Here is a 72,089-nt window from a genome sequence, read left to right on the forward strand (position 1 = left end):
AGCGTCCGAGTGTGAAGGTCAGAGCGTGAGAGAGAGCGTCAGTGCGTGAGCGTGAGCATCAGAGCGTGAGCATGAGCGTCAGAGCGTGAGTGTCAGAGCGTGAGCGTCAGAGCTTGAGTGTCCGAGCGTGAGAGTCCGAGTGTGAGCGTCAGAGCGTCCGAGCGTGAGCATCAGAGCGTGAGCGTCCGAGCATGAGCGTCACAGCGTGAGCGTGAGCATCAGAGCGTGAGCGTCTGGGCGTGAGTGTGAGCGTCCGAGCGTGAGCGTCAGAGTGTGAGCGTGAGCGTCCGAGCGTGAGCGTCCGAGCGTGAGCGTGAGCGTCTGAGCGTGAGCGTCAGAGCGTGAGCGTCCGAGCGTGAGGGTCAGAGTGTGAGCGAGAGCGTCAATGCGTGAGCATGAGCGTCAGAGCGTGAGCGTCTGAGCGTGAGCGTCCGAGTGTGAGCGTCAGAGCGTGAGCGTCAGAGCGTGAGTGTGAGCGTCCGAGCGTGAGCGTCAGAGCGTGAGTGTCCAAGCGTGAGCGTCAGAGCGTGAGCGTGAGCGTCCGAGCGTGAGGGTCAGAGCGTGAGCGAGAGCGTCAGTGCGTGAGCGTGAGCGTCAGAGCGTGAGCATGAGCGTCAGAGCGTGAGCGTCCGAGCGTGAGCGTCCGAGTGTGAGCGCCAGAGCGTGAGCGTCCGAGCGTGAGCGTCCGAGCGTGAGCGTTCGAGAGTGAGCGTCAGAGCGTGAGCGTCCGAGTGTGAGCGTCAGAGCGTGAGCGTCTGAGGGTGAACGTCTGAGGGTGTGAGGGTGAGGGTGAGCGTGTGAGGGTGAGCGTGTGCGGGTGAGCGTGTGCGAGTGAGCCGCTAATGGCCGCCATCTTGTTCTGAAATCTCGCATCGCTGATTGGCCGCGGCCTGACCAATCAGCGATGTGGGATTTCCTGGACAGACAGACAGACAGACAGATAGACAGACAGACAGACGGGATAAGACAATTATATATATTAGATGTAAATGAGATCTCTGAGTCATCTTTTTTCTAAGCTAAACAAGCTCAACATTTCCAACCTCTCATCATATTAGAGGCCTCCAACCTTTGTAATAATCTAGTTGCCGCCTTTGAACTGACTCTAACTTCTGAATATCCTTTTTAAAATATGGATCCCAAATTCTAGATGTGGCCTCACCAGTGATTTATAGAGAGATAACAATACTTTGGGATCACAGGATTTTATATCTCTTTTTATACAACCAAACATCATGTTTGCCTTTGGTGCTGCTGCCTGACATTGAGTACTGCTGCTCAGCTTACTAGTAACCAGAATACCCAAGTCCTTCTCCTGTTCTGTAGACCCGAGTATAATCCCATTTAATGTATATGCAGCAATAGGATTACTCCGTCCTAGGTGCATAAAGGCCCCGTCACACTAAGCGACGCTACAGCGATCCCGACAACGATACGACCTGTCAGGGATCGTTGCTGCGTCACTATGTGGTCGCTGGTGAGATGTCAAACAGGCAGATCTTCCCAACGACGCAGCAGCGATGCAGCGACCCGTAACGACCTGTATAACGATGCACGCCTATGTGTCTCCGTTCTGAGTCGCTAACAAGGTCGTTGGTAAGGTGTCAAACACACCGATCCATGCTACCCAGCGGGGCCTCAACGATCAAAGAAATGTCCAGACCATTCCGGACACGACCAGCGATCTCACAGCAGGGGCCTGGTCGCTGCTAAGTGTCAAACATAGCGAGATCTCTGCTGAGGTCGCTGTTGCGTCACAAAACTTGTGACTCAGCAGCGATCTCGCTTAGTGTGACGGGTGCTTTACTCTACATTTATCTACATTAAACCTCATCTACCAAGTGTTTGCCCATTCAGTCATCTTATCCAGATCATTCAGATCAAGATGGCGCACATGGTTCATGAATTTGGTGCAAAGTAAAAAGACTTATTTACTGTCATTAACCATTTTTGCAACTTTTTGAGAAAAAAGTCCCATTTTTCAAAAAGACACAAAACTAGACAAAAATATCAGGCGCAAAGTATATGATGAATCGGGTGCAAGGGTGGATTAAGAGTAGCAAGGGCCCTGGGCAGTTTAGAAGGCGCGGGCCCCCCACCACACACACACCTGATGTATGACATGTCACATGATCCCCTGTGATAGATCATGTGATAGTTCATGTGAAATTAGTTTGGCACAATATTAATTATAATTTTTCTTTTTAGGCTGTGTGCCCACTATGCGTTTTTTAAGCGTTTCTGCAGCGGAATTGCCGCTGTGGAAACGCTTAAAAAACTCTTGGTAGAAGGTCTGCCATGTTCCCCAATGATAATCCGCATGTGCTGTGCACATGCTGCGGAAATTTCCGCTGCGTATTATCATTGCGGAAAAATCCGCAGCATTACCAATTATTTTGCGGAAGCGCAGCGTTTTCGCCGCCATTGACTTGCATTGGAACACATGTAATCCGCATCACTGGATCTGTACATGCGGATTCCATGAATTTCAATGCGCGGATGGTACCCTGGTCTGGAGGACAGGAGACTCTCCTCCAGACCCAGGTACCATAGTACCTGTAAAAAAAAGAATAAAATAAAAAATAAATATTATACTTACCTTCTCATGGCCCCCGGTGTCTTTATCCGATGCGTGCTGGCTTGCCGGCATCGCGATCCACCCGCGGCTGTTAACATGTTAAATGCCGCTGTCAATCTCTGACAGCGGCATTTAACATCGCCGAGCCGGAAGCGCGGCCTTAGCCCTGCCCATCGGTGACCCCGTCACGTGATCGTGGGTCACCGATGGGTGGTCATGACAACCCTGGGTCTGCAGCAGACCCCAGTGTTTGTCATGTAAAGATTACTATGAGCGCCACCTAGTGGTCGGCGCTCATAGTACAGGAGCATTTCTGCTGCATACAGGGGATCTACTGGTCCCCTGTATGTAGTAGAGGCGATCGGACAGTGGCTGCTTCTAGTCTCCTATGGAGACTATAGAAGAAAGCAAAAAGTTAAAAAAAATGTTTTTAAAAATATTAAAAAAATATAAAAGTTTAAATCACCCCCCTTTTGCCCCATTCAAAATAAAATACTAAAAAATAAATCCTACATACACATATTTGGTATCGCCGCGTTCAGAATCGCCCGATCTATCAATATAAAAAAAGAATTAATCCGATCCGTAAACGGCGTAATGAGAAAAAAATTCTAAACGCCAGAATTACGTTTTTTTGGTTGCCGCAACATTACAATAAAATGCAATAACGGGCGATCAAAACATTGGATCTACCCAAAAATGGTATTAATAAAAACGTCAGCTCGGTGCGCAAAAAATAAGCCCTCACCAGGCCCCAGCTCCCAAAAAATGGAGACACTATGGGTCTCGGAAAATGGCGCCATTTTTTTATTATTTTTTTTTAGCAAACTTTGGATTTTTTTTTCACCGCTTAAATAAAAAAGAACCTATACATGTTTGGTGTCTACAAACTCGTAATGACCCGGAGGTCAGTTTTTGCATTCAGTGAACGTGGTAAAAAAAAAAATAAAAAAAACATCTGTGGTATTGCACTTTTTTTGCAATTTCACCACACTTGGAATGTTTTTCCCGTTTTAAAGTACATGATATGGTAAAACTAGTTATGGTGTTTAAAAGTACAACTCGTCCCGCAAGAAATAAGCCCTCACATGGCCATATTGACCAAAAAATAAAAAAGCTATGGCTCTGGGAACAAGGGGAGCAAAAAACGAAAATGCAAAAACGGAAAATCCCATGGTCGCGAAGGGGTTAACACAAAAGAGCAAATGATAAGCAATAATTTAAAGCAAAAAACAACGGGGGGGGGGGGGGGATAGAAAAGCCTAAAGCTTGCTGTGTCACTGGTATTTATACCCTTTACATTAATTTAGTATGGAAACACATTTTGACTCGCCTGTGGTAAATCACAAAAGAGATTCTCCTGTGATTAATTGTCGGTGCCCATGTGACATGAATTAGCCAATGAATGATGACTTCAGTGTTTTGAAAAGCCATATGGTAGGCCCTGTTCCTTTGTCACAATGGTGAAGACAAAGGAGCTGTCTGAGGACATCAGAACTGCTATTATTAGCAAACACAAGACTTCTAAAGGGTATAAGGCCATCTCCAAAGACCTTGCTTTCCGAGTTTCAACAGTGCACAATGTTATTCAGTTTGCCAAGCATGGAACCGTAAAGAACCTCCCTGGACGTGGTGGAAAGAGGAAAATTGAGAAGAGATTTCTTTTAAGGTTGGTGCTCATGGTGGAAAAAGCACCACGTCAAACATCCAAAGACCTGAAGGCCAACCTGGAACAGTCTGGGGTCATGGTTTCAACAAGTACCATATGCCGCACACTAAACCAAGCAGAGTGTTATGGGCGAAGGCCAAGGAATAAGCCATTGCAGAAAAAAAAACATAAAAAGGAACGACTGATCTTTGCCAAAGAGTACCTTGACAAACCACAATCCTTTTGGGAAAATGGTCTGTGGAGAGATGAAACAAAAATAGAGCTTTTTGGCAATTTAAAGCAAGTTTGTTTACAGACGGCGCAATGAAGCTTATAAGGAAAAGAACACCTTACCAACAATTAAGCATGGTGGAGGATCAATAATGCTGTGGGGTTGCTTTGCTGTGTCTAGTACTGGAGGCCTTGACCGTATCACAGGATTCATGAATTAATTAGGGCTGCCTTTATTGCTACACATGCTATTTATTCGGTTTCTTCTTTGAAATTGCAACATGGTAGTTGAAAAACAATGTTTCAGGCTATGTGCCCACGTTGCATTTATGAAGCAGAAAATTTCTGCTGCATAAATGCAAGTCCTCTCCCGGAAAAACGCATGCGGAATTCCGCACGCGTTTATCGCGCATTTTTCGCGCGTTTATCACGCGTTTTCCACATGCGGAATTGCCTTGCGTTTTTTATGCATTGGACAAAGGCAATTCCGCTTGCGGAAACGCAAAATTAAATGACATGCTGCGGATTTTTGAACGCGGCATAAACGCTGCGGAAAAATCCGCAGCATGTGCATAGAACTTGCGGAATCCCATTGGGGACCATGGGGTGCGGATATACATGCGTTTTTCAAGCGTTTACGCTGCGGAAATTCCGCAGCATATACGCTTGAAAAATGCTACATGGGCACACAGCCTCATTGTTGCATTACTTTGGACCACTAATTAAAAAATCCTGAGGATATAACTTTGGTACATTTCCATTTATTTCTGAAGATATTGTACAGTCTATGAAAAAAATGAAGGGGTGCCAATAATGGGGTCCAGCACTGTAGAGGTGTTATATATTATCTTGCCTGTAATGAAAATAAGACTGCTGAAAAATAATCTGTACACAACAGTACTATGGATGGTCTGAATATCACAAGTTGTTAGGACTTTTTTTCATCTAAATTGCCAAATACAAAGTATAAACAAAATTAATTATGTAGTCTAAAACATTTATTTTTCACCCCTTAACGACTGGCGATATGCATTAAAACACTAGTCGTTAAGGGGCCTTATTCCCTCATTGCCCTTTTAAAACGGTAATCGAGAATAAGGAAATAGCGCCGCCCAGTGGCAGCAATTCCCATGGGTGTCATCTGTATGTGACAGCTGACACCCTGCAGCATCGGCCCTGGCTGGTTTTGTGATTTAAATACAGCAGCATTTAAGTTGTTACAATGGAATCACAAGACCCCTTTAGAAACCATCGGACCCCCGAGATCAGAATCGCGGGTGCCAATGGTTAACATGGTACTCTGAGGACAAGTGATGGCCTCAGGGTACGGTGGCCTGTGAGATGCAGCAATAAGCTGGGTCTCACAGGCTGAGTCAGTGACTCACTGACTGCTCTCATGTACTTCAGTAAACGAGTACTGCAGTGTATGAGATCAGCAATCAAAGTGAAAATTATACATGTCACAGAGTGGGACTTAGTGAAAAAATAAAAAAGTGAAATAAAATATGTAAAAAAGTAAAAAAAACACACAAAAAGCACCCACAAATGACTAAAATCCATTTTGCCACTCAAAATGCAGCATTAGTGATAAAACAAAAATAAAGAAAAAAAAGTACACATAATTGTATTGCCGCATCCAGAACGACCTGCTCTATAAAACTGTCACGTTATTTATTCCGTTTGGCGAACGGCGTAAAAAAAAAAAAAAACGACAAAAATGTCACTTTTTTCATCATACTGACTCACAAAAAAGTGAATAAAGAGCGATCAAAAAGTCATATGCAAAAAAAAATGGTATAAATGAAAATGCCAAACCGTCCCACAAAAAACAAACCCTAATATAGCTCATTCAACAAAAAGTAAAACAGTTACAGCTCTCAGAATATGATGACGCAAAAACAAGTTCATTTTTGTAAAATATTGTTTTTAGTAGGTAAAAATAGCAAAACATAAGAAAAACAATATAAATCTGGTATCGCTGTAATCGTACCAACCCGAGAAACAAATTGGTCTGATCACTTTTACCGCACGGTGAACGGTGCAAAAAATAGAAACGATAACTGAATTGCTGGTTTTTGTTCATTCTGTGTCTGAAAAATCAGAATAAAAAGCGATAAAAAAAATGTATGTACCCTTCTTTAACTACATTCGTAATCTATATTCATCTCCAAGGGCTTAGGTTTACACTCCGGATTTCTTGTCCACTCCGTTCCCCCTTGAGGAAGGAACGAGGCAGGGTTGTCCGTTGTCCCCCCTCCTCTTCAACTTCGCTCTGGAGCCCTTAGTCCGCATTTGTCTGATCCAAGCACTTTCACAGGCATTCAGTTTACTAGGAAATCCATTTGTGGCACCCCAGGGGTCTGGTTCCCACAGTAATAGCAATATTACGTCTGTGAGCAGGTGGGAGGTTTCCTGGTCAGACATCCTATGCATGCCACACCTCCTGCCCAGTCCTGGGAGGGGAAGAACTTCCCCTATATAAAGCTGGGGCTGAGGCAGGGTTAGGGAGAAAGAGCAGAGAACACAGACAGAGACACAGTCTGGTCTGGAGTGGAGCAGCTTTAGGAAAAAGAAAGATCAGGAGCTCAGTGGGAGCAGTGCTAAAAAGAGATCAGGGGCTGGAAGCTGTAGAGCTCGCCCTGATTGAAGAGTTCTTACGGGACCCGGAGTCCGAGGCTGTGGGGACTAATCCTTACCCCGCAGCAGAAACCGCCCGGCAGGGGATTTCAGGTCCTCTGGCCAAGAGACCCGAAGGCACGGTCACACGCAAGGGACCGGCACCGCGACGTGGAGCGGAAGCTACCAGAGGGCCCCGAGTCACCGGCCATACGGGTGAGCACCACACGGTACACTCAGGGACGTGGGCTACTTTTACCAGCCTCTAGCAAGGTAGCCAGAGGAGTGCGATTAGTTGGGGAGGCCTACAGCTCCGCCTGGCCAGGGGAGATCCCATCTGCTCGCGGACTGACCAGGCCCCGATCGCTACCCAGTACTCCGGGAGGGTCTACCTTTGCCACCAGTAAAGACCCTGAACTACACCGCACCGTCTCTGAGTGTTTCATCATCCACGTCCGCTGCCCTGAGGCCATACCCCTCCCGTTGGGGGTTATACCATCCCCGCTGCACAACCGTATCACCGGCCTCAGCGGTCTGCCCTGCAGCGGCGGTCTCCTGACCGCATTCCACGGGTGGCGTAGTCGAACACCGTACCATCTTTTGCTAAACTCTGCCGCTCAGTTTGACTCCCTGGGCACGGACCGGGTCACCGCCATGAGACTACTACTACTATCTGATCCGGCTCCGGGTAGGCCCCCGCGTGCGCAACGCTACTCAGCACAGGCCCAGGGGCGCGTCACATTCAGGCGGCTTTCTTTGCTGACGATGTCATTTTATTTATGTCTGACCCCACCCAACATCTAACTATAGTATTAGACTTACTCAAAAATTTTGGCTCTTACTCACGGCTTAAAATCAATGTTAAAAAATGTGAAATACTCCCATTATCCGAAAAGGGAATAAAAGTCTGCCCAGATGGGTCTCATGGTATATCCCTAGGACCCTCACATATCACCTACCTGGGAATTAAAATAGACCGTTTGCCTTCATCTATATACACCTTAAACTACCATCCTCTTATAAAAAAAATCATCAATCAATTAAAGTCATGGCAAGATTTGCCCCTATCTTTTATGGGTAGGGCCCATCTAGTAAAAATGATCAGTACCGCCAGGATTAGGTATCAACTACAAACCTTACCATTACCCCTGAAAAACACGGACGTAACTACACTCAATAGAGCCTTCAGTCACTTTATTTGGAAAGGAAAACGTCCCAGGATTAGTATGAGCAAACTTATGGCTTCCAAAGAGGACGGAGGCATTTATTTCCCAAGCATCAGAAATTACAATCTCGCTTGCCTTTGCCGGCATATAATAGACTGGTTCCATAAGAGACGTACATAATCTGACTACACGTTGGAAGCCGACTAGGTATACCCCCTTGACCTGGTTGCCCTCCTTCATTCTCGATTTACCTCCCTTCCCTTGGCAGTTAAAAAGTGAACAATCCTTAGGGACACTATTTCCGCATGGAAGGCAGTCAGAAAAAAATACGTTCTTTCTTTCAGGATTTCAAAGCACCTCCCGATATGGCAAAACCCAGAATTCCCCCAGGGTAATGAAAATAAACTATTTCTGAAATGGCGGCAAGCAGGTGTAGACAGCGCATCCCATCTTCTCCATTCAAGTGAGCAAAGATGGATGACATGTACCGAGTGTTTAGACAGATACAATCTACCTCCCCAACATTATTTCCAATATGAACAAATCAAACTCTCCATTATGGCCAATTTAAAAGATGTGACCTTTGAGGTCTCCCAAAATGTCTTGGATGTCATTCTGTTGTCTCCAATGGGTACCCCTTCAATTTCTGTCCTTTATTCTGTAATGAGATCCAATCTACTAGGAGTTCACCCAGATACTTTCTTCAAATATTGGAGACAACAGTTGGAGGATGTGGAAATCTCTGACAAGATCAGGTCAGGCTGGAATTTAATAAGAATACACATTATAAACAAAGCATGGAGAGAAACGCAATATAGAATCATGCATGGCGCCATTTATGCATTTAACATACCTAAAAACGATCTGCTTTCAAACAGGCTAACAGCATGTCCTAAATGCCACCTTCCACTCTCCGACCTCATGCACGGCCTATGGTCATGCCCGGCTTCAGTTTCATATTGGGGACAAGTATCGGCTATGATCGACACCATACAGGGTCCGGGTTATACTCTTTCCCCTTATCTAGCCTTGTTACATTTTTGGAACAACACAGAAAACCCTGAGGGTAAGAGGGGAAACCTTCCAAAATTGCTCCACACCCTACTTATCCTGGCAAAAAAACAATTACTAAAATATTGGCTAGAACCCAACACCCTCCCATTGAAGAGTTAACAGCTCAAATGAAACATTTTATGGGAATAGAGCAACAAGACGCCCTTAGCAATAAGGAAACGCTTCAATAAATCAGAGTATCAACTGGATTGCATGTTAATTAAACTGATGTAAGTTACATTGTTATTAAGTTCTTATATTATATTGTTTGGCTTTACCAATCAAATATGTAAGAACTATCTCTTTATACCCTGTCTGCGAACAGGTATTTGGTGAACCGCGCAAAAATAAAAATAAGGACTATTCTGGTACTGCTGTCTATTTGTTCATTCTGCCTCCCAAAACTCTGAACAATGCTCGGCTCACATTTATCCTGCGCTCTCCGCTGAGCGCTTTACGTCGGGGTTTCCGTGTAAATTCTCTAAAACCGCGATTCAGACAAAACCCTGTATGGAACCACTCACTTATGAGGCAAATGGATTCACTTTGGATTGGTCTGTGTTCCCGTGGTGTCCTATCATTTTGGTGTCTTTTTAGTTCACAAGTGTGGGCGACCACAGATCTGTGCACGCCTAAAAAGATGGATACCACCGGAGCAGATGCCAAACGGAGTCCAAAATGTTTCTTTCTGCCTCATTACGGTGGCTGGATTTATCGGGGGTTTAGTCTGAATCACATTTTTGTGGGATTTACACGGAAACCCCAACGTAAGTGCTCAGCGGAGAACACAAGAATGTGATCCAACCTTATTCTAGAAGCGATCGAAAAATATTATGTACCCCAAAATGTTACCAATAAAAAAACATTTATCCCACACAAAACCAGCCCCTCCTCAGGTCCGTCATCTGTCACGGGAACTATACGGGGTCCCACGTTACTGGTAGAATAAAGACTCTGGAAAAGCGATGGCCCCAACTTGCCTCAAATAAAATTCAGTAAATTCTGCACTCCCAAAACCAAATGCCCCCCCCCCCCCTTTTCCGAACCCCACTATGCCTAAATCACAGTAAGCGGACACATGTTTGGCATTATTGTAGTGAGGAGAGAGCACTTAACAATTTACGGGGTGCGTGTCTCCAGAAGCACAAGCTGGGCACAATATATGGGGGCACTACACTTTATGGGGGCACAATGTATGGGCACTAAACTGGCATATTTGCAATTCTCCAGAAGAAAACCTGGCGTGGATATTACAAAATAGTCACTGCAGCCGTAGATGAATTCATTGGGAGGTGTAATTTCTACGATGGGGTCACTTTTGGGTTTTTTCTGCTGTTTTGGCATCTTCGGGGCTCCGCAAATGTCGCCCGTAAACTATTCTATCAAAATCTGTGCTCCAAAAGCCAAATAGTGCTCCTTCCTTCTCAGCCCTGACATGTGGCCTAACAGTAATTGCTGACGACATATGGGGCATCACCGCGTTTGGGAGAAATTGCACAATAAATTATAGGGTCCAGTTTCACCTATTAACCCTTATGTACCTGAAAAATTTACAGCAAATACAATAATTACATTTTTACCATAAAAATATCATATTTCCATGTCTGAATGTTATAAAATTCTGTGAGGCAAGTATGGGTTGTTCAAAATACTCACTACACCCCTAGATGAATTCCTTAGGCAGTGGAGTTTTCAATATAAGGTCACTTGTGGAGGTGTCTGCTGATCTGGCATCTCAGGGGCTCGGCTAATGGAGCTCACAATCTATTCAAATGGAATCTGCGTTCTAAAAGCCAAGTAGCATTCCTACCCATCCAATCCCCACCATGTGCTCAAACAGTAGTGTACATCCACATATGTGGTACTGTCACATTCGGGAGAAATTGCATAACAAATTGTTGGGTCCAATTTCTCTTAATACCACTTGTGTAAATTATAAATTTGGTGCTAAAACAGTATTTTATTGGAAAAATTTTTTTTTCTTCTCACATCTAAAGTTTTATGAATCACCTGTAGGTTAAAAATGCTCAGTACACCACTAGATGACCACAAAATTTGTTGTGCAATTTCTCCTGTTACCCTTGTGAAAATAAAAAAAGTATATTTTTGAGGAAAAAATTTGATGTTTTATTTTCACGGCTCTACGTTATAAACTTCTGTACAGCACCTGGCGGTTCAAGGTGCTCACTACAAATCTAGATACACTCAGAACAAAAGAAACCATGCGGCATAAAGGAAGAAATTTTTCATTAGGCTGTGTGCCCACGATGCGTTTCTAATGCGTTTCTGCAGCGTTTTTGCAGCTGCGGACATGCATTAAAAACGCATGGTAGAAGGTCTGCCATGTCCCCCAATGATAATCCTCATGTGCTGTGCACATGCTGCGGAAATTTCCGCTGCGGATTATCATTGCGGAAAAAAACGCTGCACTACCAATTATTTTGCGGAAGTGCTGCGTTTTCGCCGCCATTGACTTGCATTAGAACGCGCCAATTCTGCAAGACTGCATCTGTACTTGCGTAATTGGCGCGTTCTAATGTGCGGATGGTACCCGGGTGTAGAGGAGAGGAGAGTCTCATCCACACCCAGGTACCATTAAAAAATCTGTAAAAAAAGAATAAAATAAAAAATAAATGTATATTTACCTTCCGGATGCCCGCGCTGCGCTCCTCCTTGCTTCCCGGCACTTCGCGGTGGCTTGAAGGACCTGTGTTGATGTCAGAGTCATGTGACGGGTCACGCGACGCTGACGTCGGCAGGTCTTTCAATCCACCGTTGCCGGCAAGGGAGAATGGAGTGATCAGGACACGGGGGGCCATCGGAGGGTAAGTATACATTTATTTTTTTAATTTTAACCACTCTCTCGGGTCACACTATATAAATCCATGGAGTTTGCATGGATTTATATAGTGTGACCTAGTTGTCACAAGCACTTTCCAAGTGATGCTAATCGCTTGGAAAGCGCTTGTCAATCCGCATGCGGAAATGTCAGTGAATAACGCTCCATTTCCGCATTTCCCTGGCAGGAAAACGCATGTACAATCCGCATGCGTTTTTTTCTGCCAGGGAGATGCAGAAACGCTCAGGAAAAAATCCTGAGCATTTCTGCATCGTGGGCACATAGCCTTAAGTCAATTTGTAAAAACTTACATAAATACATATATGATACATATGTAGATGGGACAAAAAAGTGCTATGTGCTGGGAAAACCGCAGCCCCACAAAGGAAAAATGTACTATACCCAATCTGGGCGATTGGAGTCCATGTAGAAATTGTGGATTTTTTAGTGAAATTCCACAAATTTACTTAATAAAATTTCTTCCTTTATGCCATTTTTACTCATGGTTTCTTTCATTCTGAATGTGATACGAGTAGGCTTTTCCGGCTGGCCTTGGTTATACCGGGGATCCAGCCTTTTTTTTTATGGACTATGTTGGTTGTTGTTTATACACATTTAGATACATGCCTTGAGAGGTCTAGTTTCCAAAATGGGGTCACTTGTGGGGGGTGTACACTGTTTAGGCACATCAGGGGCTCTCCAAATGCAACATGGCGTCCGCTCTTGATTCCAGTATTTTTTGTGTTCAAAATGTCAAATGGTGCTCTTTCCTTTCCGAGCCCTGTCGTGCACCCAAACAATAGTTTTCCCCTACATATGAGGTATCGGCGTACTCAGGAGAAATTGCACAACAAATTTTGGGGTTCATTTACTCCTGTTACAATTGTGAAAATAAAAAATTTGGGGCTAAAAGTACATTTTTGTGGGAAAAATGTGATTTTCTTATTTTCACGGCTCTACGTTATAAACTTCTGTGAAGCACCTGGGGGTTCAAGGCTCTCTCCACACATCTAGATACATTCCTTGAGGGGTGTAGTTTCAACAATCGGGTCACTTGTGGGGGATTTCCACTGTTTAGGCATATCAGGGGCTCTCCAAACGTGACATGGCGTTTCCAGCCATTTTTGCGTTTAAAAAGTCAAAACGGTGCTCCTTCCCTTCCATGCGCCCAAACAATAGTTTTCCCCCACATATGGGGTATTTGAGGTTTTTAGAATGGCGTCACTTTTGGGTAATTTCTGTCATATAGGTAAATGTGATGTGGTCCCTAAAAAAACAGTTTTGTAGATTTTTTTGAAAAATGAAAAATCGCTGGTCAACGTTTAACCCTTCTAAATTCCTAACCAAAAAAAATGATGCTCAAAAATAGTGCTTATGTAAAGTAGACGTGTTTAAATTTGTTTGGGCATAAGAATTCAAAGTTTGAAAATTGTGAAATTTTCAAAATTTTCGCCAAATTTCCAATATTTTCACAAATAAACGCAAGTCTTATCAAACTAATTTTACTACTATCATGAAGTACAATCAGAGGGATCCGTTGAAGCATTACAGAATTATTTAATACATAAAGTGACACTGACCAGAATTCAAAAATTTGGCCTGGTCATTAAGGTTAAGATTGGCTTGGTCACTAAAGGGTTAATTTGTTTTAACCAAAGGGTTATTTTTATATTCTCATAACACATTCCCATTAACATGCCACCGCCAGGATCATCACATGATGGCACACGGAGTATCTACTGCTCGTCAGTATGATCAAAACAACATTGCTCATTGCTGCTCCGAAGCACATGACGTGAACAGGTTTGGGAAACTAGGCGAAAGGGCAGAATTCTGTGCAGAGAAGAATCGATGGTCTGTGAGCTAAAAAAAGAAAAAAATGAGTCACGTTCTTTCTTCCACCAGAATCACTGGTCTCATATGAGTTTAATATGAGCACACTGTCCTACCACATAACTGTAAGTGGAGAGGTCACAAGTTTTACCTAATCTACAATTAAAGTTTTGAATAATAATGCCCCTTCATACACTTTAAATACAATTTCACAGTCTAATATGTATGGGGGAACTCCCAACTCCCCCACCCCCTGACATATGGTGTTTGGTAGTGGCGTACATAGATATCACTGGGTCCTATAGCAAAAGTTCTAATCCCTCCCCCCAAAAAAGTGTACATGTAATATACAGTACAGACCAAAAGTTTGGACACACCTTCTCATTTAAAGATTTTTCTGTATTTTCATGACTTTGAAAATTGTACATTCACACTGAAGGCATCAAAACTATGAATTAACACATGTGGAATTATATACTTAAGAAAAAAGTGTGAAACCACTGAAAATATGTCTTATATTCTAGGTTCTTCAAAGTAGCCACCTTTTGCTTTGATGACTGCTTTGCACACTCTTGGCATTCTCTTGATGAGCTTCAAGAGGTAGTCACCGGAAATGGTCTTCCAACAATCTTGAAGGAGTTCCCACAGATGCTTAGCACTTGTTGGCCTTTTTGCCTTCACTGCGGTCCAGCTCACCCCAAACCATCTCGATTGGGTTCAGGTCTGGTGACTGTGGAGGCCAGGTCATCTGGCGTAGCACCCCATCACTCTCCTACTTGGTCAAATAGCCCTTACACAGCCTGGAGGTGTGTTTGGGGTCATTGTCCTGTTGAAAAATAAATGATGGTCCAACTAAACGCAAACCGGATGGAATAGCATGCCGCTGCAAGATGCTGTGGTAGCCATGCTGGTTCAGTATGCCTTCAATTTTGAATAAATCCCCAACAGTGTCACCAGCAAAGCACCCACACACCATCACACCTCCTCCTCCATGCTTCACGGTGGGAACCAGGCATGTAGAGTCCATCCGCTCACCTTTTCTGCGTCGCACAAAGACACGGTGGTTGGAACCAAAGATCTCAAATTTGAACTCATTAGACCAAAGCACAGATCTGGTCTAATGTCCATTCCTTGTGTTCTTTAGCCGAAATAAGTCTCTTCTGCTTGTAGCCTGTCCTTAGCAGTGGTTTCCTAGCAGCTATTTTACCATGAAGGCCTGCTGCACAAAGTCTCCTCTTAACAGTTGTTGAAGAGATGTGTCTGCTGCTAGAACTCTATGTGGCATTGACCTGGTCTCTAATCTGAGCTGCTGTTAACCTGCGATTTCTGAGGCTGGTGACTCGGATAAACTTATCCTCAGAATCAGAGGTGACTCTTGGTCTTCCTTTCCTGGGGCGGTCCTCATGTGAGCCAGTTTCTTTGTAGCGCTTGATGGTTTTTGCAACTGCACTTGGGGACACTTTCAAAGTTTTCCCAATTTTTCGCACTGACTGACCTTCACTTCTTAAAGTAATGATGGCCACTCGTTTTTCTTTACTTAGCTGCTTTTTTCTTGTCAGAATACAAATTCTAACAGTCTATTCAGTAGAACTATCAGCTGTGTATCCACCAGACTTCTGCACAACACAACTGATGGTCCCAACCCCATTTATAAGGCAAGAAATCCCAGTTATTAAACCTGACAGGGCACACCTGTGAAGTGAAAACCATTTCCGGTGACTACCTCTTGAAGCTCATCAAGAGAATGCCAAGAGTGTGCAAAGCAGTCATCAAAGCAAAAGGTGGCTACTTTGAAGAACCTAGAATATAAGACATATTTTCAGTTGTTTCACACATTTTTGTTAAGTATATAATTCCACATGTGTTAATTCATAGTTTTGATGCCTTCAGTGTGAATGTACAATTTTCATAGTCATGAAAATACAGAAAAATCTTTAAATGAGAAGGAGTGTCCAAACTTTTGGTCTGTACTGTATATATATATTTGGTGGGGTCATATCTTACAAGTTTTATGAACCAGGAGAAGAACATGTGCTGTGGGCCTTACACAGTAATTATGCCCCTATTGAAACTTCTTAGTTCTCAGCAGCAATACCCCTTTTTTAGCCATTATAGAGTATAATGCTCCCAAAAGTGCCCCCACCCACACACATATTGAATATGGTATCCCCACAGTGAATCCTTCCCCTACCCCAGTTTTACCCCACATGTACAGTATAGAGCATGATGACTCCACAGTGCCACCAACACAGTATAATACCTCCACAGCATCATGCACCTAAGGTGTCACCCTATAGTATGATATCCCCATAGTCTCACACACACACACACAAACACACACACACACACACACACACACACACACACACACACACAGTGTCATGACCCCTACACAGTATGATGACCTGTCAGTATGATGCCCCCTAGTTAGTATGAGGGCCCCCACAGTCCCCTACTCAGTACGATGGCCCTCACAGTCTCCAACTCAATATATAGGCCTCTTGCAGTCGCCCACACAGTACTATGGCGCCCACCAGACCCCCACACAGTATAATGCCCCCCACTCAGTATGATTGCCCACCACCACCCTCTATTTAGTATGATGGCACCCGCAATTACTAACATTAAAAAAACGACTTACCTAGCCTTGGCACACTGCTCCGCTCTTTGCAGTGTGAACAGTGAGGCTTTACACGTCACTCTCCGCAAGGAGAAATATTACCCTTGGATACCGGTCTGACACGTCTCACCCAGCCAAACCAAAACTCACACTTTGCACTGACGAGGGTCAGTACTCCGAAACACAGTGTCTGCAAATTGAGTTTCTGGTATTGGCTTTTATCCTAAGTCATGTGATAAGGCTCGTTAAAGGGTCACTATTGACTTTTAGGATCGCTACTTCCTATAGGTGGCACTAGAGTTCTAGTCCTCTTACTCTTTGAGGAGACAATTTGCACAGTGAGGCTTCAGCACAGCAGGCGCGATGTAGTGACGTCATCGCGCCTGCAGTGCATAGTGTCTCAGACTCACCATCGCATGCTAAATGGGTGATCACAGAGCCTTCGGTTCTCTAATCCACTGTTAGATTTAGTGGTATCTGCTCCGTGGAGCTGTGGATACTGCTGAAATTGTGATTATGGGTGGAGAAGAGGGTCCCGGGGTCCTCCCCGACTCACAGGCCTATAGCGGCTGCCATTATGGACGGCGCACCTCTGGTGATTGGGAATATATGGATCATCACCAGATCCTTTTGTTCTGCAGGCAGATAAGCCAGTGCCAAATGCTGTATGTGTGTGGAGGAGCCGGAAAAGGGATTGACTAAGGTGTATGGCCAGATTACAGTTTATTAGATATTTGTAGCACCAGGCAGGAGCATGTGGTTACCTACTTCACACATGTTGTATTTTTTCTTCCTTTAATAAAAATATAAAAGCACTTTTATTTTACTCTTTGCATCCAACCTGAAAGTTTGTACTGTTAGAAGACATTAGGCAGAGCCTGACGAGGTGACATAGACCACAAAAATTTAGCTAAAACATGGGGAAAACCAAAGATGGGAAAGTCCCCAGCTTCCCTGAAAGTTTGTAGAAGACTGGCAGACTGACCATCAGGCAAGTGTTTGTATTGTTTTTTTTTTTTTTTTTTGGGGGGGGGGCTATTTTCGTCACTATGCTTTGCATTTATTTATGAAAATATCAAAAATTTGCCAAATTTTTAAAAAAATTGCAATTTTCAACGTTTTTAAGCCTTCATCATACGAAAAAAAAATAATTGGCATCGGTTTGAGAGCTGTAACCGTTATTATTTTTCTGCTGGAGGAGCTGTATGAGGGCTTGTTTTGTGTGGGATGAGTTGAAGTTTTTATCTCTACCAATTTTATAGCGCATAACAATATTTTTCGGATTTTTTGTAGTTAGAAAGAAAACAATTCCTTAATTGTGTTTTTTTTTTTTTTTCAATTTATTATATTCCTACGCCATTCACTCAGCAGTAAAAGTGAGAACAGCTTTGTTTTTCAGGTCGGTACAATTACAGTGATATCAGATTGATAGGTTTTGCTACTTTTTCCTAAAGTTAAAAATATATTTTTTTTCTGAGTGCTCTCTAATTTTTTTCATTTTTCTGGCGACAGCTGTACGAGGGCTTTTTTTTTTTTCTTGCAGGACAAGATGACTTTTCAGTGACTTGCGATTATTTTTTCTTTTCTTTTTACATATAACTTTGATAGATTTTTATATTTTTGTTGAAATGAAAAAAACGTCATATTTATTATTATTATCATGGTGTCCAGGATATGCAATCATTTCATAGAGGTGCTAAGTGAAAAAAGGGAAGCCCCCTCTCACTGTTAGCCATCTAGAAGCAGATTGGCATCTAGAGTTTATCCCCTTCTCGAATAGGTACGTCATAGATAGTGTCCCAGCATTTAATGCTGGTTCCGCAGCCTGGGGGGGGGGCGCTATTTATTTCTCAGTGCTGTGCTTCAGCAGCCACTGAGTATAAATAGTGTGGTGCTGCACTGTGCAGCTCCATTCAGTATGTAATAGCAGCTGCCAGGTACTGCAGAACAGCATAAGAGTTGACCTGCAGTGTCCAGCAGTGGCCTCAACACATTTATTGGAGCTGCATTTTGCATGAAGAGTTGTGCACGCATCTGACTCCAGGACCCACCCCTCCTCCTCAAGAATATTGTGAACAACACCGCTCTTGATGAATCGGGACTAATATGTTTACATGTGGCCGGAGCAAATAACAGTGTATTGGTGGACGTGCCAGATGACCGATTCTACAGATAAGCCAACAATATGGTGTAACCAGACAACCCCTTCCAGGCGGGTTACACAAGCCGGTAATGGCTCCATGGCTGAGCATTCTTTAACCCCTTTACCCTCGAGGGTGGTTTGCACGTTAATGACCAGGCCAATTTTTACAATTCTGACCACTGTCACTTTATGAAGTAATTACTCTGTAACGCTTCAACGGATCCCCCTGATTCTGAGACTGTTTTTTCGTGACATATTGTACTTCATGATTGTGGTAAAATTCATTTGATATCACTTGTGTTTATTTGTGAAAAAATTGTTGGCGAAAATGCTGCAATTTCAAACTTTGAATTTTTATGCCCTTAAATCAGAGAGATATGTCACACAAAATAGTTAATAAATAACAGTTACCACATGTCTACTTTATATCAGCACAAGTTTGGAACTAAATTTTTTTTTTTATTAGGAAGTTATAAGGGTTAAAAGTTGACCAGCGATTTCTCATTTTTCCAACAAAATTTACAAAACCATTTTATTTAGGGACCACATCACATTTGAAGTGACTTTGAGTGGACTTTATATTAGAAAATACCCAAAAGTGACACCATTCTAAAAACTGCACCCCTCGAGGTGCTCAAAACCACATTCAAGAAGTTTATTAACCCTTCAGGTGCTTCACAGGAATTTTTGGAATGTGGAAGAAAACAATGAACATTTAACTTTTTTTCACAAAAATGTTACTTTAGATCCAAATTTGTTTTATTTTCGCAGGGGTAACAGGAAAAAATGGACCCCAAAATTTGTTGTGCAACTTCTCCTGAGCATGCCGATACCCCATATGTGAGGAAAAACCACTGTTTGGGCGCACGGCAGGGCTTGGAAAGGAAGGAGCGCCATTTGACTTTTTGAATGTAAAATTTGCTTGAATAATTAGCGGACGCCATGTTGCGTTTGGGGAGCCCCTGATGTGCCTAAACAGTGAAAAAAAAACACAAATGACACCATTTTGGAAACTAAACCCTACAGGGAACTTATCTAGATGTGTGGTGAGCACCTTGAACCCCCAGGTGCTTCACAGAAGTTTATAACGTAGAGCTGTGAAAATAAAAGCATCAAACTTTTCCCACAAAAATGATCTTTTAGCCCAAAATTTTTTATTTTCACAACGGTAAGAGTAGAAAATGGACCCCAAAATTGTTGTGCAATTTCTCCTGAGTACGTGTATACCCCATATGTGGGGAAAAAACACTGTTTGGGCTCACGGCAGTGTTCAGAAGGGAAGGAGCACTGTGTGACTTTTTGAGCGCAAAATTGGCTGGAATCAAGAGCGGACGCCGTGTTGCAATAATATGTACCTGGTCCATAAGGCCATTGTACACTGCTCAAAAAAATAAAGGGAGCACTCAAATAACACATCCTAGATCTGAATGAATGAAATTTTCTCATTGAATACTTTGTTCTGTACAAAGTTGAATGTGTGGACAACAAAATCACACAAAAATCATCAATGGAAATCAAATTTATTAACCAATGGAGGCCTGGATTTGGAGTCACCCCCAAAATTAAAGTGGAAAACACACTACAGGCTGATCCAACTTTGATGTAATGTCCTTAAAACAAGTCAAAATGAGGCTCAGTATTGTGTGAGGCCTCCACGTGCCTGTATGACCTCCCTACAACGCCTGGGCATGCTCCTGATGAGGTTGTGGATGATCTCCTGTGGGATCTCCTCCCAGACCTGGACTAAAGCATCCGCCAACTCCTGAACAGTCTGTGGTGCAACGTGACGTTGGTGGATGGAGCTAGACATGATGTCCCAGATGTGCTCAATCGGATTCAGGTCTGGGGAACGGGTGGGCCAGTCCATAGCTTCAATGCCTTCATCTTGCAGGAACTGCTGACACACTCCAGCCACATGAGGTCTGGTATTGTCCTGCATTAGGAGGAACCCAGGTCCAACCGCACCAGCATATGATCTCACAAGGGGTCTGAGGATCTCATCTCGGTACCTAATGGCAGTCAGGCTACCTCTGGCGAGCACACGGAGGGCTATGCGGCCCTCCAAAGAAATGCTACCCCACACCATTACTGACCCACTGCCAAACCGGTCATGCTGAAGGTCATTTTGCAGGGCTCTAGCAGTGCTCCTCCTGTTCTTCCTTGCACAAAGGCGGAGGTAGCGGTCCTGCTGCTGGGTTGTTGCCCTCCTACGGCCCTCTCCACATCTCCTGGTGTACTGGTCTGTCTCCTGGTAGCGCCTCCAGCCTCTGGACACTACGCTGACAGGCACAGCAAACCTTCTTGCCACAGCTCGCATTGATATGCCATCCTGGATGAGCTGCACTACCTGAGCAACTTCTGTGGGTTGTAGAGTCCGTCTCATGGTCCCACGAGTGTGAAAGCACAACCAACATTCAAAAGTGACCAAAACATCAGCCAGAAAGCATAGGTACTGAGATGTGGTCTGTGGTTCCCACCTGCAGAACCACTCCTTTATTGAGGGCGTCTTGATAATTGCCAATAATTTCCATCTTTTGTGTATTCCATTTGCACAACAGCATGTGAAATTGATTGTCAATCAGTGTTGCTTCCTAAGTGGACAGTTTGATTTCACAGAAGTTTGATTTAATTGGAGTGATTTTCTGTTAAGTGTTTCCTTTATTTTTTGAGCAGTGTATTATTACGTACCATATCAGAAAGGGGTTAAATCTGAATGACTAGAAGCAATGGGATGAAACTGAATGGGAGGTTAGAAAAGTTTTTGACAGTGACGGTGATCAATGAGTGGAACAGGCGGCCACAAGAGGTGGTGAGGGGTCTCCTTCAATGGACGTCTTCAAACAGAGGCTGGACAGACATCTGTCTGAGATGGTTTAGTGAATCCTGCATTGAGCAGGGGGTTGGACACGAGGACCCTGGAGGTCATCCAGAGGTTGCATTCTGCTCTTCATGTTTAGATATCACAGGGCTCCGCTCTATAGAAGGGGTGAGACACTGCAACAAGCCACTTGCATGTCATAATGACAGTCAGCACAGACATTTAAGCTAAACAGGTCTGGTTTAGTTTAAGTACTATACGGTACCACAGTGCGTGGTCAGAAGCAGGGGAAAAGCAAGAATTACTGGGGTTTGGGGAATGAGAATAAGAGTTGGTGGTGTCACAAATGTATTACAGCCACATGTACCAGTGCTCGCTTCGTTCACACTGATCGGTCATCTGTTTAGGACAGTCAGCCCATTGTTATTGAGGAGACAATGGAGTTTTTCAACTGTTTCTATTACACAGAATTCAGTGGGAAGTTGTTCTACATTTCCACATAAAAATTATAAAACTTAAAAATGTCATATTACTGGAGTTCCAGCACATCACAAGGGTATGTGACCATGTAAGTGGTGGCTGCACACGATTACTACCAATCACTCAGGAGAGGTGGGGTACACAGCCGTCAGTCCCTCAGAGACCACACATATATTGTCCCTTGGATATTATGTTCTTGTGGCTTGAAAATGTCTAGTAATTGTGATCGCTCATGTTTTCTTAACTAGAGCAGTTCACAGTCAGAGATGTACATCACACTGTACAATATAACCTCAAAACATGCAAACACTTAAAAGTGGTTATTAAGGACTTTATATATTGTTTTAAGACGAGCGTACAAAGAATTTACAGGCAGGTGGTAGTTAACCATCCGCCAGCTCTACCCTGTGATGATCTGTCCCTTTAATAAACTAAATGTAGCTTTAGAATTTTACAGATTGCATATGTCATTGAACAGTAGGACAACAGTGACATCTAGTGGTGAAGCAATTGTTTTATTGTCGCATGTGAAGACTTGTGTCTACGCTGTTCATCAATTGAATACAGGCTGGAAAAACTAGTCATCCCTATGGGATCTACATGTTGCTGTTTGATGTCCGCCCCCCCCCCTCCCTGAAGAGGTTTTTTATAAAGGCCAGGAATATAGGGGGTGCACATGACTTCTGAAGTGACTCCTGATCGGATTCTGAACAGGACAGTGTCAAATCATAGGCTGCTAAACCTTAGGCTATAGTACCTTAATGGCTGGCTGCGGTATCGTGCAGTGTTCACACAGACAAGATACCCATTTAGGACTTGAATTTCCACTTTTTGTTGGTGAAATCGTTCAATGAGCGAACAATCTTCATTTACATTACACAGTTTTCAGAGGTGGAATAAGTGTTTTTTTTTTAACTCTCCTAAATGATTTCATGCACAATGAACGAGTGTTGTTGGACACATCATTCAGTCGCTCATCCCATTCACATTACACAATTATAGTGAACGATAGAATCTGACAATATCGCCCAGTGTAAATGGGCCTTAACCCCTTTCCGACATGCACCGTACATATACTACCCTGCAGGAGCTGCGTTCCCGCAAAGAGCAGTATATATACGGCGCAGTGATTGCGCGGGCTCACACTGAGCAGAAATATGGAAAAATTAAAGCTCAAAAAATATGACGATGCAAAAACTTCACAGTGTGTAACATCAGCCAAACATAAAAACCCAATATAAATCTAGTATCACTGTAATATCACCGACACAAAGAATGAAGTTGTCTAATCACTTATACCGCATGAAGAACGGTGCACAAAATAAATAAAACCAATTCTTTACCTGCTGTTGATTTGTTCATTCCGCCTCCCAAAGATCGCCGCAGTAAGGCTCAGCTCACATTTATCCTGCGCTCTGTGCCGAGCGCTTACACCGGGGTTTCTGTGTAAATCTCTGAAACACGAGATTCAGACGAAACCCCTGACAGAAGCTGCCCTATAATGAGGCAAATGGAGACACTGTGGACACCATCTTACCTGTGATCCGGCAGTGTCCGTCTTTTTAGGCGTGCATAGAAGTGCCTTCGGCCAGTTTTATGCACTTCTGCAAAAAAGAAAAAAAAAAAAAAAAAAAAAAGGACACCGTTGAACAGAGGCCAGACAGAGTTCAGAGTAACTGCTGCCTCCTTGTAGTGAATGGGTCCCTCTGGGGTTTCATCTGAATCATGTCACTCAAAGATTTATATTGAAACCTTGATGTAAGTGCACAGCATAGTGCCGGATAAATGTGATCCAAAAGGTTATGTAAAATGTTCCCAATAAAAGCTTCAACTCCATTCACAAAATAAACAAGTCCTCAATCAAGTTTGTCTTCTGTTAATGGAGATATAGGAAGCTTCCATGTTACTGGTAGCACAAAGCCTCTGGAAAAGCAAAATTGCTCCTTGCCCCCCCCCCCAAAATCCAGCGAATTATGAGCTCCCAAATCCCCCTTCCTTCTGAACCCCAGTGTATCTAAACTACATTTAGCATCCACATGTTTGGCATTTCTGTAGCGATGAGAGCCCAACTAATTTACAGGTGCATGTCTCAAGAACCACAAGCTGGGCACAACGTACTGGGCACTACAACGGCAGTGTGCAATTTTCACTCAGCAACATCCACTTCTGCTCGTTTCTGGAAAACACACATTAAATCAAAATCGTCATTACACCTGTAGATAAATTTCCAAAGGGGTATAATTTCCAACATGGGGTCACTTTAGGGGAGATTCTGCTCTTTTATCAGGTAGGGGCTTTGTATATGGAGTCTGCAAACTATTCTAGGACAATCTGCACTCCAGGAGGCAAAAAGCGCTCCGTCTCTCCCAAGTGTCACCATGTGGCCAAGCCGTACTGTACAGCCACATATGGGGTATATCTACCTTCAGCAGAAATTGTAGGACAAATATTGGTGCCATTTTTACCAATTTCCCAGTGAGAAAATGTAAAATCTGGGGCTAAAACATTTTGGTGGTAAAAATGAAATTTTTTCTTCACTGACCAATGGTATAAAATTCTGTGACACCTGTGGTGTCAGTATGATCACTGCACCCCTTGATGAATTCATTGAGAGATGTATTGTGTAAAATGGGGTCACTTATGGTGATGGGGGTGGCTTATCTGGCACCTTAAGGGCCCCACCAATGTGATATGATACCCACAAGCCAGCCTAGCAAAATCTGAACTCCAATATGGTGCTTCTTCCCTTCTGAGCTTTGTACTATGCCTCAAAAATAGTTGCCGACCACATATAGGATACCTAGGTACTCAGGAGAAATTGCACAACAAATTTTGGGGTACATTTTCTCCTCTTACCCTTGTGGAAATTCAAAATTTGGGGCTATCAATCATTTTTGTGGGAAAAATGATTTCTTTATTTTTACAGCTCCATGTTATAAACTTCTGTGAAGCACCTGGGGGTTCAAGGTGCTCACCACACATCTAGATAAGTTCCCTGAGGGGTTTGGTTTCCAAAATAGTGTCACTTGTCGGGGAATTTCCACTATTTAGGCATATTAGGGGCTCTCCTATCGCAACATGGCGTCCGCTAATTATTCCAGCAAATTTTACATTTGAAAAGTCAAATGCCGCTCATTCCCTTTAGAGCCCTGCCGTGTGCCCAAACAGTGGTTATCCCCCCACATATTGGTTATCGGCGTGCTCAGGAGGAATTATACAAGTTTTGGGGTCCATTTTATCCTTTTACCCTTGTGAAAGTAAAAATAAATACATTGCCTACAAGTAGTATTCAACCCCCTGCAGATTTAGCTGGTTTGATAAGATGCAAATAAGTTAGAGCCTTCAAACTGCAAACGAGAGTAGGTTTTATGAACAGAAGCATAAATCTTACAAACCAAAAAGTTATGTTGCTCCGTTGAATTTTATTAAATTTTAAACATAAAAGTGTGGGTCAATTATACAACCCCTATGTTTAATATTTTGTGGAATAACCCTTGTTTGCAATTACAGCTAATAATCGTCTTTTATAAGACCTGATCAGGCCGGCACAGGTCTGTGGAGTTATCTTGGCCCACTCCTCCATGCAGATCTTCTCCAAGTTATCTAGGTTCTTTGGGTGTCTCATGTGGACTTTATTCTTGAGCTCCTTCCACAAGTTTTCAATTGGGTTAAGGTCAGGAGACTGACTAGGCCACTCCAACACCTTGACTTTTTCCCTCTTGAACCAGGCCTTGGTTTTCTTGGCTGTGTGCTTTGGGTCGTTGTCTTGTTGGAAGATGAAATTACGACCCATCTTAAGATCCTTGATGGAGGAGCGGAGGTTCTTGGCCAAAATCTCCAGGTAGGCCGTGCTATCCATCTTCCCATGGATGCGGACCAGATGGCCAGGCCCCTTGGCAGAGAAACAGCCCCACAGCATGATGCTGCCACCACCATGCTTGACTGTAGGGATGGTATTCTTGGGGTCGTATGCAGTGCCATCCAGTCTCCAAACATCACGTGTGTGGTTGGCACCAAAGATCTCAATCTAGGTCTCATCAGACCATAGAACCTTGAACCAGTCTGTCTCAGAGTCCTCCAAGTGATCATGAGCAAACTGTAGACGAGCCTTGACATGACGCTTTGAAAGTAAAGGTACCTTACGGGCTCGTCTGGAACGGAGACCATTGCGGTGGAGTACGTTACTTATGGTATTGACTGAAACCAATGTCCCCACTGCCATGAGATCTTCCCGGAGCTCCTTCCTTGTTGTCCTTGGGTTAGCCTTGACTCTTCGGACAAGCCTGGCCTCGGCACGGGAGGACACTTTCAAAGGCTGTCCTGGCCGTGGAAGGCTAACAGTAGTTCCATAAGCCTTCCACTTACGGATGATGCTCCCAACAGTGGAGACAGGTAGGCCCAACTCCTTGGAAAGGGTTTTGTACCCCTTACCAGCCTTGTGACCCTCCACGATCTAGTCTCTGATGGCCTTGGAATGCTCCTTTGTCTTTCCCATGTTGACCATGTCTGAGTGCTGTTCACAAGTTTGGGGAGGGTCTTAAATAGTCAGAAAAGGCTGGCAAAAGAGATCTTTAATCCACACATGTGAAGCTCATTCTTGGTGCCTGAACTACTTCTTAATACTTTAGGGGGACCAAACAGAATTCTTGTGGTTTGAGGGGTTGAATAATAAATGACACTCTGAATTAACTTTTTACGTTTAAAAAAAAAAAAAAGTTGCTGCAGTGCATTTCCCACTTCCAGGCTGATCTACAGTACAAATGTCACAATGCCAAGTTAATTCCGCATGTGTCAACCAGCTAAATCTGCAGGGGGTTGAATACTACTTGTAGGCACTGTAAATAATTATTGGTCTAAAGTAAAATTTGTGAGTTATTTTTTTCCTTCCACATTCCATTAATTCCTGTGAAGGAGCTGAAGGGTTAAACTTCTTGAATGTGGTTTTGAGGGGGTGCAGTTTCTAGAATAGTGTCACTTTTGGGTGTTTTCTGTTATAAAAGGCCCCTCAAAATGTGGTCCCCTCCCCCCCAAAAAAAGTTTTGTAAATTTTGCTGTAAAAACGAGGAATCGCAGGTCAACTTTTAACCCTTATAACTTCCTAACCAAAAAAAAATAAAAATTGATTCCAAAATTGTGCTGATGTAAAATAGACATGGGGGAAATGTTATTTATGAACAATTGTGTGACATCTCTAATTTAAGGGCATAATGGAAAATTTTGAAGATTGCCAAATTTTTAATTTTTTCACAAACAAATAAGTCAAAGAAATTTTACCACCATCATGAAGTACAATAGGTCACAAAAAGTGTCTAGAAATCACCAAGATTCGTTGAAATGTTCCAGAGGTATTGCCTCAAAGTGACACTGGTCAGAAATCAAAAAATTGGCCTGGTCAGGGAGGTGAAAACAGGCTTTGGGGTGAAAGGGTTAATAGGTATGAAGACATTTTCAGGAATAAGAATATTTATTGAGAAATTGGCAGTTTTTGAACGTGTCAAAACTGTTACCTTAGTGTGCAGATATATATCCAGGGGATGATCGCAAAGTAACTGCAGAAGTTGGTGCAGTTTTATAGCACCAGTGATAACTTGCTGACAGAGCACACGAGGCTCGTCTGAGTGGAGGTGAGCAGCTCCACACTCAGTCAGTGGGATTGCTGGAGTGCAGCACTTTGTCATTTCCTTCTGTGGAGCAGCAGACGTTCAACCAAAACTCCATCCACAAGATTATACCAGCAATTATGCAGTAAGGATATATTTCCCAGATTGCCAACTACCAGAGCAAAACTTTGCACATCGAGCTAATGAAAAACACAGGGAGACTTCTGTGCCGAAGCCTGAATAGTGAATGGCGTTGGGGGGATCCATAGTGCTTAATTAGTAATTCTAAACTTTCTACATATAGAGCTATTTTCCATAATGTAACGAAGGAAAAAGTATTCTGTAGGATTAGAAAATCATTGCTGCTTTTTTTCCAACCCATAGACAGCCCTGTTACTGCATACACCGTCACACCGAATACAATCAGCACAGAAGGTGGCGCCATGTTTTTCTATTCCTGTGAACCCCTTATAATATCCAGCAATGTCCTGCAGTAATAAGATTAATACATCAAAGTATAAAGCAAAGGGCGGCAAGTTCGTTAAATGAGAGGTGAGCCGCTCGAGTCCTCGCAAGTATCCAAAAACAAAGCCGTGAGTTCTACACAAAAATTTATTGCGATCATGTTACTGTCAACATTGAAAAACAAAAATAAAATGAAATAAAAATACGATGTGATTTACATTTATTAAACTAATGGTCAAAGCACAAAATTTACACATTTCTACACACACTAGACATGGTCTATGTCACACACTGGTCTTTCACTGACAGGTTTCACTGGAGGAGACAATAAATTTACAAGACTAACAGGAATCCTTAGTATAAAAACTGTGTACTTATGTAAACTTACAAGGAACCCAAGGTCATGGCTTCCATCTCAACTAAGTCATCCATTTTGTTGCATATTTTATTTAGACTGTGCAGGGGATGGAGAAAGCTGGCACATGTACATGAAGACATAACTAATGCTCGCCCCAGTGTCTCAGTTTAGCCGCTTTTGCCTGGTCCCATTTTTTTTTTTCATGTTATTGAACTTCAAGTTTTGAATTGAGGTTAGTTCACGAGGCGTTGTCTTTTCCAGTCTGGAATGTTGACCCGGCAAAGCTGAAGACTTGTACCTGTAGATCTCTAGTTCGTTTATTACTAAGCTGCTGTGGAGAAGTTGTCATCGCCGTACTGAAAACAAGGCACACACAGGCTCCTCAGCAAAGTGTCTGATGTTATCCCAGCGTCTTGGATTTCATACCTAGGAGTAAACCAGACAGCAGTCCATTAAAGCGACACCACCGTGACTAATGCCGACTGGTGAACACAAGGCAACGTACAGCAAACAGCCATAGAAGAGGCACTATAGTAATCCATAATATGGCACCCACATATCTATACAGGGCGATTCACAAAAGATGGTGCGAAGTTCTAGCCTTAGTATTCATAACAGAAAATAATTACCATGAAAACACTTCAAGTTTTATCTGTACGTTACAACTGGTGACACGGCAGATGACTACACAGTGGTCCGGTTCTGTAGCAGGATATCCTCTGATATGGACGCCACTGTGTCAGTGATCAGTGGTCTTGGGTCGTTCTGATCCTGTGGCTGAGGAGTGGCAGATACACCAAGTCCTTGATGTAGCCCACAGAAAAGTCACAAGGTGTTCGATCAGGCAACCGTGGAGGAAAGTACAATGATGGTAGATTCCTCCAATGTTGCAACAGTGGAGTCCACGTCTGGACAGAACTGGACCACCACCCAGACATCGGCCATGTCATTAATGGAAATCACCTTGGACATTTGTAGTGTACAGGTAACACTTGGATAATGTGTTTCTTCATGTTAATAAATGTTTGATGTTATCTCGATTTCAAAATTATAGCTTCGGTTTTAGTACTTTTTTTAAATCACTATTTTAAAAGAAAAAAAAAAAGAAAAAAGAACCCAGACTAAGCAATACAGATTCTGTATGAAAGGGTGGAAGAAACTAACAAGTGCCATCACATGTTCTACTACAAACAAAACTTTCCATGCAAACAGACTACACTGTGAATGTGCCAGATTTATCACTGGGGGTTCATGCAATTTGATAAATCTGAGTCTGAGCACATCAGATATGGAACCCCAGCACCGCAGAAAGGTAAGACATTTAAAAGAGGTTGTCCATTACTTTAGCACTGATGATCTCTTTAGGATAGGTCATCAATGTCTGATCAGTCGGGGCCTGCCACCCTACACCCCCGCCAATCAGCTGTTATGTATTGGCTGCGCCAGCCACTGGCCATCTACTGATAGTGGCCGAGGCTTGGTACTGCACTTCCACCTCCTATTCAAATCAATAGGAGGTGGATGTTTAGTACCCCTGCGGCAGCCACCACCTGAAGACTGAGCAGCTCCACGAGTGCTTCCGGCTGCCGACACGCTTAGCAGCTGATCGGCGGGGATGCCGGGTGCCAGACCCCAACCTATCAGACATTGATGTTTCATCCTAAGGATAGATCATCAATGCTAAAGTAGTGGACAACCTCTTTAATAAATCAGCCAAGTAAAAAAAACCTATAAAATCCCAGGGCTTACACGTGTCAGATCCTGTATGGACCTCATTGCACCAAACATTTTGTGCAGATCACTGATTTTTGGATGAATATTTAAGGCAATAACAGGTGGTGAGCCAATTTTTAACTAAATATCCATCATTTTTAGATTGTTTAAATATAAGCTGACTTTGTGGCAGAAATTTGCACCGAAGTTAGGACTTATTAGGCCATGTCCTGAATCTTGTACAACTCATTGCAGTGTGCTGGTGCATACAGCTGATTGCGTCCGGTAAAGATGTAAATTCATTAAGAAGCGTACTCTTCATTAATCTAATTCATGTGTCAGCAGCGCACCAGAAAATATACTTATAGACTGGTGTGTTTATGCCAATCTGTCATGCGGTACTAGCTTTCATTCTTTGACTAAGCCTTAAAAAGTTGGTGGAACTGTCAAAAATGCTGTTACGTTATTGTTTTGAGAACCTACGTGTATAAAAATGTGCAACTTAACAGCTTTCTGGCATAAAGTTCTTGATGAATTGTCCCTCGACTCCTAATAATGCCCCAAACTTACCAGTCACTGAATGCCATGAAGTTGTACAAGGACGGCCTTTCAACATCTGAAAACGCTGACTGTTCATTTATTGTACCAGATCCCATGTTCTCAAACACAATCCAGTCTCCGACATGCAGCTCTGGCAGGAGACAGTGGTCCACAATTATGTCAAGTTCATCGTAAGATGGACCCAGGAGGCTGCTGGCAAATACAGGCTCATCTTCCTTGCACGTCTGAAACAATGACAGGTTATTAACAATAGAATTGAGGTTTGGCCATCTGGATTAGGACAGAGGGATGCGGCTGCTCACCTTGTGTACTCTGGGGGCAGTATTCAAGCTTTCGGATAGTTTACTTGCAAAAGAACCATAAACTCCATCATTCATGCAATAAATAAAAGCTGGTCCGTTACTTGTTTGCTTTCCTGAAATGGAAAAGGGAAGATCATGGTTGAGGAAAATAAAATATATTCCAAATGTATTTAATTTTTTTTTAGATAAGAAACTTTCCAACATATTTGTCACTGTTAGGTGACCCATCCCTTATTGGTTTACATAGATCATCCCTCTTACTGTAGCCACAGCCATGCGCTTGGCCAGCAGAGGGTTTGATGGTCTTCAGGGGGTCTTTAAAAGTAGCAGATTGGAATATTAGCTTTAGCTCAACTTATTCTGACCACAGTTCTACAATGGGTGATTGATCCCTAAATTTTAAAGTGTATGTGATTCGCAGTCTTCAAAATGCAAGTGAACCTCCCTGACACCCACCTTTCAAACATAACTAAAATTACAAGATGCGTCCCTAGAATTGCTTGCCTCTTGGTTTTTGCTTTGTCTAAAACAGGCAATCGCCCAACAAATTGGCAAAATGCTTGTTCAATGGCAAGCCTAAAAAGTTATCACCCTGTGCGGCAGAGAATAATATTCTTATGAGCACAGAATAATAATTGTTCAGTGTACATCAAAGTGCCGTCAGCCTGTCTGAATGGGCTTTTAGGCTTTATGATAACCGAAGAAATAAAAAGCATTTTACAAGTCCAAAAGGCTCAACTTTAGAGACCAGCTTTCGTTACGGGAACAGGGCAGAGTTGGCATATTACACCTCATATCTGAAATTGTGTATTAGAAGTAGGCTAATATTACCTCCAGGAAGATGTTGATCGTATTCAACAACTTTCTTTGCAATGATATTCACTGCGAGAGTAAATGCAGATGAAACGTAATAGCTTCCAGGCTCTGCTATGACTCTAATTCCAGATTCCTCAGGAAAATAAGCGTCCAGCAGAGAGCTGACCGCACGAGAAACCTACAAGACAAGCAGCTCGGGCTTAGTCCACACCTTACACCAAGCAGAAATCTGGCAGATTTAGGATCACATCCAGCATCCGATGGCTCACCTCTTCTAACTGAAATTCACTCCCTGAAAATCCTCCACCAATATCCAGTATACTCATCTTAAAACCAAGCTCTTCCTACAAAAGGAAAAAAAAAGCAGAAAATGGCACAAGTGTTATAATAGTGCATAATTAGGACTGAACACCTCTTGACAGTTTTTTTTTTTTTACAAATCTGATGTAGTTTCTCAAATACTGCCTAAAAAAATATCTAAACTGAAAACTAGGTGGTAAGATTCTCCTTGTGTCCCTACACTCTGGCATAGTCAGTACTGATTGGACAGTGTTGGGGAAATTCAGACGTCAGTTTTTCCACTTATAAAAGTTTTATCACTGTTTTTCTTGGATTGAATTGTACCTATTAACAGGCAGTCCCCGGGTAACGAACTAGATACGATCTGTAGCTTTGTTTGTAACCTGGATAGCTATGCAAGTGTTAACAGGGCCAGGGAAAAAAATGAAACAATACTGCGTCTCCTGACCTCACTATACGCTAGTACTTCCGGCTAAAGTTTATTGCACGTCGTAAGGTTTTGATGATGTCGCAACCTCATGACGTGCAGAGAAAAGACCAGAGGTGCAGCGGGCGACAGGAGAAAGGACTGGTCAGTGGTGACAAGAATATACAAAGATTAAAATAATAAAAATAAAAAAAAAAAAACTGACAGCACTTGAATGCCATCCGTATGCAGTTGATTTTCATGTTGTATAGGAGAAGCTTGAGAAAACTTCAGGTACAAAAAAGTACAAAAAAAAAAGTACAACACGAAAAAAAAAAGATTCAAGATTTATTTAGATGTCTGAATGAAAAATTTTTTACAGCTCTAAACATGTATGGAAAAATTGCCGGAAATGTGTCTTGTCAGGAACGGTGAACGGCCTGGTCTTGAACTGGTTAAACTAAAGTAAAAAAAAAATTAAAAAAAAGTGTTTCCAGAGGAATAAAACACTTACACCCATATCGAATACACAGCGGGCATCAGATAAAGCATGTGTATATGCTTGTGGATCTCTGGAAGAGCTGGACACATGGAACCTGATGAAATAACACAGAACGTTCATAACATGCAATGAAATCCACCAACTACTTATTAGACTAAAGGGCACCACACACACTTTGTACAAATGCATTATTATCGGTCTAGTACTCTGATAATCACCACCGATCCAAAGCAATCACAGTTGTAGGGGTCTATAAGATGTCAGAACATGCAGGTTTGTAGAGGTTGTAGATAAATTATATAGAGACTGACTGTCATGGCCACAAATTTAAAATGTATCTAAGGTAAGACTGGAAGCTGGCCTTGTTTGATTTTAGGAAATTTTATATTTAAAACAGAAATCATTGGAGACTAAATTGTATGCAACATCCAACCTTGAGCATTTTTAATCTGTAATTTTCAATAAACTGAGAATTTAATACACGACATTTTCTCAATCCTGAGTTAGTCTGTATAATACATATATGAATTCACAATTCAGGCGCTCATTATTGGAAACATTCTGTAAACTTCGCACATGTGCCGAGCGCCAAGAAGTAGGAAAATGGCGTTACTTTCCATATTGTAAATAGCCAATATCAGAACAGGTCCCAGCCTGCAGCTCTGGAATAGAATAGTTACATAGTAGTATGGATTCGTTTTCCAAACCACTAAAAGTTTGATGGAATATCAAGATGTGCCATTACATGTATTATGTGGGTGTTCAATGGGTGAGGTCAACCACAAATTTATGGCATATGGCAATTCATAAAGCCAGGAGTCCCAGGAGGGCCTTTTGAGATCTCAGGACAGATCCATACATGCCCATTAGTCAGTCACATGGAAACCTGAAGAAAATCTTAGTAACTGTCCATTGTCTACAGCCAGAGATCATTCAGTGTCTAAATTCTGGTGGTAGGAGAAAACCGTGAAGTGAACTTACTTCACACCAACTACTTGAACACTGTTTTCCTTAGCACATTCCAGGAGGTGTCTGCAGTTCTTCAGCGTGCTGCCAAACACCATGCTCATCTCGTCGTCTCCACTGATGCCTTCTGTTGCCACATGAAGCAAGAGCCTAAGAGAAGGGGAAGATGATTGGGGCACAGTTGGTTTACATCAGCACATGATGTTTTGTAGTATGTTGACAAGCGTGCCACAGCTCGAGCGTCATCCTTGGAAGAGTCAAGAACTTAGTGAGAAATATTCCTGTATAGAAAGAAAACTAGCAATTAGGGCCCAAGACTGGGAGCTGCGAGTGGGACACATGGAATTACAGCAAACCATATTTCAGCACCTAAGCATGGGTTGTTGCTGTAAATAAAAATAAAATTATATAAAATAAAGTCCCAGATGAGTTTGAAGACAAAAGTTTCCTTTAATACTCAAGCTCACTGGCCAAGACTTACAGTACAGTATTCACATACTAATCAGAACTGCAAAATCTGTTTAGCCTAAGGCAGCTCACATAATGCACCCCAAAAAGGAAAGACAACTGTTAATCAGTTTACATTCGGATATTATAAGAAGTAAACGCATTACTACACATCCTGATGTTTTAAACAGACAACCAATTGATCCAGCAATTTGTAATTTCAAGACCAAGGCTTTCATCAGCTGTACAGCCATAGAATTCAGACAGAACATCCTTCACTGTGCCGATATACCACTTACACAACAGGAATCTTACACCCAAGTTTTATATTTCTTTAGTATTGTGTGGTCTCCTACACCAAATGCTGCGATGTAATCTGGATATTCGTGCACTTATCAGGGCCATTGATGCTACAAAGCCATGCTGACCATAGGCATCAGCCGGTGTTTTTTCTCTACTCATTTCCTAAATTGCAGTATATTGTATATGGTGACCACTTTGTGGCTGCCCCTGTAGCATTCGATTATGTACAGGTATCACATCATGTAAAATGCCAAGCTGATCATATAGTTGACCTATGATCTAATGACCTATACAGGGTTAACGTGTGATGTATGTGGATGGTAAAATGCCGTATACTGTTAGCATGCTGCTTTTTATATAGTCAGCAAACTTACATGATGTATAGTGCAGATGTACAACTTTATATGTTTGTAGATTGCAAACATTTGACTGTTTTATGGGAAAATAAAAATCTGTAAAGGCAGGTGAACATTGGCCACCAAGCACTGGTCTGCTGGCAGACCCTGCAAGAGACCCCAAACTTAGTGGACATTAGGTGTACATATAAATCTGCAGAAAAACAAAAAACACACAGAATCCAGACTACACAAGACTAGATTTTTCATCCCATTACCAGATTTGCCTTTCTAGGAAACCATGTATAAAAACACAGCTCTAAGATACCAAAGCAGCAAAAACACTTACTTAGCATTAGGATGGCTGCGTGCTATTTTCTTCAGTTCTGCTTCGTTGTCACAAGTCATGATATTTACTCCAAGCTTGGCTGCGTGTTTGATTTGAGCAATTTGTTTGCATGGATTAGTATATATAACATTTTCCATAGAGATGCCCAAGTCATAGACCATTGTCATTTCATGCTGCAAAGAGATGTTACAGTTCAGGAATCTTACATTGTTGGTACATCATTACTTGCATCTTTCCATACTTTGACTCATGTAAGCAAATGTAAAATCTAGTATCGTTACTTTTCAGGCATTACTGATTACATGTCATTACCCCATCTGCATAAAGCTATCATTTACCACAAGGGTTGTGGAGACAGGAAGCCAAACCTCCAACTCCTCAATTTCCCTGACTCTGACTCCACAGCCCTGCCTCACTAGTCACTACTCAGCGTGTACATAAAGTGCAGCACAGATTCATCTCCACTAAAAGCCGAAATCCTTAGATCAGGAACAGAACACACAATTATAGGACATTTCTTAACTATCCTAAATTCTTCTGAAAACATTTACAGCACATCCTGCATTGTACTACTGTACCCAATTTATTATATATTTTAGGAGTCGGTCCATGTTATACCAACTCCACAGCCCTGTTTACCACGTCCTAGGCTGATCTAATGTGTTTCACATTCACATCTGCAGGTATTAAGTATTTATGTATTGGACCCCCCTTTAATCTGCTTACAATTAAAAACTCAAAGTTAAAAGAGGATGTCCAGGACTTTTTTCCCATGGGTCTAAAAACGAACCGTCAGCTAGTTGCTAACAGAGGCAACTACCTGCCTGTTTTATCTGGTGCTGGCTCAGAGCGGTCACCGACTTCAGCGATTCAGCTGCTCCACGTCAGAGCAGCTCTGTCGACAGGGCGAGACTCCTGACATCATGCTGACTGACCGCTGGCTCCCTGAAATTAGCTAAAGAGGAGCCGGCTGTCAATCAGCACAATGTCAGCCATCATGCCCCGTTGACCGAACAAAGTAGAAGACAAGCTGCTGCCCTGTCGACCTGCCGTCAATGGAAGATGCTGAATTGCAGGCAAGAGTGGTCTGTGACCACTCTGTGCCGGCTGAGATCGGCGCCGGGCACAACAGGCAGGAAGGAACCATCTGCCAGTTTGTTCTTAGGCCCGTAGTAAAAAGAAAAAAAAAATGAAATAGTCCTGGATAACCCCTTTAAAAGGTTAGTTACCAGTGAGGCATCGTCTTCACAAACTGAGAAAGCAGAATTTACTCACTTTATTGGCACAAATAAATCCAATCCCAAGGGCTGACAATATCTCCAGAACAGCTGGGGAGGAGTTACACTTCACAGTGTAAAATGGCTTGATGTGCCCCATGGTATTTTGCCATTGAATGTGCTTCTTGACAATCTTTCCAAGGTCAGCAACAAAGAAAGCATTTTTTCCTGTCTGTTGGATAAAACAAATACAGCATTACTATTTTGTACATAAGCCATGATACTAGAAATGGGGGGGGGGGCCACAATTCATTTTTAGAAGTTGCCACTTATTGCACTATGCTACTGAGAAAGCTTCACAAGTTCCTGTCAAGACTTGCACGTTGAGTTTCATTGCAATTTTCCCTGCAACAGTTTCAGATTCCTTTTAAGAGTCTGTTTGGAAAGTTCTCTTCAATGACGCCTGAAGGTACAACCGCTCCGTGCTTACAAGTTACACCCCTCCAAGCAGTTCGTGAGCAGCTCCATTCCAAACACTGAATATATATATTAAAAAAATGCTGATCACGTAAACTTACCAGGGTATGCTCGTAGATATAGTTATTAATGACATCTGTAGGAGTTGCAGTGTCATCCAATAGGCCAACAGAGTAATTTGCATCTTCGTTAAAACCTTTCATCTCAGCCGTATTCCGCAAAGCCGACAATCATAAACCAAGAAACGTTAAAAAGGGGGGTCTACAGGTCTTTTTGGGTCCTAAATATATGCAACAAACTAAAAGAAAAAAAAAAACAAACATGGATTAGTTTGTATCACAAAACTAAATGTTATATACAGGCATATACATAGTGCACCAAATATCCCCACAAGGTGGTAGATTTTTATGTGCAGAGATTTACTTTTCGCTCAGATTCTACTTTCATCTTAGTTTTAGCCTCTTAGCTCTTAGTTTGAGTCACAGGTTTTGTGATGGACAGCAAAAGTAGCATGGTTTACAGTACAGATATCAGACCCCTGAACGAAACTGGAGGGGAGGGTCCACCCAAGTAAATCAGGATAGGCTAATGTGGCAAAAACAGAAAAATATCTGCTCACATGAGAAACTAGTGGACACGTTTGCTGCTGGTGTAACCGCCAATAACGTGTCTATAAGTATAACCATTAGCAGACACTGCTTTAGTTCACATGGCACAAAGTCTTCCAACATAGAAGTCGAGTGCCACTGAAGCAGCAGGGTTTCTGAAGTAGCAGCCTACACAATGAAATATTTCTTGCATACCACCGATTGTGTAGCAAAGAAAAAAAACCTTTACTAGATGCTATCATACAAAAACCAGCAAGTCTGCACGTCGCCCCCACACAATGGTGAATAGGCACACCCAGGGGGTTCTATTTTAACTTTCCACAACTTTCCTCACTCCCAATAGCATGTGCAGCGCACCGGACACTTCGGCAATTAAGACAAGTGCGTTAACAATCGCTGTCTGTATTGTGACTAGTCTGCATAAAGCCTAACAATGACTGTCTAAAGACATATACTTTATGGGAAACGGGAAAATGACCAAATGAATAAAAATAGCAGCAGACTTAATGAGGCCTATTTTTAGGGAGAATGTCAGATGTATGATTTAATGTGCAGTCACTTAAACAATGCAGTGACAGTTTACTGTATCAGACAGGAATGTGCCAGAAACTGAAGAGTGGATTATTCCTATCCCGTCCATCAGGACAGCCCCAGTTTATATTGAAAGGGGAAGCTTTGATGAAGACGCTGCTGAACGGACAGACCCATAGGGCATAGGACACTTACATGGACAAGTTAGGAGATGGAACCTCCTATCATCAGCTAGGCTGCCAAGGCGGCTCTGCGTTGAAGTCGAACTGCTCTCTATAGAGCGCTTTTCCTAGTCCCTCTGGATAGTTGTATGCTTTGACTGAAAATCCGCCCTGCAAGAGAAAAAAACAAAAAAAAGTTATGACAATATAAAACACATGCCAAAAGTTATCGCATACCCCACTCCATGACTTCTTTCTTGTGGTCAGAATTCCAGGGGCATTAGCACCAACAAACCAAGTTATACCAGAGCACCTAATAGACGTCCCAGTGTGTTATATACACTGCTCAAAAAAATAAAGGGAACACTCAAATAGCACATCCTAGATCTTAATGAATGACATTCTCATTGAATACTTTGTTCTGTACAAAGTTGAATGTGCTGACAAAAAAAAAAAAAAAAATCACACAAAAATCATCAATGGAAATCAAATTTATTAACCAATGGAGGCCTGGATTTGGAGTCACCCCCAAAATTAAAGAGGAAAAACACTACAGGCTGATCCAACTTTGATGTAATGTCCTTAAAACAAGTCAAAATGAGGCTCAGTATTGTGTGTGGCCTCCACGTGCCTGTATGACCTCCCTACAACGCCTGGGCATGCTCCTGATGAGGTTGCGGATGGTCTCCTGTGGGATCTCCTCCCAGACCTGGACTAAAGCATCCTCCAACTCCTGGACAGTCTGTGGTGCAACGTGATGTTGGTAGATGGAGTGAGACATGATGTCCCAGATGTGCTCAATCGGATTCAGGTCTGGGGAACGGGCGGGCCAGTCCATAGCTTCAATGCCTTCATCTTGCAGGAACTGCTGACACACTCCAGCCACATGAGGTCTGGCATTGTCCTGGATTAGAAGGAACCCAGGGCCAACCGCACCAGCATATGGTCTCACAAGGGGTCTGAGGATCTCATCTCGGTACCTAATGGCAGTCAGGCTACCTCTGGTGAACACATGGAGGGCTGTGCTGCCCTCCAAAGTAATGCCGCCCCACACCATTACTGACCCACTGCCAAACCGGTCATGCTGAAGAATGTTGCAGGCAGCAGATCCCTCTCCCCGGCATCTCCAGACTCTGTCACATGTGCTCAGTGTGAACCTGCTTTCATCTGTGAAGAGCACAGGGCGCCAGTGGTGACTTTGCCAATCCTGGTGTTCTATGGCAAATGCCAAGCGTGCTGCACGGTGTTGGGCTGTAAGCACAACCCCCATCTGTCGACGTCGGGCCCTCATACCACCTTCATGGAGTCGGTTTCTAACCGTTTGTGCAGACACATGCACATTTGTGGCCTGCTGGAGGTCATTTTGCAGGGCTCTGGCAGTGCTCCTCCTGTTCCTTATTGCACAAAGGCAGAGGTAGCGGTCCTGCTGCTGGGTTGTTGCCCTCCTACAGCCCCCTCCATGTCTCCTGGTGTGCTGGCCTGTCTCCTGGTAGCGCCTCCAGCCTCTGGACACTACACTGACAGACAGCAAACCTTCTTGCCACAGCTTGCATTGATGTGCCATCCTGGATGAGCTGCACTACCTGAGCAACTTCTGTGGGTTGTAGAGTGTCTCATGCTACAACGAGTGTAAAAGCACAAGCAACATTCAAAAGTGACCAAAGAATCAGCCAGTCTTGATAATTGCCAATAATTTCCATCTATTGTCTATTCCGTTTGCACAGCAGCATGTGAAATTGATTGTCAATCAGTGTTGCTTCCTAAGTGGACAGTTTGATTTCACAGAAGTTTGATTTACTTGGAGTTATATTCTGTTTAAGTGTTCCCTTTATTTTTTTGAGCAGTGTATAAAAGACATCCTAAAGGAGTTCTGAATTGGTCCTTAATGTATTAAAGTTTTTAAAACCATTTCTACACTAAGGGTATATACACACATTGCATTTTGTCCCAGTGCAGTTTTGTCACAAAAGTGAAGGATTTCCTAGTACCAGAAAAGTGAATGATATTCCTGAAATCTCATGCACACGTTGCTTATTTTTTCCTTACAGACTTATAGCAGATTCAGATCTGCAGCGTGTCAATTCTTACAGCAGATTTCACCCATATCAATGTGGGGAAACATGCGCAACACACAGGTGTGTATTTTATGCAGAGTTTCCTGCCAAAAAATAGGATTTGCAGTAGAATTTTTTTGACTTGTTAAGGTTCAGGCTTCTATGCAAATCTTGTAACAGTTCAGGTTATTTTTTTATGCCACCTCTAGTCCAGATTTGCAAAGAGGGAAGGAGAAAAAAAAAAAGACAGCATGCTCTGCCAATTGGGCAATTGCTAAGATTCCTTTGAAAAGGAGGAATAAAGTTAGTAACTTTGGTGCACAGCAGGAAGCACTTTCACCACAATTTGATTCACAATCCTCTCACTCTCATAAATAAGATTGTGAGATCAAGTAATTAAACAGCTCCTCTGGAAAATTAATGAGCAGAATTTATATTTCTATTCTACAGTGGCAGGTTTTACTACCAAGACCTAGCTAAAACGTAAAGCATCCAGCTCATCATAGGATAAACAAACCTACACTGTGGGCTTCTCAGCGCCATAGGAAGCCTAGGAGGAAAGATCTGCATGTGAAGCCCTCTACACATCACATTTTGTTATCACCACTTTCATGTTTGGAGTAGACACTGGAAAAAGCTCAAAATGTGTCCATGGGGCTTTACTCGCCTGACAGGGGCCAAGTGTGTGTTTTCATGTCCTCTGTCGGGCCAGTATACATCAGTATTTTAAGATCAAGCTACTACATGCAATGGTTTTAGAAAAAAAAAAGTATGATGCTTTGTCCTTTAGTCACACGGGAAGCTTATAGGTATATGTATCCACAAGTATAACTTTATAGTGGGATATGGCCCAATCACTGGTTACTATTAGCATCCCAGTGCCTCGACTATAGGAGTTTATACATGACTGACAGGACACTTTTGGATGTCAGGTCCAAAACATCAGTATTTAAAAAAATAAAATAAAAAAAAACACCTCTGTTGTAAAGTTTCACACAGGTGCCCACCAATTACAATAACACTTACATGATGCTGTGGGGAACTACACAAAACATATAGACGACCATTTATGTACACGTCGAGTCCACATGAGCATCATAGCCACTCCATGCAATCACTCCTGCATCCAAGCTCTCTCCTCAGGAGCAACTTCAAAACACCAAAAATACAAAGCGGTAATAAAACCCAGTAGGATTTTAATCGCAGGCCACATAGAGGAAAAAAAAAACATTATATTTATCAGGAGTGCTTTCTGGTGGCATTTTAAAAACGCTGTCTTATTATATGAAAAAAAAAATCTGCTACTAGACCAATCTATAAACTGAATTACGGATGAGTCTTCCCAAAACATTGGGCTCTGACCCAGGACAACATACATGCAGACTGAACGGTTTCCACAAGGTGAAAAGTTCATGACAAGATTTTGCACTGCAGAAAGTGCCAGAAATCCTTCTTAAATCCTCAAGAGTTAACTATAGAAGAGAAGATGGCAAAAATAAACTTCTGACAGGGCGCTCAGTATGAAGTGGTGAGTCGACAGAAAGTGCTGGGAGGTTACATAAGCTACTATTACAGACATACTATTCATTCACAGAACTCCGCTAAGGCAATACCCCCCGAATGCAAGAACAGAGGGATGGACCTTAATGCTTTATAAAGCACCTAAAAAAAAATTGAAGTGGCAAAGTGTCCCTCTGACACAACACAGCTGACTGACACTAGGAAACCAGATCCACAACGCAAATAGAAACCGTAGTGTGCAGGTTTACTACAAAGCAGATCAGGGTTAAATCAAGCAAATCATCAACTGTTCGTAATAAAGTTGATGAAGATCCCAAATGCGAGAGAAGTGAGCAACAGAGTAGAAAGAATGCGATTACCGCAGAGGTTAGAAATCTGCTCCCCTGCCAATGACAGACGCAGTCATTACCTCAGACATTTACAATGTCCATCAGCTGCCATGCTGCACAGAATATGTATGGATGTAATGCTTGTGCTCTCCTGGTCCATCAGACTGAGAGTGAAGCTATACAAGAGCAGTCCTACATTGTTAATTTAATGACAGGAAAAAGAAAACTAGATTGGGCTGGTCCAGACCGGAAAGAAATCCCTCACCCCACCCTGCATTCCCTCTATTTGCACTGTTGCCACCAACACTGGCGGCATGCACACCAACCCAAAAAAGATGTAAGAATAGAAGATCTGACAGGGAAAGCCGGCGCCACAGCAGGGCATGACTTCAGTTAATTGTTCCAGCATCTCTGGCTAATGATAACCCTTGATTCACTAAAAAGGCATGAGTGTACAAAGCCACGACATCTTAACTACTTCACAACTCTGCCCTGCTCCTGTTTCCAGTACATCAAAAAGCTTGCTAAAGAATAGCTCATCATCTGTGGACTATGGCAAATCAAAACTGCCGTGACCTCCACCTGTTGGGGGGACATTAAGATCCACTCCCAAAGGGGCCATCTGTGTGTAAGCTACTTTTAATAGAGCAGTGAGCGCAGCTCTTGAGGACGCCGTACAATGACCATTATAACCACAGGCAGCATGACTTCTAGAGCAGATCTATTACAGCAGTGGAGGTTTGACTTGGAAATGTATCAGTGTTTAGGAGAAAACACTTAAAATCCAGACAATACAGCTATGACAACTAGTATGAGGCTTCCCCTGACCCCGCTCCCTTTAACGGACAGGCTCCCCACACACACACACACACACACTATGAAGCAAGCAGTCATCATTTAAGGCAGGAAGTGAGAAAATCGGGGACCTAGAAAATTATGACTCAGAATTACTAAACCAGACAGAGGCGCTGACAGATGCTCTAATTTTGAAATTCTGCATAAGTGTAAATGCAGCTCTGAAGTACATAAATATGGAGAAGAAACAATGATATCCAAGTGAACTGTAAATCAGTCAATGGGAATAAGTGCTGTACACGAACATGTGTTTCACATAAGGGACAAGGTTAACGTACCCCAATCTGGATATGTAACTAGTTCTGTTATAATTCCATTTCCAACACTGCTCTCAGAGGACGAGCCCACGTTACACTACACATAATCTCCTTAGCTGCTCAAAGCTGATCACAAACATGTTGTTCTATTATGTTAACGACGAGTAAACCAATTACCTTCCTGTCTAGACAATTTATGTAGGCCAGAGAACCACAACTAATGTGAATGAATGTGCTCCACTGTGGAAAAACTACAATATACACACAAACTGCTTAAAAAACAATTTCTAGTCACCTACACCTGGAATGCATCTCAGAAGAGTGCTCAGTGACCTTTATATTTTAACTAATCAGATGTTTTTTTGGCTAGAATACAAGGCTTATGAATCACACCAACATCTCAAGCCCGTCACTAAAAACAGACCAATGAAGCCTACTACTATTACAGAACCACCGAGACCAAAAGAGTTGCCAAATTGTAATGCTCCTGCAGGATAAGAGCAATTCATGTTCCACTGGCTCCTAGGAGATAACTGGACTTCCACATAACAGACTGGACGAGTGGGAGACCTGTCAGAGCCCGGCAGGGAGAAGTTTCTCACTTGAAAATGCTGCAAGAATATAAAACATGGGATGAATTCCTCCAGTTTTGAAACGTGTGTCTGCTTCTACCAGGAGCAAAACTGCCGAGAAAGCCAAAAGAAACAGACTATACTTTTGTTTGCCCTAAGAATGTACATAAAGCAGAGATGGCCCAAAGTACAGTTAAAATATGGCCTGAGCCATCAACTAAAGAGGTTTTGTATAAAGTTTAATCATTGTATAGCTTACAAATCTTTTTTTATATACTGGTACATTGTTTCAGTTTGTAAACATTTTCAATATACCTGTGTGCATTCAGAGAAACCTGCACAGAGCGTGTCCTGCACTCAGGTGAGAAGTGGATATAATTATGTTCAAACTGGGGAATCCTCAGAGCTAAAAGCTAAGACTTCAGACTTACTCATTGTAGCAAGCCATCACAGATGTGAATCCAAGAGCTGGGTTAGGATATATACAAACATGAACAGGATATCCATTTTTTTCCCCCAAAAAATTGGGAACATATGATATGCATGGTTAGTTTTTGCCAACACCAGAGAAAACCATTTTTGGGGGCAGTCTTTGTCAGTGCCTGTCATATCCATGCTGTGAACCTTTGTATATTTAAAAGCCACTGAATGTAACCAACAATGCTCATTAACTGACCGCAAACAACTCTTTAAAAGGGGTCGTCAGTATTGATAGGCAATCAATAGCAATTTCGTCGGGGTCCAATGCCTAGCCCCCTGACAGACCAGCAGCTATTTCTAAGGTAGCAACACTTTGAACAGGGCTTGGTAGCTCCATTCAAAGCGTAGCAGCCTCCACACAGATCATTTTCCTCTAATTAGAAGCTGCCAACAGCCAGCAGAGGCCACTATACTTAGAGCAAAGCTCCGGAGCAAACAGCTGATCAGTGGGTGCGCCAGGTGACAAGACCCCACAGACAGGCCATCAATACCGTATTGCCTAGACAGCACCCTTAAATTGGTGGTGGTACACTGTATATTAGAAAGTTAAAGAACTCATTCATATATATTTGAGGGTGTTTTATGCAATCGCTAATACATACATACATATATAGTGCAATTGCATAAAACACCCTCAAATAGTTAGAAACATGAAATTTTATTGCTTGGGCTCAGGAACTTAAATGGATAATTGAGATTTTCAATTTTTAGGATGGACTTGCACAATTTTAGCAATGCCCAGGCATAATCATGGTCAGTCAGGTGAGGCCCAGGCCTTTTCTTAGCCTGATCAGGTGTGTTTAGAAAAAGCCCAGGCCTAGACGGACCCAATAGCAGCCTCCTCCTGGCATCCCAATAATTAGGACCTCAGGGATCAGACTCCTCTATGCCATACACGGCAATCAGAGTACGGATCTAAGAATAGAAAAGAAAGCGGCAAAAACCGGAGCAGACTTCTCAAGACTTGAGCAAGAGGCACCAGAAGTTTGCAAGTATTGGGTGTCCAACTGCCGGTCCCCGATCCTCCAATCCTAAAGGTCAGAATAATAAGTTATCACCTAAACAGACAAGTGATTATGTGGTTACCCTGGACATCCCCCTTTAAAGGACTTATAAGGGTGACAGCATGGTCAGGGGCAGAGACCGGCCAGATCCGACCTCCCAGCATGCACCGCTAGCGCAGCGTCCCGTCAGATCCGACCTCCCAGCATGCACCGCTAGCGCAGCGTCCCGTCAGATCCGACCTCCCAGCATGCACCGCTAGCGCAGCGTCCCGTCAGATCCGACCTCCCAGCATGCACCGCTAGCGCAGCGTCCCGTCAGATCCGACCTCCCAGCATGCACCGCTAGCGCAGCGTCCCGTCAGATCCGACCTCCCAGCATGCACCGCTAGCGCAGCGTCCCGTCAGATCCGACCTCCCAGCATGCACCGCTAGCGCAGCGTCCCGTCAGATCCGACCTCCCAGCATGCACAGGAGGCCATAATTGGGGGGTGATACATGTTCACACCTCAGATTTATTCTCAGACCCGCCTTAGATGTGGGTGTAAAGTGCTCAGAGAGGCGATCCTACCAAAAGCAAGATGATTACACCATGCCATCATTTCTGCCTTAGGTTTACCTCAGAAAATCCATTAAAATATTATACACAGACATATGGCAAAAAAGGTCACATTCACCGCAAAGGCACAGGTTGTCACCATCACCTCAAAAAGAAACACCCGCCATAAACTTGACGACCCGAGAACCACCTGCCAGAAGGAAATTTGAAATGCCCGGGCTGTAACAAGCCCCGCCCACTTAAGCCATTTGTGCTGATCACGTGACATCCCCTCTCCCCTGTGCGCGCGCCTAGGAACATCCGGGTGACGCGCCGCGTTCTCTCACACACATTAACCGTCACTGGGGTGGTAACTACCGTAGCGGACACCAGAGGGCGCCACTACAATGAGTCATTCACGATACACGAAGGGGTTAATGGCCGCGGAGACCAGATACCCTCATAAAATAACCACGACACGGCGCAGCCATGTTACTTACGTGAGGTAACGGCCCAAAGGATTTGGGGAATCGTCTTCTCTTTTTAGGCGGAATTTTTAAAGAGTGGTGTGGGAACACAAGGTAGAAATCCAACTGGCGACTCTTGCCATAAGCCCGAATGGAGGCACGGGCGAGAACCGGGTCAGCGTCGCTGGTTAATCCGTCAATGCAGAGAACACAGAAGCCTGAGGAGGGTCGTGTATGCGCGCGGTGCCTGCGTGTAAATGAAGGAGAAGTCAGACAGGATTGAGCCAGCCGGGGCCGGCTCTGAGCGAGCGCCTTATATAGAGTCCGTCCTGGGGAGGCGGAGTTATCGGATGACGTTTGCACTTTAGAGGCGGTACTAACTACGATGATTGGCTGAGGCTTCGAGTGACGTGTCATGTGGAAACTGGAGATCGCCATGTTTGGAGCTGGCAATGATAAGGGCAGAGCCGAGTGTCAGTGTGAGGGCAGGACGGGAGCAGATGGAAAGTGTGAGCGCAGCACGTGTGTTACCGGGGCGCCATCACTACAGACACGCCGTCAGTGCACGGCAGCGGCGCAGGGGACACTGACCACAGCTTATTTGCTTATATTTTATAACTTTTTTTTTATAAAAAAAAGATACAGTATGGATTTTTATTTCCCCTCCAAAGGGTTTAAGAAAAGCAACAATTCTCATCTTATCCTAAAAGTCTGTAAGTGTTAGAGGCAGAGAGAATGCCCCCCCTGGATATAAGTGTGTGGAGGGTGCGACTATATAGGGAAATGTAAATTGTGGTATGGTAAGGCTCCATAAAGGGCCGATAGTGACTTGTAGGATCGCTGCTTCCAATTGGTGGTGCTAGAGCGCTAGTCCTCTGCATATTCAATTTCCCAGAGGAGCATGCATGGCTTCTAAGTCTCCTCATACTGGCATGTCAGACCTCGCTTGTCGCTTGTCTCCATAAGGAGAAAACTTACCCCTTAAATATATAGAGAAATAGTCACTGACTTCAGGTTTTCTCAATCAGTGGAATGTCCCCAATGTATAATATCCAGCCCCCCACCCCCAGTATATAACATCCGGCTCCTCGTCCCCGATATATAACATCCAGCCCCCCTCCCCCAGTATATAACATCCAGCCCCCCTCCCCTGGTATATAACATCCGGCCCCTTGCCCTGGAGTATAACATCCAGCCCCTCTCCCCCGGTACATAACATCCAGCCCCTCTCCCCTGGTATATAACATCCAGTCCCTTGCCCTGGAGTATAACATCCAGCCCCTCTCCCCCGGTACATAACATCCAGCCCCTCTCCCCTGGTATATAACATCCAGTCCCTTGCACCCACTGTATAACATCTGGCCCCTTGCACCCACTGTATAACATCTGGCCCCTTGCACCCACTGTGTAACATCTGGCCCCTCGGCCCCGGTATACAACTTTTGGCCCCTTGTCCCCGGTACACAACATCTTGCCCCGCTGTATAACATCCAGCCCCTAGGTATATAGCATCCAGAATAAACCCAAAGAGAGGAAAACCGAACACAATGGTCATAAAGTAATATCAAAACAGTGTGTTAATTGAAAAACCTTTATTCACAGTCAGTGGTTCATGGTGGCACTGTAAACCAGGAGTGCACACACACTTATAAAAACATACTTACAAAACACAATTCATTTGTCTGTACAAGGCACAAGTAGCAATTATCAATAAAAAACCTGACCACACCACAATACATGTGTCTCTATAAGAATATTGTTCACCTAATGATCATAAATGTCAGTCTCTGCTAATTTAGTCTATATCAACATGACAATTTGCAGTACTACATTTATCACCTATATCGCCATGACAAATTGCAGAGGGACATCCTCAAGATGTTACTGACACACAAGTGACCCGGTATATAGGGACGTCCTCTAGATATTAGTGGCACAAATGTGACCTGGTATATACACATATATACATCTCATTACCTAGACTACTCTATTAGGTGCGCAGTAGTAAGATGTGTATCGTGTCAAGCCTGGTGTGTGACTGACACCTATTCCTGCCACATATTATTCAACAGTAATGGTATGGTATCGACAAGAGTTAGAATAATATACAAAGGCCAATATGATGAGGAGGACCCCTGACGAAGGTAGTTCAGAAACGCGCGTCGGGGTCGGAGTGCTACATGGAACCACTGACCACCAGGTATTGAGATCTTTCAATTAACGCACTGTTTTGATATCACTTTATGACCATTGTGTTTGGTTTTCTTCTCTTTGGGTTCATACTAATTTTCCAAATGGTCTGCCATTCTTATAGTTCAAGCATGTATATGCCATAGATGTTGCTCCAATTTTGATACTATATGGGAAACTTATTGAACATTGACATATAATACACTGCTCAAAAAAATAAAGGGAACACTCAGCACATCCTAGATCTGAATGAATGAAATATTCTCATTGAATACTTTGTTCTGTACAAAGTTGAATGTGCTGACAACAAAATCACACAAAAATCATCAATGGAAATCAAATTTATTAACCAATGGAGGCCTGAATTTGGAGTCACCCCAAAATTAAAGTGGAAAAACACACTACAGGCTGATCCAACTTTACTGTAATGTTCTTAAAACAAGTCAAAATGAGGCTCAGTATTGTGTGTGGCCTCCACGTCCCTGTATGACCTCCCTACAATGCCTGGGCATGCTACTGATAAGGTTGCAGATGGTCTCCTGTGGGATCTACTCCCAGACCTGGACTAAATCATCCGCCAACTCCTGGACAGTCTGTGGTGCAACGTGACGGTGGATGGAGCGAGACATGATGTCCCAGATGTGCTCAATCAGATTCAGCTCTGGGGAACGGGCGGGCCAGTCCATAGCTTCAATGCCTTCATCTTGCAGGAACTGCTGACACACTCCAGCCACATGAGGTCTGGCATTGTCCTGCATTAGGAGGAACCCAGGGCCAACGACACCAGCATATGGTCTCACAAGGTGTGTGAGGATCTCATCTCGGTACCTAATGGCAGTCAGGCTACCACTGGCGAGCACATGGAGGGCTGTGCGGCCCTCCAAAGAAATGCCACCCCACACCATTAGTGACCCACTGCCAAACCGGTCATGCTGAAGGATGTTACAGGCAGCAGATCACTCTCCACGGCGTCTCCAGACTCTGTCACCCCTGTCACATGTGCTCAGTGTGAACCTGCTTTCATCTGTGAAGAGCACAGGGCGCCAGTGGCGACTTTGCCAATCCTGGTGTTCTGTGGCAAATGGCAAGCGTCCTGCACGGTGTTGGGCTGTGAGTACAGCCCCCATCTATGGACTTTGGGCCCTCATACCACCCTCATGGAGTCGGTTTCTAACCGTTTGTGCATACACATGCACATTTGTGGCCTGCTGGAGGTCATTTTGCAGGGCTCTGGCAGTGCTCCTCCTGTTCCTCCTTGCACAAAGGCGGAGGTAGTGGTCCTGCTGCTGGGTTGTTGCCCTCCTGCGGCCCCCTGCATGTCTCCTGGTGTACTGGCCTGTCTCCTGATAGCGCCTCCAGCCTCTGGACACTATGCTGACAGACACAGCAAACCTTCTTGCCACAGCTCGCATTGATGTGCCATCCTGGATGAGCTGCACTACCTGAGCAACTTCTGTGGGTTGTAGAGTCCGTCTCATGCTACCTCGAGTGTGAAAGCACAACCAACATTCAAAAGTCACCAAAACATCAGCCAGAAAGCATTGGTACTAAGATGTGGTCTGTGGTCCCCACCTGCAGAACCACTCCTTTATTGAGGGTGTCTTGATAATTGCCAATAATTTCCATCTATTGTGTATTCCATTTGCACAACAGCATGTGAAATTGATTGTCAATCAGTGTTGCTTCCTAAGTGGACAGTTTGATTTCACAGAAGTGTGATTTACTTGGAGTTGTATTCTGCTGTTTTAGTGTTCCCTTTATTTTTTTGAGCAGTGTATATGCCGAGTCCAGTATTGCTCTAATAATATAACATCCAGCCCCTAAGTATATAACATCTGGCCAAAATACCTCCAAAGTCTTGTAGAAAGTGTTTCCAGAGGAGTGGAAGATGTTATAGCTGCAAAAGAGCCGTCTCCATATAAATGTTCATCAATGTACGATGGGATGTCATAAAAGCTCCTGAAGGTGGAATGCAGACGTTTACTTGCCCGTAATGTGTGTGTTGGGTTGGACGATGGGGGGAACATGGAAACCCAAATTCCACATTTCCGATGGATAAACCTGCATGCGCCATAAAGACAAGAGATGAGGCGAGTGACAACACAAAGCATAATGCGGGTCAAATCACCACAGAACGGTAGAAGTTTACAGTTGTATCATGACGCCAGTTGGTCCATATAAAGGGACTGTTACTCTATTGAGTGGTGAGAATGAAGTACCCACTATTCTGTCTACACATAATGTTATGAATGAGATGGTTTCATCTGGGTCTCCTGGTTCACCCCCGACACAACAAAAGGAGGCTACTGAATTTCAATTTTTCTTTTGTGAGAGGGTCTGGTAGCGCTTTACTCCTCTTTTCCTATGGAGGCATATGCATGCTCGTCCGAGTCGATGAGTTTGCATGTGTTTGGAGGGGGTTGTGAGAGATCGAGCTTTTTTATGTGTAGTGAGTATGTCCAACTATAGGGATTTTTGGCAACTTCTCCATTGTTGTCATTCTCCTTGCCAAAGGAAGCTCAGTCTGCACCATTAGTCACCAGTATTAAAAATTGGCACAGGAGATGGGGGTCCCAGTTCCAGAAATTGCATTGAGGTCTGGGAGTTTCACCCCATCCTCTCGTTTATTCTGACATCTTTGGTAAAAAAAAAAAATTCCGGCCAATTATTAAGACATAAAAGCGAACACTAAGTAATAGACATAGAATCCCCCATAGGCAGACGTGCAAAAATAGAGAATTTTCTTTCTCCTGGGAAGGAAACAGGTGGTTGGTTTACAGCGGCTTCGTACAGCTGGTTTTCCAAGCGATTGGGAAAAATCAGCCTTGTGTTGTAACGACTTACATAACCTGTCACGTGTGGACCTTCCCGAAAAAAGCTCCAGCTCCGACACTTGGCTGCTAAAGTGAGCGAGCCGTCAAAGTGCAGACCTCCAGGCAGCGAGCGGAGGATCTCCCCATGGTAATGTTGGAAACACAAGTCCCACTTAACATTTAAACTGGCTTAGTGTAAAAGTCATTAAGAGAAAGTTACTGTTACATATACAGTTAGGTCCATATATATTTGGACAGAGACATTTTTCTAATTTTGGTTCTAGACATTGCCACAATGATTTTAAACAAAACAATTTAGATGCAGTTGAAGTTCAGACTTTCAGCTTTCATTTGAGGGTATCCACATTAAACTTGGATGAAGGGTTTAGGAGTTTCAGCTCCTTAACATGTGCCACCCTGTTTTTAAAGGGACCAAAAGTAATTGGACAGATTGGGGGGTCTGCAATACAAAGACAGGTTATTACACTTGGGGTTATTTAGTGTGGAAAAAAAGAAGGCTTAGGGGTGATCTTATTACTACGTACAAGTATAAGAGGGGACAGTACAAAGACCTTTCTACTGATCTTTTTACTCTGAGGCCTGAGACGGGGACAAGGGGGCATCTTCTACGTCTGGAGGAAAGAAGGTTTAATCATTATCACAGACGGGGATTCTTTACTGTAAGAGCAGTGAGACTATGGAGCTCTCTGCCACATGATGTTGTAATGAATGATTCACTGTTAAAATTTAAGAAGGGCATGGATGCCTTTCTTGAAAAGTATAATATTACAGGTTATATATACTAGATTCCTTGATAGGGCGTTGATCCAGGGAACTAGTCTGATTGTCGTATGGAGCGTGGAAGGAATTTTTTTCCCCAATGTGGAGCTTAGTGTTTGCCACGTGGGTTTTTTGCCTTCCTCTGGATCAACATGTTAGGCTATGGGTTGAACTAGATGGACTTAGTCTTCCTTCAACCTTAAAAACTATGTTACTATGTTAAATAATTGTAAATAAAATGTTCATTTCTAGTACTTGGTTGAAAACCTTTTGTTGGCAATGACTGCCTGAAGTCTTGAACTCATGGACATCACCAGACGCTGTGTTTCCTCCATTTTGATGCTCTGCCAGGCATCTGCCAGTGCAAAAAGCCCTGGAAAGTCATGACAGCAGCTGACATCTATCAGTAATTAGAAAGCAATCCTGCCACTTAGTCAAAAATGATATCAGCTGGTTCAACTGATAGCCTATAAAAAGGTGTCTCATTACAAAGGTGCCACACAAGAAACCTCTCATTATGGGTAAAATCAGTCAGCTGTCTCAAGACCTTGGCAAGATTATTGTTGCAAAACCTTCTGTTGGCATTGGTTACAGAAGTATTTCTAAACTACTGAAGATTCCTGTGAGCACTGTTAGGGTTGTGAGGCAGTGACTGCGATCGTATACGAGGGACGTTATATATCCCCAGAATGTGTACAGAGACCTATTAAATCCATTGGAGTGCATTGCAGTCACAGACACAGCTGCGGCTGCAATGCAGGAATGAAGGTGAGCATTGACCTGGTCAGACTACCTGGCTAAGGCAGATTAAGTAAAACCCGGCGGGGCCTTCATTTCTTGGAGGAGGTTACAGGAGGCAGTGGGGCGGCCTCCTCCCTCCAACCCGGGTTTTCCAGTGGCACTTGCCACAGATGCTTTAAAAACCCTGCATTAAGGGGTAGTGTTGTTCAGTGTTGGGACCTGCTAGGAGCACAGCAGGAAGACTCGGCAGGACTGTGTATAGCTGAACCCACGCCTGGGAAGGCTCTGCACCCGTCAGGCTCTGAACGGCCCAGCGCGGCCGTTGCTCACGGCAACCATTGTGTATGGACTTTCTGTTAACCCGGCTGCGAACCAGAGGACTTTCTGTTAACCCGTGAGTTGCTGAAATAAAAACTGTTTATGTTAGACTTGCTTGGGTCACTGCTCAGTTACTGCATGGTGTGAACACCGCCGCCTTACAGGGTCATAATCCAGAAGTGGAAAGAACATAATTTTACCATAAACTGGCCACAACCACGTGCTCCTTACAAGATTTCAGACAGAGGAGTGAAATGAATTATCAGAAGAGTTGTCCAAGAGCCACGGACTACTTGTGGAGAGCTACAGAAAGACCTGGAATCAGCAGGTGCAATTGTTTCAAAGAAAGCTATGAGTAATGCACTCACCCTCCATGGCCTGTATGTACGCGCACAACGCAATACTCCATTGCTGAATGAAAAGCATGTTCAACCACATTTAAACTTTGCTCAACAACATTTAGACAAGTCTGTGAAATACTGGGAGAACATAGTCTGGTCAGATGAGCCCAAAAAATTGAACTCTTTGAATGCCATAATACACACCATGTTTGGAGGCCAAAAAGCACTGCATATCACCCCAAAAACACCATACTGATAGTATCATACTATACTGTATCATACCATACCAGCAGATCCCAAACTCACAGCCAAGGAAACTCTCAATTGGTGTTTTTCAGAGAAAGAAAATAAAGCTGCTAGAATGGCCGAGCCAATCACCTGACCTGATCCAACAGAGAGTTTATGGAAGGAACTAAAGCTCAGAGAAGGAGGCCACGGAACCTTCAGGATTTAAAGAGTGGGGCAAAATCACACCTGAGCAATACATGTGACTAGTTTCTCCATACAGGGGGCTTTTTGAAGCTGTAATCACCAACAAAAGCTTTTGTACGAAATATTAATTACATTTCCGTAAGCGTGTTCAATACTTTTTCCCTGTGTCATTTCTCATTATTACACATAGCTTAATTTATGGACATCTATAGATTGATTTCTTTGCCTGTGTGGAGGGTTGCCACGCTCCAGTCCTACCCCAGGTAGGCAAAAAAGGCTTGAGAGCACCATAAGTCTTAAAATTTTAGCACAGCCTCACATTGCGCCAACATTTTGCAACTTTTCAAAGCTTTTTATGCAAGAATTCTCGTGTAAAAGCTTATCACGAAGTGGGCCCTAAGTTTTCACCATCTAAGAGTTAGATCGTTTTGATAAATATGGAATAAAATGTCACGCACTGATTGCTCCAAAAATATCCATTGATCACTGGGGTTTTAGCTAATCATGGTGTCTTGCTTTTGAGAGTGATTTGTCCTCCCTTTAAGTTTTAGCATCATTTGGATATGTTTAAAGTCTATGTATAGCTTCAAGTAGAATTTTTTTTGTATTGTTCATATGATTCTTAAAAATTAAGCAACTTTAATTAAACATTTTCTACAATTTTTTTCTGCTTTAGAGTCTCTGTAAGTCCTTTATCTAGCTCAGTGCTTTTGCACAAATGTTATAAATTGGTCAGAAATCTCGCTCCTGATTTTGACAGCTTCTTCTCACCCTTCTCTCAATGTTAGAGATAACAGCAGGGAGTTGTACACAGATCTGCACTGAAAAGGGGGGGATATTATTTATTTACTTATATATTTATTTTTTATATATCGCCACCATATTCCGCAAAGCTTTACAGACATCGTCATCACTGTCCCCATTGGGGCTCATAATCTAAATCCCCCACCAGTATGTATTTTCAGTGTGGAAGGAAACTGGAGAACCCGGAGGAAACCCACACAAACACTGGAATTATCTCAGGGAGCAAACAGGCTGTAGAAACAGAGGAAAGTACACAAAGAGAAAATAAATGCAGGATAGAAGCTGTGCTGATATATGAGCTTATGAGAACAGCAGCACCCTGGCTACACACAGAGCTTACATCCAACCTGTATTATTGGAAGGGACACTCACACAAGAGAAAAAATGTGAAATTTGATCAGGCTGCAAACTGCATATCAGAGGGTCTGAAAATGTATAAAGATTATTTAGTTTACTTGGCATATGTTGTCTCACCATAGATATCACCAGTACAAGTGCAATATACTATATCCTTTTCATAATTGGCACTTTATGGCCGTCTTTAATTAGTTCTTACCGGCTTTGCTGCGGACACAAGTAGCTGGTTCCTTTCTCTCATCACCGGTATTATTATTAAAGCCACATGGAAGTCATATGTTCTGCTCGGCCACCTAAGCCCCCATTGTTCGGGACAGATCATTCTGTGACCATGACTTGTCCAGAGTGACGTGAGACGCTTCTGTACAACACAAACGTCACATTACTGAGGAAAACCTAATACCCGAGTATGTGATAGGATCACAGTGTACACAGGGCTTAAAGAGGATCTGTCAGCAGTACTGACATGTCTGATTTAGTAAACGCTAGAAATATTTCCGAAGCATCCTTCCTTTGAACTCTGTGTTGTGGCGATGCTCTGTTATTCCTCCTCGAAATGTATGAATGAACTGATGATCGAGCTCTTCCATTCCTCACGACAATACGGAGCGCCCCTGCCCAGTCTGATCTGATAGAACTCGGACACCATTAAAAATATAGAAAAACTAATCCGAACGAATCCCTTTCTTAGATGCAGAATTAATTGGGTTATCTACAATTCCTTGCTGCTCCCGTTCCAGCGCTGTTCGGTTTCCTTCCGCCATCCACTTCCTACTGCCACAAACTATATGAAGACTGCAGCCAGTGATTGACTGCTGCTGTCACGTGTCCCTATGATGTCATTGATGCTGCAGGAAGTAGAGATCCTAACTATTTTGTTTCCTTAAAGGAAGTCTGCCATCAGGTTTTTGCTATGTAATCTGTCAGCAGCATGATGTAGGTGCAGAGACCCTGATTCCAGTGATGTATCACTTAGTTTACTTGGTGTTGCAGTTGTGATAAAATCACAGTTTCCTCTGCTTTAGATCTACCAGAGTTCAAAATGCTGAGCTGTGCATAACCCAGCACTGATTAGCAGCTTTCTGTCTATGCACAGAGTACACAGAAAACTGTCAATCATTGTTGGGGGCAGGTTTACACAGAGTAGTTGACAAGGAGCCACGAGACACCTAGTCCTGTAGTGATAATTTCCTGCTAATAAAACACTGATTTTATTGAAACAAGAACACAACCTAATAAATGACACATCAGTGGAATCAGTGTATCAGCCCCTACATGTCACGGCTGTATCAGGTTTGACAGACAGTCATTTTGGATCCAACTGCAGAAGGTCGCTACGCTTGGCCTTGCAGACACCATCTTGATCCTTTTATCATCCCTCCCTCTCTAGGACCCAGCGGTGATCTCCACCTTCTGCTGCTAATTAACACACCCTTGCTGGATCTTTAAATACCCTCAGTTTCTCCAGAGAATCACTGGTGATAGAGTAAAAATTCTCTGTTCAGACCTGGAGTTCTATCAGTCGGCTAGATTCTCCTTGGAGTTCCTTTGTAGTCATGATCTTTCTGGTGTCTTCTCAAAGCTAAGTGTATCTCCTTGTCTGTTTCCCTTGTTTGTCTTTAGTTGCAGTAGGGCTGACTAGTGCTCACCCCTCCCCCTCCCTTCCTAGGGCCTAGCTCTAGGGTCAGCCAGGGCTAAGGTATTCTGCTCGGCGATAGGTGTGGAACCTATGTAGGAACAATAGGGGAGTCAGGGTGTTTTTAGATCTACATAGGAGTCTCCACTCTCCCTTTCCCTAGTTGCTGGGCTTTCCCCCTCTTTTCGTCGTTGTATGCTGTGTCCTTCCCATACCTAGCATGACATTACATCATGACGCTCTCGGAATATATAGCAAAAAACCTGCTGACATATTCCCTTTAATAAATAGTCAAGTTTGTATTTTATTACAGTGTTTTATAGCTTTTCTGCATGATAATACTTGGGCTAAATAATACATTTTATCTGCCATGTTTCTTAATCTCTGTCTCATTTTCTGGAGCTAGCTGACGTTTTGTGCCCTTTTTTTGCTCTCACTTCAATCACTACAGAACCATAAAAGCTGAACTAATGACGTACTCCGGTCTCGTTAACACAACTGCAGTTAAGCTCTACTGGTTTATCAAGTTGCTTCTTGCTGACAAGCAGCTTGACGTGGATGCCGGTGCTTAACCTATCGGAAGATGCTAGGTGAAGAAATCCATTAACACCCAGGAGACTTTTCCTAGGCTTCATCAAAGTACAAAAATTATGATTTTAATATTAAAAGGGACAACGACGATATAAATCATCTTCTAAGAAGTCATATAGACTTTTGGCAGAACTTCGGGAACGACAGCTCTCAGAACGCATGACAGCCTCGGGCTTTACATGTTCCATCTACAAAGCTGGCTCCACGTGTAGTGCTCAGAAGAAGCTCGAAATCTCTCATGTGGATGATAATATGCTGCCGTATGCCGCTTCTGAAGCCAGCTAGTGGTGGCGATCGGCAGCTAGAATTTACATTCATGTCTATGCAGGAGCTCTGAGCACTGTAAAGAGTTTGAGAAATTAAAGGGAACCTGTCACTAGATTCATGGTGCCCAAATCACGGGCGGCACGATTCTGATCCTGGCTGCACGATTGCAGACAGGTATGTTTTACGCTTTCAGAGAAAACAGTTTGAAGAGCTTGGGAACATAGGGATAGATGTGATTAATCCAGTGCTTCCCCCAACCATCTCCTCCCCGCACAGCTTCAGCAGATTGACAGTTCTCTACCATGTGTGTACATATTAAAAGACCTGTCAATCAACTGGGACGGAGAGAAACCACCCAGAGGTGACCCTCGACTGGTCACTTCTATTCCTATGGTCTCTGAGGACTAAGTTTTCTTTAACCTTGGAACCTGTCTGACGCGCCCCTGGGCCTGTGTCGCGCTGCGTTGCGCACGCGGGAGCTTACCCGGAGCCGGATCTGTTGAGGGTTGTAGTCTCGTGGCGGTGACCCGGTCCGTGCCCAGGGAGTCAAACTGGACGGCAGTCTATTAGCAGTAGATGTAGGACGACTACGCCACCCGTTGAATGCAGCTATGGAGCTGCCGCTGCAGGGCAGACCGCTGAGGCCGGTGGAAGGATGGTGCAGCGTGGATGGTATAACCCCCAACGGGAGGGGTATGGCCTCAGGGCAGCTGACGTGGATGATGGGGGTAGCAGGAACCACTCGGAGACGGTACGGTGTAGTTCAGGGTCTTTACTGGTGACAACGATAGACCCTCCCGGAGTACTGGCTAGCGATTGGGGCCTGGTCAGTCCTTGAGCAGATGGGATCTCCCCTGGCCAGGCGGAGTTGTAGGCCTCCCAAACCGACTGTACTCTTCTGGCTACCTTGCTAGAAGCGGGTATAAGTAGCCCACGTCCCTGAGTGTACCGTGTGGTGCTCACCCGTATGGCCGGTGACTCGGGGCCTTCTAATGGCTTCCGCTCCACGATGGCGGTGCTGGTCCCACGCGTGTGACCGTGCCTTCGGGCTTCTTGGCCAGAGGACCTGAAATCCCCTGCCTGACGGATTCTGCTGCTGGGTAGGAGTTAGTCCCCACAGCCTCGGATTCCGGGTCCGGTAAGAAATCCTCTCAGGGCGAGCTCTGCAGCTGCCAGCCCCTGACTCGTAGTAGTATTGCTCCCACTGAGCTTCTGCTGTTTCTTCCTATGCTGCTTCTCTGTCTCTACTCTCCTTGACTGACTAACCCTGCCTCAGCCCCGGGTTTATATAGGGGAAGTTCTTCCCCTCCCAAGACTGGGCAGGAGGTGTGGCATGCACAGGATCCCTGACCAAAGGACCTCCCACCTGCTCTCAGACATAACATTACATTACTGTGGAAACCAGACCCCTGGGGTGCCACATTCCCCCCTAGTAAAATTTAGTACTCCGGGACTAAACACATTTTTGTAAACATAACAGAGTACAACCAAAACATTATAATAAAGAGACACATAACAATGGTCACGGCGTGTCCGCAACCGGGTGCAGTCTTTGAGGGGAAACAAGGTGTCCATTTCACCAAAACAGGGAGACGTAACCAGGTAGGGGTCTGTCTCGCCCCGAGTCCTTAACAGTCTCTAGTCCATACTGGGTTACGCTCCAACTAATTGTACAAGGATTCCCGGTAGATCCACCAAGGATTCCTAAAAATAACTAGAAACACAAAATTATACACAAGCAACAATACACAGGTAAACATAAATAAAACAATTTATACACTTTAAATCCTCCAGCGTGCGGGTAACTGGCCTCTAGTGGCTCTAGTGGACCTACGGAGCTGACTGTCTGGCCCCGAACTACAGGGTGTAGGAGCTGTCAAGGGTAAACTGGGCAGCTGTCTACGAGTTCCCTGGCTCACTAGGGATATGGCAGGCTCACTGCAAGCAGAGGATTGATCCTCCTGGTCTGCGGGTGTGGGGTCTTCTGCCTCCTGGACCGGCTGTTCTTCCAGCTCTGCCCGTTGCTCCGTAGGTGCTTGGGATGACGGTTGGAGGAAGGTGAGTACGGGCACCACAACTGCACCATTGACTTGAGTCCAAGACCGAGGGAAGTCCCCGAGCACAGTACTAACCATATCTTCCCTTTCCTCTACGGGTCGATGGTCTTCCTGTTCCTCTTCAGGGTTCCTCAGTTGTTCGGGACACTTCTTCAGGTGGTCCCGGGATACAATGGCTGTGGTTTCCCCTCCGTCTTTACTGATGGTGCAGACCTTCGGGTTCTCGTGGATTGAGGGCAGTACGGTGTACGGGTCCTTCTCCCACTGGTCGTCCAACTTGTGGAGCCGTCTTTTCCTCTTTAAGACCTGCTCTCCGGGTACCAGGGGAACGGCGGGAGCGTACTGGTTGTAAGTTTTCTCTTGTCTTTCCCTAGCCTGACAGAGACTTCGCTCCACGCTCTCCTGTACTTTCCGGTACTGTTGCTGCCTCTCTGTGTCCCAGTCTGCTTCTGGTGAAGTGTCCTCGGGTGTCAGGACTCCCATTTCCAGGTCAACAGGTAACTTACCAGGTCTCGCCCTCATTAGGTAAGCCGGGGTACAGTTGGTGGAACCTACCGGGATGTGGTTGTATAGGTCCACCAGATCGGGCAACTTCTCAGGCCACAGACTGCGTTCTTCCAGGGGCAACGTTTTTAGAAGATCCATTACCACCTGGTTCATTTTTTCACAAAGTCCATTAGTTTGCGGATGGTAGGGTGTCGTCCTTATCTTCCGGCAGCCATACAGATTGCAAAATTCCTGGAAGACCTCCGCTTCAAAGGCAGGTCCCTGGTCCGTCAGCACTTGGTCCGGGTACCCGTGTGGACGGCAGAAGTGCTGCTGGAAGGCTCTAGCTGCTGTTTGAGCCGTTAAGTCCTTGACGGGGACGACAACCAAGAACCGGGAGTAATGATCCACGATGGTTAACGCGTAGACGTAGCCACTTCTGCTTGGGGTCAGTTTTACATGGTCCAAGGCTACCAGTTCCAACGGTTGCCGGGTGACGATGGACTGCAGGGGAGTCTTCTGGCTGGCACGGTCCTTCCTTCTCAGGTTGCACGGGCCACAGTCTCTGCACCACTTCTCGATGGTTCCCCTCATGCCTACCCAGTGGAACCGCTCGCGCAGCAGGAATTCCAGCTTCTTCCACCCGAAGTGCCCAGCTCCGTCGTGGTATGCCTCCATCACCATGGCTGCGTCCCTTCGTGGCACCACTTCTTGCCAGAGTAATTCATGCGTCCGGGAGTTAACCATTCTGCGGCACAACTTCCCTTTGTAAAGGAACAGTCGACTCTTCTCTGCCCATAGTTGTTTGGCTTCCTCCGGAGCGTCTGGTTCAAGGCGAGCCTCCGGCCGAGTCAGCATCTCCTTCACCAGTCGGACGGCAGGGTCGCTGTCTTGCGTTTCCGCCCAGTTGTAGTGGGGTAAGGGGTTCAACGTAGCAGTCTGCTTACTCCTTACCCGGTGGGAATACTGAATAGTCCCATGACGGTGGAACGCAGGGAGTTCAACTTCTTCCAGTCCCTCCGGATCTTCTCCTCCGTCCGGCAGGTTGGGCATCCTGGACAGGGCGTCCGCGTTGGTATTGGAGCGTCCTGCCCGGTATTTGATTGTGAACTCGTAGTTGGACAGACGGGCCATCCACCTCTGCTCCAGGGCACCGAGTCTTGCCGTGTCCAGGTGTGTCAACGAGTTGTTATCCGTGTACACGGTGAACCGGGAAGAAGCGAGGTAATGCTTAAAGCGCTCAGTGACTGCCCATACCACGGCCAGGAACTCTAGCTTAAATGAGCTGTAATTCTCGGGGTTCCTTTCGGTGGGTCGCAGTTTTCGGCTGGCGTAGGCGATTACTCGTTCTTTCCCTTGCTGAATCTGGGACAGTACGGCTCCTAGCCCGATGTTACTGGCGTCGGTGTAGAGGATAAAGGGCTGGCTATAATCCGGGTACGCCAGGATTTCATCCCCCGTGAGGGCCATCTTCAGCTGGCGGAAGGACTCTTCTTCCAGCTCCTCCCATTTGAAGGGCGGCTTCTGGTTCTTGGCCTTCCGGGACTGGCCTATCAGGAGGTCCTGCATAGGTGCTGCCTTTTTGGTGAAACCGGGGATGAATCTGCGGTAATAGCCTACCAACCCGAGGAACTGCCGCACTTCCTTTACACTGGAGGGACTTGGCCATTCCTTAATTGCGGTGATCTTATCAGGGTCGGGAGCCACTCCGTCAGCGCTCACCACGTGTCCCAGGTACTGCACCTTTGGCTTCAGGAGGTGACACTTAGAGGGCTTCACCTTCAGGCCGTAACTTGCCAGGGCTTCGAACACTTCCGCCAGATGTTTCAGGTGGTCCTCATAAGTCTTGGAATATACGATGACATCGTCCAGGTACAACAGGACCGTCTCGAAGTTTTTGTGTCCCAGACAGCACTCCATTAATCGTTGGAAGGTTCCTGGTGCGTTACAAAGTCCAAACGGCATGCAAGTAAACTCACTAAGTCCCATCGGGGTGGTGAATGCGGTCTTCTCCCGGTCCGCCTCTGCTACAGGAACCTGCCAGTACCCGCTAGTGAGATCCAAGGTAGAGAAGAAGTTAGCAGATCTTAAAGCAGCCAAAGACTCCTCTATCCTTGGTAAAGGGTACGCATCCTTGTGTGTGATACGGTTGATTTTCCGGTAATCTACACACATCCTCATAGTGTTGTCTTTCTTTTTGACTAAAACTAGTGGGGCTGCCCAGGGGCTACAGCTATCCCGGATTACCCCAGCCTCCTTCATGTCTCTAAGCATCCCCTTTGCGTGTTGGTAATGTGCAGGGGGTACGGGTCGATACCTCTCTTTTATGGGAGGATGATCTCCCGTGGGGATGCGGTGTTCTACCCCCTTGACTCGCCCGAAGTCTAACGGGTGTTTACTAAACACTCTCTCATACTCTTGAACCACCCGGTAGACTCCCTGTTTCTGGTGGGAGGGAGTGGAGTCAGTTCCCAAGTGTAGTTGCTGACACCAATCCTCCATTACTTTCTTAGAGCCGTTACCTTCCTCCGGGTGAGATGGAGGCAAGGGTTCCACAGACTGTATAGAGTTTTGGTTGATGGTATATAATTTGGCTAGCGTGGCATACCGGGGCAGGTACACTTCCCTCTCCCCGATATTGATTATGCGAACGGGCACCCTCCCATGGCGTACATTGACCACCCCCCGTGCTGTCAAAATGGTGGGCCTACTGTCTGAGTAAACTGGTTCTACCATTGCCTGGTAATCTCTACCTCTCGGACCAATAGCTGCCCGGCACCAAATCATCATTTCACTTTTTGGGGGCATGGCAATAGGGAAAGGGTCACACATTCTTACGCTACCAATCTCACCGCCGGAGAGTTCCACCTGTTGCCGTCGCATCAGTGCCCGGATCTCTTTCTGGAGCACCCGCTGCTCGCCGGAGCTGGCGTTCTTGGCAACCTGCTGTAGAAGGAAAATCACCTCTGCAAGACAATTTTCAATTACATTAGTTCCTAGAGTTATTTTTGGGTGACTCTCATGTTTGTCAATATCTACAATGATCAGTCCCTGTGCTGCCAGTTCGACTCTACCGATTTTGATGGTCACCTCTTTAAATCCGATCTGTGGCACGGGCTGGCCATTGCTGGCGATGATACTCAAGTCGTCATCAGGGTAGCGGGTAATATCCGAGTCATTCCAGTACTGCTTAAAGAGCACGTACGGGATGGTGGTGACCTGTGACCCGGTGTCCAGTAGGGCACTCATGGGAATGCCATCCAGTACCACAGGCAAGACTGGACGTCCTCCCACATATTTGTCGCGCCAGTTCGATGGGCCTGGTGATCTTTTTCCTGGGGGTTGGCCCTCTACCCCAGGTTGTGCCCGTTTAAAGAACAGTACCTTGCCATATGTCCGGGTTGATTGCAGCGGCGGCAGATGGGTCGTCCGTCCTCGCTGTATCGGTCACTGGGTCTTCCTCTGGTCGGTGGGGTCCTCCTTGGTCGACGCCACGGGATGTCCTCCGGTCCGGATGCCAGCTGGATCTTCCCTGGGGTGGAAGCCTGTAAAGACTGCACAGTTCGGGTTAGCGCAGCAACGCTCTTAGCTAGCTCTTGGACCTGATGGTGTAGGTCTGGAGCCGGGTCATTGTCCAAAGCCTGCGCATCAGCTCCCACAGGCCCTGCCGACAAGGGCGCCGCCTCCTGGTGGTTAGTGATAGCAGGGCGCCTGTGGGTCACAACGCCACCCCGTGCCGGTTCTCGGAGCACCCGGATGGCTCTGTCCTTGAACTGTGCAAAGCCCAGATGGGGATCCTGTAAGGCCATTGCCCGCAACTGGGTTCGGTGGGTATTACAATACAGTCCCTCTATAAACTGTTCGGTCAACAGCCTGTCCTCTTTTCCCAATCCATCAGGGTCGGTCTGCTTAATGGCCCTCAGGGCCTCTTGTAGGTTTAGTGCATAGTCCCTTATACTCTCATGCGCTCGCTGCTTGCACCCGTAGAATCTAAGCTTAATCTCGGCTGAGGTGCGGGTATCAAAGGTGTCCTTCAGCCGGGTTAGTATCCCTGCGACAGTCTTCCTCCCAGGTGGCCAGGATTTTACTTCCCTTTTGGCTGCCCGGGTTAGTTGGGCCACCAGGATGCTCACTTTTTGCTCTTCTGTGAGGGGGTACACCTGGAAGAGGCTATCCAGCTTTTCTCTAAAGTCATGCAGGGTATGTGACTCCCCTGAGTACTGGGGTAGCCAAGCTGCTCCCGGGATATAGGGCATGGTGAAGGGCATAACTGCAGCAGCGGTAGCGCTGGCGGGGGTTGAGGCAGTGAAGCTCTCCTCCGTATCCGACATCTTCCTCCCCCCTAGTGGACCGTGGCCTACCTTGCGATGATCCTCTTCCGTAGGCCGCGGCTCCGCAGTGGATGGTTGAGGACCTTCCGTCGCGCTCCTGTGACTTCGGCGTCTGCTGGGCTCCTTCCAGGACCTTACGCAACGTCCGGACGTGAGGCGGTGTTAGAACCTTGCTGTTAGGTTTTTTTCCTTTGCTGGTCACATGACCTTGTTGGCCTATTTAATCCTGCTCCGCCCTTCTGGCTTTGCTGGACTTCATTGTATATCTACTTTCTAGCTAGCCTGTGCTCTGTATCTAACTCTGTTAGTTTGCTTGGTCTACGGACCTCTATGTTCTATCTATTTTGTTTGTTCGTCTGTCTGCTACTATTTCTGTTAGGAGGTGTCCCATATTCCTCCCAGTCCTTAGTACTTGTAGGGATTCCCTCCTCACATCTATAGGTCTCCGTACAGACTAGATTAGGACTTTAGCAGGTCTGATCGCAGGATCAGGTTCCCTGTTACATCGTAGGGATTCAGCTGAGTCTTATAGTAGGGACAGATCTCCTCTCTTTCCTTAGCTTTGGTAGCAGAACATAACAGGCGGGGCTTCAGTTCTCGCGCGCTTTCGGAGTCCACGCCCCTCTTCTTCCCGCGCGGCGTCAAGATGGCGTCCAATGGCGGGAAAACTCCACGGATGGCGGGAAGAAGGCAGAAGATGGCGCCGGATGGCGGGAAACTTCACCGATGGCGGGAAGAAGGCTGAAGATGGCGCCGATGGCGGGAATCTTCACCACAGGTAAGTTTGAAAAGTCTCTTTTTCAGGCACGCAGTACCCGGTGGTTGCGGGCACGAAATCCTGCCGACTACGCCAAAGTTGACGCGCCCCTGGGCCTGTGTCGCGCTGCGTTGCGCACGCGGGAGCTTACCCGGAGCCGGATCTGTTGAGGGTTGTAGTCTCGTGGCGGTGACCCGGTCCGTGCCCAGGGAGTCAAACTGGACGGCAGTCTATTAGCAGTAGATGTAGGACGACTACGCCACCCGTTGAATGCAGCTATGGAGCTGCCGCTGCAGGGCAGACCGCTGAGGCCGGTGGAAGGATGGTGCAGCGTGGATGGTATAACCCCCAACAGGAGGGGTATGGCCTCAGGGCAGCCGACGTGGATGATGGGGGTAGCAGGAACCACTCGGAGACGGTACGGTGTAGTTCAGGGTCTTTACTGGTGACAACGATAGACCCTCCCGGAGTACTGGCTAGCGATTGGGGCCTGGTCAGTCCTTGAGCAGATGGGATCTCCCCTGGCCAGGCGGAGTTGTAGGCCTCCCAAACCGACTGTACTCTTCTGGCTACCTTGCTAGAAGCGGGTATAAGTAGCCCACGTCCCTGAGTGTACCGTGTGGTGCTCACCCGTATGGCCGGTGACTCGGGGCCTTCTAATGGCTTCCGCTCCACGATGGCGGTGCTGGTCCCACGCGTGTGACCGTGCCTTCGGGCTTCTTGGCCAGAGGACCTGAAATCCCCTGCCTGACGGATTCTGCTGCTGGGTAGGAGTTAGTCCCCACAGCCTCGGATTCCGGGTCCGGTAAGAAATCCTCTCAGTCAGGGCGAGCTCTGCAGCTGCCAGCCCCTGACTCGTAGTAGTATTGCTCCCACTGAGCTTCTGCTGTTTCTTCCTATGCTGCTTCTCTGTCTCTACTCTCCTTGACTGACTAACCCTGCCTCAGCCCCGGGTTTATATAGGGGAAGTTCTTCCCCTCCCAAGACTGGGCAGGAGGTGTGGCATGCACAGGATCCCTGACCAAAGGACCTCCCACCTGCTCTCAGACATAACATTACATTACTGTGGAAACCAGACCCCTGGGGTGCCACATGTCGATCATATTTTAGTTACATACAGTATTACCTGTTCATACCCCAAAGATTGCTTCATCTAAATAGCCACGTAATTTAAGTATTAACCTCAGTATTGCTTAGAATGGTATAATTAGGCTTAATGTATTGCCTAACATTCATACTTTTTAGGAAAATACATATTTCAAGATGTCTTCACATTAAAATACAAAACTTATACAATATAATGATCTTATTAGACAATTGAAGAAATAATAACGGCAGCACTTTATAATTATCACACAAAAAAAAGATTCAAAAAGAAAGAAATTAACTACACTACTTTTAGTAATATTACATTACACAAATATTCTTCTTCATGACAATAGTCCTGTAAAATCCTCATCTGTAAAATAATTTGCATCTTGTAGACTGTGAGCCCTCATGGGCAGGGTCCTCTCTCCTCCTGTACCAGTCAGTGACTTCTATTGTCTAAGATTATTGTAATTGCTTTTATTTTGTATACCCCTTTTCCCATGTAAAGCACCATGGAATAAATGGCGCTATAATAATAATAATAATAATAATAATAATAAATAATAATAATAGTGACTGCCAAAAAAATTATATGTTTCAAATTACCTTACCTACGAACCCTATGTTGTTTACATGTATTATTACTATTTACTTGCTAAAGGGTATTAATTTTGTTTTTATCTTAGGTTTTCCCTATAAAAGCACAGAATTCTGGAGCAAAAAACAGCATGGTGTTTATATGGGCATGTTCACCTTAAAGCGAACCTATCAGGACGGATAATGCTACTAACTTGCAGATATTGGGTTAATCGCCTTAAGAAGGGGTCCAGCCACCATACTGAAAGTGCAGCACCTGGGAGAAAATTAACTTTATTTTTCCCTAGAGTCGCCGGCTTTCAGACATACAGGCATGGTGGTGCTGCTACAGTCATCGCTCACAGCACTGAGAGCAGCAGCTGTTATATGCCCCGGTATTGACTGACAGCTAGCTATATACTGATGCACTCCAGAGCCGGTGTCACGGATTTACCGTTACAGAGAGGGCCAGAAGACCGTGGTGTCTGCTTTCACGTACTCCTGCACTGATTAGAAGCACTTCATCATATTAAACAGTGCAGGTTTCTGCTAGCAGTGCAGGGATTAATCTGTTCAGTTGAGAGCTTTCCTGCTTTTATGGTCTCAGCTGTTCAATGCTGGCCACTCCCCTCTGCTATATATACTCACCTTTGGCAATCAGTGTTAGTTTCATACTGCCTGGTTCTGGAGTTGGAGGGGTTGATTGTTTGAGGAGGCGTTTGGAGTGTTGTTCTGAATACTGTTGGTGACTTGTCTGTGTGCATATCCTCATCCTCTCCCATTTGTTTTTTCCTTTTTTCACTTCCCGGTGTTCCACTCTGTTGTTTGTGAGTGCATATTTGTATGATTGGTATTTTCATTTATTCCTGTACATCTTCCCTTGTTAGTCTGGTTTGTGTATACTTATACACTACTACTCCCCACTTCCTTGGGTGGTGGAGGGGACAGATAAGGGCTGATCTAGGAGCTAAGCAAGGCATGTGGCCCCGGTGTCTTCACCATCAGAAGTAATCCAGCAAGCAGGGCCAGTTAGGCGCCCCTAGCTTTAGGGAAAGTGAAGGAGCCTTTATCCCCAGGATATCTGTTATGCTTGCGCCCAGACAGACAGGCATGAGCGTGATTAGTGATCCCACTGTACCATGAACCGAGGAGTGCCTGGAGGGGCGTAACTAAGTATCAACCCGATCCGACCAAGGTCGCACGGCGGCTTAGTCGACTCCATGGACCAAGGAGGAACCGAGCAGAGGGACCAGGTGCGACTCCAGGTCAGACCCCGGTCACAGTTGTTGACCCACACTGGGGAATGCAAGAACAGGCAGGTTAGACTGGCATACAGGCAGGTGGGTATTGGCAAGTACGGCTGGTACGCAGACAGGTGGGTACTGGCAAGTACGGCTGGTATGCAGACAGGTGGGCACTGGCAAGCACGGCTGGTATGCAGGTAGGAGGGCACTGGCAAGTACGGCTGGTATGCAGACAGGTGGGCGCTGGCAAGCACGGCTGGAGTGCAGACAGGGAAATACTGGCAAGCACGGCTGGAGTACAGACAGGGAGGTACTAGCAGGTTGGAGCGCAGGCTGGATAGGGTCCAGTACAGACTGGGAGACAGGTACAGAGCCGCAGATGCGGTAAATAAGCAGAGTTAAGCGAAACCGCCGAAGTGGAGGACAAGTCAGAGCAGAGAGGAACTGCTGGTGCGGAGAGCAAGCAGAGCGGAGCGAAAACCGCAGGTGCGGTGGGCAAGGCAGAGCAGAGCGGAACCGCCGGAGCAGTGGACAAGGCAGAGCAGAGCGGAACCGCCGGAGCGGTGGACAAGGCAGAGCAGAGCGAAACCACAGGTGCGGTGGACAAGGCAGAGCAGAGCGAAACCGCAGGTGCGGTGGACTAGGCCGAGCAGAGCGGAACCGCCGGAGCGGTGGGCAAGTCAGAGCACAGAGAAGCCGCTGGAGCGGTGGATAAGGCAGAGCAGAGGGAAGCTGCTGGAGTGGTGGGCAAGTCAGAGCAGAGAGAAACCACTGGTGCGGTGACCAAGGGCTGAAGGTGCAGGCAGAGAGGACAGGGCTCTGTTCACATGGAACAGACTGGAAAATACAGGAAGATGACTAGAACACAGGAGGAAGATACGGAGGAAGGGAAAAGGGACAAGCAGAACCAGATACACACAAGGTACTTACTATGAAGTAGCGAGTGGACACAAAACTCACAAACAGAAGTACAGAGACAACGAGTTGGAGTTAGGTGCAGGTACAGATACTGCAGGAAAAGGGAAGGTACGGACATAGAGACAAACAGGTAACAGGCTAGGATACAGTTCAGACAGGAACTGCTACTGCAATGAGATACAAGAACGAGCCTGGGTATACAGCCCCCAGAGTGGTGGAAACAGACTAGAAGTCACAGGTAACAGGCCTGGGTATACAGCCCCCAGAGTGGCGGAAACAGACTAGAAACAGGACAGGACCTGGCAATTCAGTAGCAAAGACTAACTGAGTGAAGGTGTTGCTCAGGCCCCTCCTTCTGGGTGGAGGGGGTTTAAATATCCAGTGACTCACAGCAATTGGCTGGAGACGCATTAGGGATGCGCCCACAGCAGCTATAAGAATCAGGAAGTAACCGGGCCGCCGCCCTAAGCAGTCAGTCAAGAGACATGCACACAGCATGAACTGGAGCAAGGTTTGTAGGCTGGACTGACAGGTAAGATTGCGGTCTTGCATAGTGGGAGGTGGTGCACTATGCAAGCATGCCGCCAGGGATGTTACAGTACCCCCCCCCTTTACGCCCCCTCTTCTTCAAGCCTGCAAGAGTCTTCTGCAGAGAATTTGGAGGCCAATCCTTCTCTTCAAGAGGATTACCTTTTCTGTCCATTAGAGGAAACGAAACTGGTCTCATCATCTTGGTGACTAGGATGCTTCCTCCTATCAAGCCACCCTCAGCAACAGATGAAGTGGGTGAAGTACCAGGAACAGCACACAGGAAAGTCTCTCTCCATTTGATATCAGGTAGCACCCTGGTGGATTCAGGAGACAACTGGAGGTCCTCCGCCTGGTTGGAGGGGTGCAGAGACTCGGGGGTAACCACCGCCTTGACGTACACTTTGCCAAGCTTACTGGATGAAGTGGGCGGCGTACCAGGTACCGGGTGTAGGAAAGTCTCTCTCCGTTTATCAGCTAGCACCCCGGGAAATTCAGGAGACAACTGGAGGTCCTCTGCCTGGTTGGAGGGGTGCAGAGACTCGGGGGTAACCACCGCCTTGACGTACACTTTGCCAAACTTACTGGGTGAAGTGGGCGAAGTACCAGGTACAGGGTGTAGGAAAGTCTCTCCCCATTTGTTATCAGGTAGCACCCCGGAGAATTCAGGAGACAACTGGAGGTCCTCCTCCTGGTTGGAGGGGTGCAGAGACTCGGGAGTAATCACCGCCTTGATGGACGTAAGACCAGATTTATTGGAGACGGAGGTTCCTTGGTTTGGGACCATCTTCAATCTGGTTTCAGAGATGACATGTCTGTAAGGCGGGACGGTACCTGAAGCCAGATCATTGGTACAATCGTCGAGACTATGTGGGGACATCGCCTCCGCTTCCCTTCCTTCAGAGACTTCAGCGCACAGCGAGTCAGCGAGTAGCAGATCTGGTGAAGAAGAAGAAGAAACTGCTGACTGTCCTGAAGATATGGGGACTGGACACCCCTTGTACCTTAGCAGTCCCCCAGGATACACCATGCAGGATCTCCAGACCTGAGCGGGCACTAGATCTCTCGGCTCTGGACGACCTGTGGGTAAGCCAGTCAGCACCTGGAATGTGAACTTCTTCATGTGTAATGCTCCAATCTCGAGCTTAATTTGTACAGACATATTTTGACTGTTTCTGAGTAGGGCTCGTCCTTCTGCTGACAATGCCCAAACCGGCTTCTGAAGTTGTCGGACGGGAATCAGACTCCGACTCTTCAAGGCTTTAAGCCCAAGCTTCCGGTTAATCCGAGGCCTTCACTTGCCACGGAGACAGTCATGGTCATCTGTGGAGAGGAAACACTAACGCCAAGGGCAGCCTCTCCTACAGGCCTAATGTCTTGGGATTCTCCAACCTTCGCTGGACAAAGACCGTCAGGGGGTCCCAAACCACCGCAGCGGGACCGCAATCCGATTTTGTGACTGAGTTCTGGCTTCTGCTTTGCCTGACGAACATAGTCATCCTTCATGGATTCTGTGCGGATAGCTGCCTCTACAGGCTGGGGAACAGGAGGTCTTTGGGAGGACAGAACCTGGGGTGACGGTGTACCTCTACGCCTTGCATGTCTGGACTGCCTCTTGAGGTTGGGAAGAGAAGTATTCTGTGGAGCATAGTCAACCTGTGTGGATTCTGGGTGGGCAGCAGTCTCTTCGGGCTGGAGCACTGGTGGGCTACCTACACACATTACCCATCGGGGCTGCTCCGGGATATTGGGAAGGGAAGAAGCTTCAGGATTAGGGTCATCGAAGACCATTAGAAAGGCCACCAGGAAGGCCTGCAGGTCAAAGACGATAGGATCCCATGCTTCCCATAGGGGGGTGATCCATTTCAAGGCGTCACCCGCTAGGTAGGACATCATAAATGCCACTTTAACCCGATCGGTAGGAAATAGTGAGCATAGAACTTGAAATGCAGCATGCATTGCTCCACAAATGCACGGCTTCGTTTTGGATCCCCATAGTACCGTGGTGGATCCGCAGGAACGAGTGCTGATAGATCCATTTGGGCTGGTGCGTAAATCGCCTGGGCCATAGCTTGAGAAAAAATTTTTTCTTGGTGCACGTATTCGCCAGACAAGGATTCAAAATGTCTCTGAGAGTGAAAGGCCGTGGGGCTCAACGGGAACCATAGCATGAGCAAACTGTTACGCTCGCGCCCGGACAGACTGGCGTGAGCGTGATTAGGGATCCCGCTGTACCATGAACCGAGGAGTGCCTGGAGGGGCGTAACTAAGTATCAACCCGATCCGACCAAGGTCGCACGGCGGCTTAGTCGACTCC

The 72,089-nt window shown here is 45.1% G+C and overlaps 1 protein-coding gene across 2 annotated transcripts; it reads right to left on the bottom strand.

The window, feature by feature from the left end:
• Positions 1-28,223: 28,223 nt before the first annotated feature.
• AZIN1 (antizyme inhibitor 1) lies at positions 28,224-46,831 on the bottom strand. 2 transcript variants are annotated; one of them, XM_073679695.1, is made up of 12 exons: positions 46,550-46,831; positions 38,477-38,613; positions 37,244-37,440; positions 36,724-36,897; positions 35,449-35,621; positions 34,030-34,164; positions 33,061-33,142; positions 32,110-32,184; positions 31,856-32,018; positions 31,025-31,137; positions 30,732-30,946; positions 28,224-28,874 (listed from the first exon to the last, which is right to left on the bottom strand). In XM_073679695.1, the coding sequence occupies exons 3-12, from the start codon at positions 37,343-37,345 to the stop codon at positions 28,772-28,774; spliced, it is 1,335 nt and encodes a 444-aa protein (XP_073535796.1). In that variant the 5' UTR covers positions 37,346-37,440; positions 38,477-38,613; positions 46,550-46,831; the 3' UTR covers positions 28,224-28,771. The 2 variants fall into 2 exon arrangements, with proteins under 2 accessions (XP_073535796.1, XP_073535797.1); XM_073679696.1 differs by lacking the exon at positions 46,550-46,831 and adding an exon at positions 42,427-42,543.
• Between the last annotated feature and the right edge of the window lie 25,258 nt (positions 46,832-72,089).

This window comes from Phyllobates terribilis, unplaced genomic scaffold (genome assembly GCF_046119375.1).
Source record: "Phyllobates terribilis strain yellow unplaced genomic scaffold, ASM4611937v1 Scaffold_4__5_contigs__length_816908805, whole genome shotgun sequence".
Classification (NCBI taxonomy): domain Eukaryota; kingdom Metazoa; phylum Chordata; class Amphibia; order Anura; family Dendrobatidae; genus Phyllobates; species Phyllobates terribilis.

Excerpts from the sequence above, each read along its gene's own strand:
- AZIN1 (XM_073679695.1), bottom strand. The coding sequence starts at position 37,345 with ATGAAAGGTTTTAACGAAGATGCAAATTACTCTGTTGGCCTATTGGAT. Across the intron at positions 32,019-32,109 it reads GTGAATTTCAGTTAGAAGAG|GTTTCTCGTGCGGTCAGCTC; the intron begins GTGAGCCATCGG and ends CTTGTCTTGTAG. Across the intron at positions 28,875-30,731 it reads TTCATGGCATTCAGTGACTG|GTATGAAATCCAAGACGCTG; the intron begins GTAAGTTTGGGG and ends GTTTACTCCTAG.